Source organism: Juglans regia, chromosome 11, assembly GCF_001411555.2.
Source record: "Juglans regia cultivar Chandler chromosome 11, Walnut 2.0, whole genome shotgun sequence".
Taxonomy (NCBI): Eukaryota; Viridiplantae; Streptophyta; class Magnoliopsida; order Fagales; family Juglandaceae; genus Juglans; species Juglans regia.
The window spans coordinates 26275252-26336979 of NC_049911.1; the positions used below are offsets into that span (position 1 = coordinate 26275252).

The window sequence follows — 61728 nt, forward strand, 5'->3', positions numbered from 1 at the left end:
AGTGGCTAAACTGGGATTTAAGGTGCAGGGCACCCATTTTTCTGCTGATGTGCGTGTTCTAGTACTTGTAGGTTGTGACATAATCCTAGGGGTGAAGTGGTTGAGAGGCTTGGGCACTATCATATGGAATTTTCATAATCTATTGATGAAATTCCAACAAGAAGGGAAAACTGTACGACTAAGCGGGTTGAGCTCTTTTCAGGGAATTGAAGAATGGGCATTAACAGGCACAACAAGTTGGAAAAAAGATGGCTACTACTGCAATTGGTAGAAAAGGACTCCAGTGCACAGGATGGGGAAATACCTGAACCTATCCAGAATTTGCTCAACCAATATTCTGATGTATTTGGAGAGCCAAAAGGGTTGCCACCCCCAGAAAACCCATGACCACTCTATTAACCTCTACCCAAACACTCCATCCATATCAGTCCGACTCTATCGATACCCTCATTTTCAAAAGGATGAAATAGAGAAGATTGTGAAGGAGTTGCTAGCTACTGGAGTCATTAGACCAAGCCAAAGTTCTTATTCCTCACATATCCTATTGGTGAGGAAAGCTGATGGCTCTTCTAGGATGTGTGTTGACTATCGGTGTAACACCTAGGTCCAACAACAAGCCTTTTTTTTTGTGTATAAATTATATTTTTGTGATTTGATTCTATTCTGTTCTGAAAATATTATGTACTCTAATATGATATAATGTGATTTCTGAAACCTCTGGCATGACATTATGTTTCTTTTCTATTCTAACCTTACCACTGGTGTAAAATTGTGGCTTCTGTTCGGGTTGGTACCAACTTTTCTGTTTCTGGTGCACCCTCTTTGGAAGCCAAAGTGGTTTTCTGTGTGGTTTTTCCTGTGTGCACACTTGGAGCTCCGAAAATAATAAGGAGAAAATTCACATTTTGTTTATGCTCGGTTGGCCGCTGGGGTTTTCATAACCCTACCACGGGGATTAAATATGAAATTCTATTCTGATATAATATTTCAGTTATGTTATGCCAAAGGAGTTTTGAATTAGAATATTTTTTAACTTTCGCTCTGATATTTTTGATAACATGTTCTGATTCTGCATTCTAAAAATAAAAATATCTTGTTTTGCATTCTGAACTCCGTAAATGTTCATATTTATATACTAGTATATGTTCTTTGCATACTGAGTTGTTGTTAACTCACCCCTTATCTCCAAACATTTTTAAGATAATCTTGATGGTTCTACTGAAGAGTAAGAGTAGGCAGTGTTAGAGAGGTTTGACGTTCGTAGAGGAATAAGTGTCCGAGGGTACAAGTACTTATTTGAGAGTCATAGTTAGTAAATTGATTATTTTCAGTTATTTTGATACGATAAGTTAAAGATTTTTTCGAGCCTTTGTGAGTTTTTAATTTATTTTATTGAGAATTCCTTTGTTATCCCTATGAAGAAACATTGATATTTGGGTTGAGCAAATGAATAAATATTTTATAGAGTTTTTTGGATTTTATAGTTGTGATATTGGAGTTGATATTGAGTATAAAAAACTAACTCTCCGGACCTCCGAGAATATGGCATTACAACCTGGTTTTGAACAAGGCAACCATTAAAGACAAATATCATATCCCAATAGTTGAAGATCTGTTAGATGAGTTAAGTGGATCATAATTATTCTCTAAGATAGATCTACATTCTGGATACCACCAGATAAGGCTGAGGACAGAAGACATCCTTAAAACAGGACACATGAGGGTCACTATGAATTCCTGGTTATGCCTTTTGGGCTGACTAATGCTTCATCAACTTTCCAAAAGTCTCATGAATGAGATTTTCAAACCTTATCTAAGAAAATATGTCCTAGTTTTTTTTACGAGATATTAATCTACAGTAGGACAACAGATGAACACTTGAAGCATATAAAACTGACCCTAAAAATTCTGAGGAAAAACAATCTCCTAGCCAAGCCCTCAAAGTGCTATTTTGCTAAGTCTAAAGTAATCTATTTGGCCACTTAATATCGATAGATGGGGTGAAAGCAGGCCCTGAAAAAATTAGGGTCATGGAGAATTGTCCTTCCCTACAACACTGAAATCTCTAAGGAGATTTTTAGGGTTAACAGGGTATTTAGGTGGTTCATCAAAGGATATGAGGGAATAATTGGGCCCCTGACTAATTTATTGAAAAGAAATCAATTTGTATGGTCTCTTGAGGCTAAGGAGGCTTTCCTCAAGCTTAAAGCAGCAGTGACTAGGCCACCTGTGTTGGCCTTACCAGATTTCTTAGTGCCTTTTGTGATTGAATGTGATGTCTAGGAAAATGCAGATGTGACTATACTTACACAAAAAAATAGACCTATTGCTCACTACAACCAAGGTCATAAGGGAATGGTGCTAGCATGGTCTACCTATGAGAAATAGTTGTATCCAGTTGTGGCTGTCATTAAAAAATGGAGGCCCTACTTGATTGGTCAAGGCTTTACCATCAAAACTGATCACCAAAACCTAAAATACCTCTTAGAGCAGAAAGTAGAGACTTAGTAGTAAGTCTCACATTGCTTAATGATGACTATTGTATTGCCTTGACCTCCTATATAAAGGTTGGCCTAGGAGGCCAAGACAATCCAAAATCTAACTCTAATGAGTTTAAGTTCTTTTTATATTTATAAATTTTAATTTATTATTTAAATTATATTATAATTTGGGTCAAAAAAAATATTTTTAGACCATTTTTTTTTTAAACACAATGTGTTGGCTTAGGTGGGGGCTAGGCGGATGGGGTTTTTTCCCCCACCCCCCGGCACTGGGGCGGGGTCCCCTGCACCCGCCTCCCAGGGGCGGGGGAAAAACCCCAACCCCCGCATGGTGCGGGGCGGGGTGCGAGGGAGGGTACCACCCACCCCGCACCATGCGCGTATCACCCATAGTTTATGCTTTCTGTTAGTTACTTTTTTCTGATTGGTTAGCACATTGGGAGGTCCGTAGCATGTGACCCTTAGTGGTTATTAGTGGGAACGTGGTGCTATTGTCAATTGCTTAATGAAATTACCAAAATCATTTACTCTATTTTCTCTCTCTAAATTCATCTTAGAGTAGCTTATCCTCGAAGTGAGACTGACCTCGTTTGTATTCGTAACTCATCTCAACCCATCTCCACTCATCTCATCTCATCTCATAATTACAACTTTTTCAAATTCCCATACAAAATATAATAAACAATTCAACTTTTTTAAATTTCAAAACAACTTTCCCAAATTTTCACACAAAATATAATAAATAATTCAACTTTTATTCTACTATTCACAAATCATCTCAACACATCTCAACTCATCTCTGAATCCAAACCACTCATTTATCTTTCTTTCAATTTCCATATACACGTGTGTGTGTTACATCGAGCTAGGTCCACTTTGGGATGTATTTATATGCCACTCGAAACTATTTTATCTTTCGAGACCACAAACCCTAACAGCTTTACCATTTATAGTGCTCTCTCATGGATCCCATTGGCTCCATAGTCCATAGTCTTGATCTCCACCATTGATAGGGTTCACTATGGCTTCGACCTATTCTCTCTCGAGATTGGCCCAACCTCCACAACTCTCGGTCCTAAGCATCGCATCACTAATAATGTTTCCATCAACTTCAATGCCCAATTCCTTGATGACGAGAATGATGAGAACCTTGTTTTCGTATATGAGAGAATTTGGTCATCCCGTATCTATCTGAATCGACCGAAAATTTAGAACCCAAAATTGTTGGGTTTTGAGAATCCAAACATACCAAGATCTCATGTCAAATTCCTGTAGAAATTTATTAAAGAGAGCGTACCTGTAGTCATTGGAGAGAAAAGCGCAATGGTTTGGTCTTTCACGTTCAAGATTCAATATCTGGAAATACTCTCAGTGATATGATGTGTAAAGTTAAGAATAAATCTAGAATGAGTTCATAACCTATATATAATATCCGAATTCATATTTTGCCTATCATAAAATAATGAAATTACATGGGCCTTTAATGTGTTTCAACACATGAATTGAGCCCATACAACTTTATCATTGATGATTTGACCAGTGACCAAAATCACGGGCTTTTAGAGATGTGTCAATAGCCCAGCTGTATTACTTTATTGATCATACTTATTGGTCCTTACAGACACTACACAAATCTTATATTTGGCAATTATACAATGTATATTGTATGATCTATGTAGGTCCATTAATTTAAAATATTTCTAAGAAAAATCACTTCCTTCAATACCTACGTACAAGCCTCTTCCATGATCTCCCTATCATCAAGAATGATCGCCTCTACTTCATCCCAGCTCATAAGCAACCTGACCGACCCTTTAAGAGTTGGTCAGACTTAGTCTACTCTCTACTCGACTTGGATTGATGAATTGAATATCACTCGGCTCACCCCTTACGGTTCTATCGATTATAGTCTTGTACGTTGTTTCTCAGACCTAGAAATTTATAGTCGTTGTGTCACATGGGTGTGGTCCTTGGGATGGTGAATATCGTGAGCTCTACACCGCTTATTTGGCAAGATTTAATTTGCAATACTCAAAATTCTAAATTTATCTTGCTAATCAAATGTTGGCCACATATAAGCTGTGTGAAAGGTATGTACTCTACACCAACTTGCAAATAAAATTTTTCTTTCATTTATATTTCTAATTATTAAAATTTCTTCCTTAAGAAAAATAAGTTTGGACATTCTTTTTTCCCACAGAAATATTTGGAATTTCGTTGTAATGATCGTTTACTTGAAAATCCATGCATGTCTATTATATTATCCATTATCAAGGAATTTAGTGCATGGAACATATAATAACTAGTAGATATGGACCTGAATCTCTTAGTCATATTCTTAATTACCAAACTCTAGGTCCTATAATTCAGTCACAAAGTTTAGAGAATCTCTATTGAGTAGATATCATCCATTTTGATAATCACAACTATACTATTATAGAACAAGTTGAATTAATGCAGCTATTGCGTATGTGCAGGCCAGCGACTAGGGCTAGCTGCTAGGAAGTACTCATATTCTGCAACTTTTGCGTATAAAGCTCTCGTGTTCGAGCATAGAGACCACATGCTAGTAATGTCCCAAAAGCACATAGAGAACCCCAGATAACAAACGTCGTTCTGTAGCATTTCATTCCCATGCATATAACATCTCCGTTTCCTTCCCTGCGGTAAAGGAAAGCTGCCATGCAACCAAAAGTTAAGGATCCCACTGGAATATTGGCAATCACCACATTATGATTCCGAGAAAATTGCTCCCTCCCGAACAAGTCTGCGGTGATACATACACCAACAGATGAAATTGCTCCGGCACATACTCCTATGATGGCAGTGCTGATGTATAAGAGGATGGTGATATTGGAGGGAACAATTAGTAAGAAGAAAGCTAATGCCATCAGAGCCATTGATGCTGCTGCCAAAGATGTTGGTCTTGAAATCATCTCATACTTAGTCCTGAAAGATTTAAGAGAAAGTAAAAGAAATTAACACTCGAAAGACAGACTTCAGTTAAGTTTTTGTATAATTACTCAGTGTAATTTGTTGGGCTAGCTACTACTATGCTAAGAGTTTTTTCTAGGGTGAAGGTTTTGAGGAATGGGTCTATATATATTTTTTGCAGCTATTGGTTCTCTTTTGTGTTGATATATGAAGGCTCCAAAGTTGGAAATTCTGAAGCAGATCGAGAAGACCAGCTTTTGGGGGGAGTTATGTTAAATATAGATGGCAACTGGACTTTGTGGATTGGTGGGGCATTTAGAGATGAGAAAGGGAAGTTTGTAGAGACTTTTTCTGCTCACAATGGAGAGAGTACGTACGTCTAATACCATTACTGAGCTGGTACGTCGATCATTGTTGACTGGGATCTGTAGTTTTGTGAAAAGCTTTGCCTGTGGTAGGTGGAAATTGGATCTGATTCACTGGTGGAATGGAGGCGTGTCCAGGTTTGTGTGGGAGATACGGGAGAATATCTTAAAAGAACAAGAATTCTGAAAATCATATATATGATAATTACCAGACACTTAGTCATGCAAGTCATTGAATAATAGAATTTAATTTGTTGTGAATCGCGACGTTTAATCCCAAAATGCATAGAACTTTTCATCAACTTCTTAAATATTTTGAACTAATGGTCAACCAGCATGAAGAGTATGCTAAGTTTTAACTGATCATTTAACAATTTTGATCACATCCATATAACGGGCAGGCGACTTACCCTTTCTAAAAGAAATGATAATGGAGTCCGAAAGTAGAGTTTAAGAGAGTCACCGTGAGAAGCAGTAGTCCATAAAGGATGGGATGAGACGGCCGAAGAACCCGAACGAAGAAGACAAAGAGACTAAAGCGCTTGCAGAGTGGCCACGGGATTCAGCAATTTGAGCCAAGTTGTTAAAAAACACCAGTCCCAGCGTTGGCCCACAAAGGTACATGAAAAAATACAAATAGAAATCGCATCTTTGTACCATCTTCTTCACTCCCATCTCCTCAGACTTTGAAGTTGTTTGCTCTCCCTCTTTCACGGCCTCCTCCAATATTCTATTAACACCACCATTCTCTTCTGAAGCAAAACAATGAAGTCTAGTGTCTGTATCATTACGATCCACATGATTTCCTGACAATTCTAAAATTGGAACTACTAAAGGGAGCAACAGGAAAACTCCCATGCCAACAATTTTACCCAGAGGTGATATTTGAACTAAACTGCTGATTAAAGAATAGATTCCAGTCCCTATTGCTATGAAAAATAGAACAGCGAACCCAATTCTCATGATTGATCTTGGTCGTCCAAATTCAATTTTTGGAATCAGAATTGGTGCAACTATGACACCGAAGATTATAGCCGAGATAGAGTTGAGAAAAAGAAACGCTTCAGCTATTTTATCGGGCGCGGGGGAAAAAATAGCATGAACAAAGTCTGTATAGATCTTTGCGCTTAATCCTTGGTAGCTAATTGCTATCCCCGCCACAACTTGTTGATGATGAAAAGGAAAGTTCCTTATGATAACCACATTGCAGACTGTGTTAATCCAAGAGATACCGAGGCTTGCAAATAAAATGGATAGAAAGAAAACCCAATACATATAAATATGGAGTTTTAAGAGGAGGAACGACAATCCATAGCCAACAAACCCAAGAATAGAACCAATCAGGAGCATTAACCAGAGGGGTAGACGATCAGCCAATAACCCGGGTAAGAAACCGAAGATCTTTCCGGCATCAAAGGCGAAGGCCAGCAGGATGAGTTGCATCTGGGATATAGAGAGTTGCTTCTTGAGTTGGATAGAATAAGCAGGGAAATTGAAATTTGTTCCATTTACAACTTGAAGCCACACTATCGCCACAAGGCTTAGCCATTGAAGAACTGATCTGGAAGACATATGTAGATAGTGAGGTGGGAAGGATTACGGAAGCCGAGTAGTAATTCGTAATTAAGAGCTCAAAAGAATTAAAGCCGACTGCAGTACGTGATTATTAAGCTGCTTGCTTTACTGTATATATAGAGAGGAAGTCAGGAGAGAAGTGTTTTTTCCCTCGATAAATTGGCCAATTAGGGTTGTGGGGAGGTGAGTAAACGAAGGAAGCGGCCGACTTCATACGGCATTATATCTGGAAGAAAGGTCGACGTAACTTTCATGAGTTGGGTTCAGGGCTAAGCTTGCCTGCTACGGTACCTAACTCGTCTTGCTAGAAAAAAGCGTCCACGTACACAGTAATTAAGAAATATATAGGTATTATGAATATCATTACATATTAATACACGATGATTTATCATTTTTACTATTCTATTTAAATCTTGTTTGGATTGAGAATCTCTCAATTTATTTAATCGTATTTTATTTAAATTATTATATTTTATTTAAATTTTTATATAAAATATAATAAATAATTTAATTTTTTTAAAATTTTAAATAAAAATAATATTTTAATAATATTTTAATTTCTAATTTTTATATCATCTCAGATATTCATTATTCAAACGATTACCTTAAATACATATATATTAATATATAAATATATATTTAAATAAAAAGATAAAAATAAAAAATTATATATTAATATATAGTATGATGATGATAAATAGTCTAAGATTATTTAAATATTATTTTGACCGGAAAGACAGTCCGCGTACAGGATAGTTGGCAGTTGGCACGGCGCTCGCAAGAGAGGCAAACATTTCTAGATAAGATTGGCTCTAGACGGTGACGCTGCGTGTCCTTTGGTTTGCATTCAAAGATTAGATGAAAGAGAGCTGGTTAAAGAAGCTATGTACACTAGCTAGCTAAAAGTAGAGGGGAAAAGAAAAACATTAATTTCTTCATGCCAACGTTGACCAGATTGGTAGATTTAACTCGGGTACGTACGTACGTGTCAGGGAATGAATACACATTCGATCTCTTAAAGCTTGGGGAAAGGATTTATATATATATTTTAGAAGAAAAAGATGGCATCCGTCGATCGCCTCCAAAAGTTCCAAAAGACTCGTTAGTCTCTTTCAATTTTAATTGTGTATTTTCTTTAACAAATTTTGAACAGCACAGCACTTAAAAAAATTACCTGCTAAGTCTCTGCAACTGATCTCAGAAGTCAGAACCGATCGATCCACCCAGAGCTGAGGCAGATTCCTTGTGTTTATGCCCGGAGGATGATCCAACTTCCGGGTGGATTTCCTTGAAATTTAACCAATTTGTTTCCCTCTTGGATTGATCCATTGTATCGCTCCGGCTCGGCCACAGTTTCGAGATCTTCCACATCGGTTCGGGTGCAAGTCAACTCTGAGGGGATAGAAATTTGAAAAATGTTATAACTACCATTATTTGACACCGCTTTTGAATCCCGCTTGACGTGTCCACTCTATTATAGAGTTCTTTCCTTTTTTTTTATTTATTTGAAACTTGCTTCCTGCATTTGACTTTTACTATCACCTCTGCACTTTCACTTTTCACCTTTACACTTGCACTTTTTTATTTTTTCTCAATCTTCGGCACTTTCACTCTAAAAAATCTACTTAACCTTTTACTATTTACACAACTTCCACACTCTACATTATTTTTAATTTTTATTATTTTTTTCTTTTATTAAATATTTATTATATGAATAATGAATAAAAAATTTGAAATAATTTAAAAAGAATAAACTCAAAAAAAAATTTTAAAAAAATATTAAAAATTTAAAAAATTTAAAAAACTGTAGAGTGTGGAGTGTGGTGGAGGTTGTGTAGCAAAGCTCCTTTCACCCATCTCATTTTTTCCAAACCAGTGCCAATTGCACCCAAATCCCGATGCACAAGAGACCAAAGTAGTGCCTCCGATTGATTGCACCCAGACCCCGACGCACAAGAGACCCATCTCTGACCAGCACGAGAGACCCATTTTCGACATCGTTTGCTCTGCAAGGGCAGGTTTGGGGCCAAAAATAAAACACAAAATTCTCATCTCATCTCATCTCATCATTACACCTTTTTCAAAATCTCATACAAAATATAATAAACAATTCAACTTTTTCAAATCCCAATACACCTTTTTCAAATCTCAAAACAATAATAATATTAAAATATAATATTTTAAACTTCAAAACAAAACACAAAATTCTCATCTCACCCCCCAAACCTAAGTCTCCTTCACAGTAGATTTCTTCATTTCTACATTTCGTTTGGATTTTTTGATTTCTTTCTTGTTTATCACTGGTCTTGATTTCTTGATTTGAATTTTTTTTCTGAATCTATTATTTTGATGGATCACTCTTATGCATCACAGCAGATTTCTTGATTTATGGTTGTAATATTGTTTCCAACGACCTTGCATGCTAATTTATGCTTGCAGCTAATTTTCTCAAAACGAAAAAGACAGTTACCTTTTATGTGATTATTCACCAAGTTTCTCGCTTATTTTGTAATTTATTTGGATATTCATAGAAAAGTGTGAACGTTTGACCAACGACACGAGAACTTCAGGAATTGTCTCATATTCCACTAAAGTTGGCACTACTTTGGTCTTTTGTGCGTCGGGATTTGGGTGCAATTGGCACTAGTTTGGGAGAAATGACATTGGGTGAAAGTGAGGATTGGGAAAAAAAAAAAAAATGGAAGTGTAGAAGTGAAAAGCGAAAGTGCAGAGGTGATAGTGAAAGTCAAATGCGAAAAACAAGTTTCAAATAAAAAAAATAAAAAAAGGAATGTCATAATGGAGTGGACACCTCCGGGACTCAAAAACAGTGTCAAATCACGGAAATTTTGTCCATGATCTTCTCTCGACTCGAAGGCAATTGTGTTGGGTATGGTCACGACTTTGATTGAAACTCCCGCCTGGTAATAATCAAAGTCAATGATGGTGACAACATCCTGATCCGACTGACGCGACGGGAAGACATCAATGACAGGGGAAACTGGGATTAATAACGCCTCCGCGTCGTGCATGCTTGCCAGACGTCAAGTCCGCGCGCCGTGTTTTGGTCTGGGCAGTAGAGTATGCTTATATCGAATCCATTAACGCCGACTTGGACTGCGCGGTTTACGTACTCGGTTGCCGGAGGGACCATGGATCTGCATCGTGCCCAGCTGCTCGCCTAACGGAGACCTCATTGCCTTCTCATCCGACGACAAAACAGAACAAGGTTGAAGAGTTGATCTTTTACGTAGTCAAACATGATGGATAGTTTAGAGGCTTCACGTGGCAGAATCCGACTGGTCATCTGGCTTGAATATGCTACAAGTCAACCAATTCTACTTGGTTTTTATATTGTTCTTGATTTCAATATTATTACCATATTGTACCAACTTACTGACCCCACAAAAAAAAAAAACTGTAATAATATCTCTAATAATTAGCTTACCGAACATACTTGTATAAATATTATTACATATCTTTATGAAATAATTATTACACATAATCCAATGAAAAATGTTGACGAATTAAGACTAAAAAATTTAGGTAAAGAAATTGTAATATCACAAACTGAGTATACAAGCAGTAAACGAGATTTCACAATTTCTTAGAAGAATAAATTATTGGGATTTATAATAATCTAAAATAACTTTAAGTTTAACTTGGATTAATGTTTTTGAAGTATAAGAATGGGTGTTAATGCTTAAATATTACACAACAAGCGGGAAGGGGAGAGAGTCATTCCCAACCCATTATGATGATTTAGGCTTCGGTCAGAGTGGTTTGGAGCTCCTAGTGATGATTTGGTGTGGTTGTACGGTATTTGTGTGTACATCTATGATAGTGAACAGGAAAATAAATGCAGGTAGAAGTGTAAAACTTTCAATCCGGACCAGACCAGAACAAAAATTTGTTTGGTTGGTTTCGGTCCTCCATTTGTGGGACCGAATGGGCTTCGGTCCGGTCCCAGGGTCTATGATTTTTGGATTAGATCGAATCGAAACCAACCAAACAATATATATTTTTTAATAATATAATATATTATTTTATATAGTAATTGCATTGTTTAATTATGTAATTTTTATCTAATCTATTATCATTGACTACATAAAATGTTAAATAATATATGCTATCAATTAATAATATATCATAAATATATGATAATTTATGTCATTATATGTAAATCATATATACTCTACTATTTACACTTAATTAAAGTAATTAGATAATTTTTTTTTTAAGATACATAAGTTGCAAGAAAGTATTAATAATCTATAGACAATAAAGTTATTTAATATTCATTAACCATATATGATATATAAAAAAATAAAATGTTAGAATTTTAATTTTTAATACTGGCCATTATTAATGATTATGAAAACTAAAGTCTAAGTTATAACTATCAATATTATAGCTATAATTATAATTAAACCCTACTTAATTTTAATATTAGCAATTTTAATATTTTTTTTATTAATTTATCGGCTAAAAATATAAAGATAAAACAAGTTTTTGCTAGGTATAGTAAGAACGACACGATTTAGAGTGAAATAGAATCTATACAGATACATTGGATGATTGCCAAGTTCAATGAAACTATGCTATTTCCGTTGAAATCACTCTATTTTTTTTTTTCAAATTACTCGTATTGAAACAGCATTGTTTAGCTTTTTCGTTGATAACCTTTTTTGGATGAATATGGATATTTTTTACTTTTTATTTTTTTTCTATAATTTTCTTTTATTTTGAGTTTGGATGTTATTGGCATATTGCATCTTTTTCAAGTTTTTTTTTTCTTTCTAATTTTTGTATGTAAATAATTTTAGGTTGAAAATGAGATAAAATATCATGACATGGGCCAAAATCTTAGTAGAAATGTCAGTTGGGCTGAAAAATATAAAATTGGCCCATTTGGTGATAGGTCGGACCGACTGGACTGATACTTAACGGTCTGGCCCAGTCCGGTCCGGGGTGGGAAAAGAGTGGACCAAAATGGTATGGTCCAGTCCCAAAAATACCCTATCGACCAACTGAACCTGACCGAAATCACCCCTAAATGCAGGGAAAGTAAGGAGACAGAGACTCAGATTTACAAGGTTCTGCATAATGCCTACATTCATGGAATTTGGGGAACAGAAAACTCACTATAATATTATTGTTTTACAGTCTCTCATGATCTCTCATCATCGCTGTACAATGGGAATCAGAGATCTATTTTTTGAAGGAGACCTTGTCGTTGGTGCTCTGGCCGCGAGGTTGAAGAAGTTGAAGGAGAAGTTAAAGTTGCAGTCTAAAAGCCCTTTGAAGTCGTCTGGTTCTTTTATATTATCCTATGTCCATCTCTTCTTTATGTCACATCACCTCTCATTTATGTCCCCTCCCCTATTTTCCTCTTGACACATTGACACCCTTTTACTTCCTTAACCTTTTGTTCCCTCATTCCTTCTTGATAAAACCCTTAACCTTGGAGTGGGTTTGGAAAGCCACTTTGGGCCTGAGATATTTTATTCCCTCCAATGTGAAATTTTATTTTATTTGTTACAAATTAATAGTACCATATGATCAACGGGGACCTAAGGTAGGATCGTGTTGAATTTATAGAGTTCTATTGAAAATCAATTAGAAATCGTGATGTCACGATAAGAAATATGGTTGGCTAGCGTGAAGGTGTCAAGAATGAGAAAAACTTCAAAACGGATGTGGTGAAAAGTTTGATTTTACACCCTCCAATAAAAAAGGGCACGTAAGCGATGTAGATTATTTATGCTAAAAATGATTTGAGAAAATTATCCTCCCATATGAAGTCTCTCTCCTCCCTCTGTCGCTTTCTTTCTCTTTCTCTTGAAGTCTCTCCCCCTTCCCTCCCCCCCGCCCCCCTCGAAGCATGAATTTTTCACTATAGAAAGCTTGAAGTTTGATGAGTTTGAGGATCAAAAACCATATTTTTCCATCCCAATGTTTAATGACAAAATGTCTTTTCTTCAGACGCTATAGAGCGTGAGATCCCTACATTTATTGTCCATCAAAGAGCCCGGTTACTAGACACTGTTGAGATTACAGCACCTTAAGAAGTCTTGAGATGGAAACCCAAATTTAGTCCCTAGCGTTTGGGAGTTGTATCACCAATGACGTTTTGGAGCTGTATTCAACGGTCAAATATGAGACCATGGACCTTCAACACTCACGTGTCGAGTGTGAGAGGTAAAAGTGCAACCAAGACCAACCCATCTCAATAGAAAACCATTGCATAGAAGGTGCCTTATCCTCTCCAACTTCTTGGGCTAATCCATAATCGTGGCCTAAGAAAACTCACTTCCACAAATCTCTTCCAATCACTCGGTAAAGAAAAAAGCGAAAGTGGGTTGCTTATTAGAAAACGTCTTTCCCCATTTGAGATGACTTGAGGAGAGAGAGAGAGAGAGAGAGAGAGAGAGAGAGAGAGAGAGAGAGAGAGAGAATCAGAGCTTCAGATAGAGAGAGAAAATCTAAACTTTGGGAAGAGAGAGAATAGAGAATACAGGGAGAAAGAGATGCCAAGAAAGTTTGTAAAAGTTAATCGATTTTACGGTAAATATATAAGATGGCAAACATGTCATCCTTTTATTGAAGGGTGTAAATTCTGAGAGTTTTTTCACAACATCTTATTAGAAGGACCTCTCGTCAAGAATTAGTACATACAAGCTAAATTTATCAAGGAATCACACTCAATCTACTGACGTGTTCTACACTCTTAAGATCCGACAAAATTATTATTGCATGTAGTCAATTTACTTGGACCTGGCTTCACTTTGTATATAAGTATTACAACATTAATTACTTTTTTTTTTACTTCATTTAGATTCATATATATGGTTTGGCCGGGTTTTTCTCGGTCTGTGTAGCCCTTTATTTTCTAGTTTTGTTTGTTTTTTCGTTTAAAGTATGGCAAAATGCTGATCTGCTATTTTTCAAATCCAGCGACCACCACGCGCCCCTTCGTAGGATTTCCAAGCTACCGATCCTTCGGACGGAGCGGTGCGTGAGTCACACGCACGGGTCATAGTAGCACGTGAGATCCAGGCTCCACCGCACCAGGAAGCTTCTATTGCTGCCACACGCGGCGTTTTTTAGACCAGGTACCTTAATTTCTTTAGACTTGACTGGTCGCCACACTCCTAGCATGGCGCATGTCCCTCACACGCCACCACATTCTCTTTTTTCTTGTATTTTGTTTTTCTTTAAGCTAAGAATTTGGATCTACAGTTGTAATCCATCATTTTCACATCTATCTTTATGTTTATTGTTATTTCCTTTTGTTTAGGTAAAAATAAAAAAGAAATAGTCTCTTGGACATTTTGTCCATAGAGTGAAAGTCTTCTCCTCCTCTGGAGGTGGGATTTGAAATCTCTGTTTTAGGCAGAGTGTGATCTCTCAGACAATTTATCTGTAGAGAGTTATAGAAGTTAAAACCATACCAGTCACAAAAGAATTTGTGTATTAGTGGAGCTTCAACCGTGAGTAGTTGGCCTGTAATCTAGGATTTTTCATGTCTATATCAGGTCATAGCTGTACTTTCGCGTTTATGAATGAATGAAATCTATTTCATATAAAAAAAATATGGTTTGGCCGGGGAAAAGAAAATATGGATAGATAATTAGTTGTGGTGCTAATTATATACTTTAATATGGTTCAACATGGATTAGATCAGGAGATAAAATAAATTGATGATTCTTGAGCATGTATCATCAAGCACCCTAGCGGCTACTAGCACGAACAAATTAAGTAAATCACAGCTGGGTTAAATGAAGTACCAAAACGAACTACATATAATGTCCTGATTTCTAATAAAGTAATTTCATGAATTAAGTGCATGCTCGAAATGTACTAATTATGATAGTCCTTAGCCATAAATTAATGAAGGCATTTTAATAAAAATTAATAATACAAATAACACTTTTACTTGACAATTTAAAATGTGACATTTTTATTATCATTGAATTATCTTTTATTTCTTTAAAAAAAAAATAAAAAATTGGTGGAGAATGTCATCTCATGATCCTAACATGAATGGGGATGATGAGAGAGTTTTCTTTTAATAAAAATGGGATATTGTCCATTAATCTAGAAGCTGGAATTATGTATGTATCTTGATGACCAAGTTTTGAGCAGGGTTATAATAATATTGTGAAATTACAGGGCATATTAATTATATATATATATTGCAATTTGCATGCACGGGCTAACCACCCTCCCCACACGTTCTATGTTTCTTCACAAATGTGGTCATTACCTTCCGGGATGGAGTAAAAGTGTGCATATTACAAGCCAAGCCTGACGTTTTTCGTCCCTCCACGGCTACTTCTGTCCATCTCTCGCTTGACACCACACGTATCATGTACGCAATATTAATCCACGCCTCGCCTGAGATCCCCATGCATGAGGCCGCGGGATTAGGCGCTAGATATAATATACATATACATATATATATATATATATATATGTATGTATATCAGTGATCGACCTTTCAAAGATTGAAAGTGCAAAAAGAAATGATAGATTAATGTAAAAAAATATAAAAGAATTGACTAATTATTATAATTTGTTAATTTTTTTTTTTCCAGATTAGGATAGACCGGACAACATTATGCATGCATATCGAATTACTCTAATCGATCCTAAATATATATTACGTACAAGTACCGTTGAACCGTTGAAACAAGCTAGCATGCATGATGCCATTCATTTGCTATATATATACATATAAATAAGATTTTATTGCCTTGATCTATATATAATATCCTTGAACTTCCCTTATATAATACTCAACTAAATGTCAGCAGAATGTTGGCATGCAAGATAAACTCATGAACAAATTTCTTGGGAGTACTTTTTCCTTTTTTTATTTTTCAATTCTGTAGATCAGTTTGACCATCTGCATGCAAGAAATAATCTCATCACCGGCCTTATCCGACATAATTAATGCTTTATTTTCGTATGCTATAGCCTTTATATTTTGGATCATTGCGCAAGTGAAGCATATATATCCACGTGTCACGCTTTATCACATTTGTTGAGTGTGGCTTCATTCATATTGAAAAAGCATCACTACATGTTGTTCCCTCAAGCCAAGCACTTGACGCTCAAGTGAAGCATTAAATGGATTGTTGGATTAACAGTGTTGCTCGACAGTCAGCTTGAGCAGGATTCTTACATATTGTTCATTCGACTCTCGCTCGATAGTCAGCTTGAGAGAGATTCAGACAGAGCGTTCACTGGACACGAGCTTGGCACTCAGCTCGAGCGAGTTCTAGCCCTAATGTTCACTCGAGTCTTGCTCAACACTCCGCTCAAGTGAATGTTTGTAATTAGGGCTCGTTTGTTTTCAGAGATGAGATGAGATGAGTTGAGATTAAAGTTAAAAAGTTGAATAAAATATTGTTAGAATATATTTTTTAATATTATTTTTGTTTTGGGATTTGAAAAAGTTGAATTGTTTATTTTTTTGTGTGAGGATTTGATAAAGTTGTAATAATGAAATGAGATGAGATGAGATGTTTCCTGAAAACAAACAAGGCGTAAGTCTTCCACACGCCATTCCAACATAAACACAAGTTTAACAGCAAAAAAGTAACGGAAGAAATTAAGAGAAAATCAAGAAATACATTATCAGAAGAACAAAGCATAAAAATTCTCTTCCAAACCGCAGATGAACACAAAAGAAAATATCATTCAATGGAGATCAGGCATAAGTTGCAAGTGGAATGAAGATGACCTCCATCCACAGTTCCTTTAGAAATAAAAAAGGTGGAGATTGAAATGGAGAAAGAGAGACGATGAGAGAAAATACCTCCAAATCGATGGCCTAAAAAAGAGGGTGAGAGCTTATGGAAATCGAGACAGGCATAGCAGGTGGTGGAATACCCTAGACAGCGATGGTACGGCAACTGCAAGGATTTTGGGCATAAGGGGTGAGAAGGAACAGCAGCAAGCACAACATGAGAGAGAAACCTGGACGGAGACGAGAGATAATATCGAGCGGGCAAAAAAAATACAATAGAAAGGGGAATTTTAGGTTTTGACCTTTTGCAACGACTATTGTCGCCACAAATGGTATTTATTGTACAAAATTGTTTTTAATGGTAGAATAATGTCGTTGTAAAAGATTAAAACTCACCGCAATAAATTATAAATTGTTTTAATCGACAAGTTGACACTCGTGACAAATAAAATGACCAAATATAAATATTCCGAACCAATTTTGTTCTGACAATGTGAATTTGATAGCAAAAAGTACTTATTTGCCACCAAATAAAAATCGTTGGAAAACTTTATGTCCCAAAAACCACTATTTATTGTAGTATTCCTTTTACAACAGTTAGTGCCAAATTACTATATTCTTTCACAAAAAAGTACTAGATTACTATATAAGAATTTGTCGTCGTTGGAAAGATTACGCCGCAATTGGGAGATTTGATCGCACAACTCTAATTAAAGGTGGAAGGGATAAAATATATCAGGTCCAAAGTAAGTCTACTAGGCTCAGCCCAAGGGGGGAGGTCTCATCTGGAGGAAAGGAAGAGAAGATAAGGAGGGAAAAAGTAAACGGAAAAGCGGAAGGAGGGAAATATGTCTGGAAAAAAGAGAATATGTGACATAAAAGTAGGGTGATGTGACATAAAGCAAGAAAAAAAGTAGATGATAAAATGAAAGGGACCAAACTGTTGAAGGGGACTTCTTGGGAAATCTCGACTTTGGCTTCTTGAAGGGAAGGAGATGAACTCCAGTGACGATCTTTCCATTATAAGATAAACCTCTGATATCCCTTGTACATTGAGGATGATAGACTATAAGGAATTGTAAATAAGCTTATTATAGTGGATATTCCCTCCCCTAACTCATGTTGTGTGTGTCTCTCTCTTTTTCATTCTTAGTATTTATATTTCATTCACAGTCATGTATGTACGCACAGCCACACCAGACCACGCCAAGGGCTCCAGAACACACCAATCGAGGCCTAGATCTTCATAACGCGGTTGTACAATTTTTGGCATCAACAAAAAGATGATTTTTTTTTTTAAAAGGCACCAAGAAAATTGGGTTATCAAATCAAATGACCACTACTCTATTGATCATGAACTGACTTATCATGTAATAATAATAAACAATTCAACTTTCAAATTCCAAAACAGTAATAATATTATTTAAAAAATTAATATTTTAACAATATTTTATTCAACTTTCATTTTTTATCTCAACTTATCTTATATTAACTCACTATCTAAACGGCACCTAAGTTACTTGGTCTTGACTTAGAATTCACCGAACTAATGTGAATTTTAGAAAAGCTAATGATCACAATTTTAATATGGAACAGAATATGTAGTTTTTTTCTAGTGTTTTGTATGTGATTCATGTTAACAGACTGCATTAAGGTTGCACATAGTATAATAAAAACACGAAAACTCTATTCATCATCCTCACACACCACACACCATATTTTTTTTCTCTTACCAAATGTGTGGTATATAGATGATGAGTAAAAAATTTAACAAGTTTAAGAAGAATAAAATTAAAAAAAAAAAAAAAGTGTGGTGTCAGGTGTGTGGAGATGATGAGTAGCAAAACTCCATTTCATTTAACAGAAACAAGATAACCAAAAGAATAATTCAATCATTTCCACATTTCATCCAGGCATATTCCACCCAACTCCCAAGTATTAATTTAAAATTTTTGCTACTCATCATTCTTACATATCACACATCACACATTTTTATTTTTATTTTAAATTATTTTTTATTTTATTTTTCTTAAACTAATGATATTTTTATACTTATCATTCATATACCATACATTTGGTATAAGAAAAAAAATGTGGTACATAGCATGTGGAAATGATGAATACAAGTTTTCTTAATTTAAAGGCCATGGACATGACTAGCTTCTCAACTGAGTAATTGCTCCGACTTTATACGTTTGGGTAGTGAGAAGTGTTGAGAAAAATTGTAAATAGTTATAATAAAGTAATGAAAAAGTAATAATAGAATATTAAATAGTAGTAAAAAAATATATAAAAATTAATAATAAAATAATGAATAGTAATGAAGTATTTAGATTACCTAGCCTAATAAGATGTTAAGATAAAGTAACATTTTTTTCCAAAAACTTAAACCGTTGAACTAATGAAAAAAAAGTAAGTACGGATCTTGACGTTCAATTTAAACCACAGTTTGCTAATTATTTGTAATAACTTTCAAAATACTACTATAATTAATGAAATTACCTAAGTATCCCTGTAATGCAGCTGAAATATCTATCAATTCACTCAACAAATTAGTTAGTATTCAAACATGTAATTAATTTAATAATTAAACAATAACATACAATAAATAAATTGCATAACACTAAGATTGGTATCGAAGAGAAACCTTTTAAAGAACTCTTTAAAGGTAAAACCCTATAGGGTAGCCAAACTCAGGAAAATCAATCTTATTATTTGAAAATCAATTACAAGTATTCATCAATTACAAAACCTTTGCAACTTGATTCTCTTACTTGCCCAGACAAATGACCATTTTGTCTTCTATAGCGGTAGCAACCAGAACATCTGGCGATCTTCAAATATTATCTTTCCTCCTAGAACTGTAAGGGCTAAAGTCCAATCACGCGATCTTTCACGCTCAAGGCATGATCACACTCAAAGAGAGATCACAAATATGAAAATTCACTAAGAAATTTTCTCACCAAAATATACACTGGAAAGTGCTATAGAAAATATGCATATCTAAATCTCTACCGATCCTAACCAATAGGATCCCATAAATAAACAATCTGAAAATCAATTCCAATTGCAGTAGGATTCTACTGACGAGAAAACTCTGCTGACAGACTGCTAACAGCTAATGCTGAAACTTCATCAGATAACTATTTTACATAACTTCTTGATAATTCAAAATTCTTTATGCTTGATATATTCTTTTTGAATCTTCTATCCAGATCATAGTTGTTAATTTCGTACCATACCGGCCGGTACGGTATAAATTTTTTGTACCGGCCAGGTACTATATCTATTTCGTACCGGCCAAAATACCGTACGTACCGGCCTAAATTTTTGCCTATACCGACCTCAATTTCGGCCGGTACCGGCCGATATTTCGGCTAGTGTTTTTTTTTTTTTTTCATTTTTTCAAACTACAAGCTTATTTTTTAACCCTCAATTCAGACTAGACTATTTATAATTTATATATATATATGTATTTATATATAATTTATTTATATATAGATTACTATTTTGGAATATAATTTTTATATATAATTTATTTATATATCGACTATTCTAAAATTTTATCCCGAAACGCTATTCCGAAACGGTACTGGTACTGAAATATTTCGTTCCAGTACCTTGACCGGTACAACGTCCGGTATGGTATTCAAAACATTGATCCAGATCATTTGATATCTCCTATCTTTTCGAACATTCAAATTTGGTCAAAAGTTTTTTGAACTTTTATCTATTCAATTACTTATCTTAAAATTCAAATATTCATAAATAAATATAAAGACAAACATTTATATATTAATCTACTTATCTTTGAATTTAAATATTCATAGATAAAGATAAATACAAATATTTATCTATTAATCTACTTATTTTAGAATTTAACTATTCATAAATAAAAATGAAAATAAATTACATTCATTCAATAATTCAAATAGGTTCTAATTATCTAATTCTAACCAATAAATTTTTACACCAACTATTAAGATTATTACTAACTTGATTAGAAAAAAAAAAAAGATTATTACTAACTTGGGAGAGGGAAAGGCCCAAATATTACTGGGAGGGTGTAATGGAGATTCGAGAAACAATGACTTTGATGGAAGGTCCATGTGCGAGAGAGAGAACATTTTGAGAAGTAGCAGCAGCCCACGATAAAGCCCAATATTTAAAATAGAATTATCAAAACATGGTGATAGTGTATTTTTGGGCCTTTCCCTCTCCCAAGTTTGTTCTCGACTCTGGATCAGACCTTCCGTATCTTTGATCTTCAACAATCTACTTGATTATATTTTATTAAAATAAATTTATAAATATATATAATTTATTTAATATTTAAATTTTATTATTGATTTATCATAATTTATAAATTTATTTTAAAAGTCGAATAACTTCTCTTAAAATATATGTATAAAGTTATTTACTTTAAAGTAATATTCTTATCCACTTTATTCTTAATGTAAAAAAAAAAGGTGAACCGGATCGAAGTAATTTTTTTAAAATTGATTTGATTTTGATTTTTTTTTAAATGCCAAATCGAACTGGACCAGATTAATTCATATATATATAATTATATATAAAATAATTTTATATTATATGATAAATTATTAATTGATATAATATTAAATTTTAAAATAATATATAAATAATTATATATTATCATTATAATTTATAATATATTATTACTATATTATTATATACTATAATTTAAATATATATAATATATTAAAAAATTGAATCAACCTATATGAAAATCGTTAAAATTAAAAATATTAATTTAAAAATATAATTGATATCGATCAAATCTCAAAACATATATATTCCTTTAAATCTAAAATACATCGAAAACCGAATCACCGAACCGAATCACCGACTACACCACACTATTTATTCGTAATCAGTGTTGGGAACTTGAGCTGTTGGCATGACTCATCACTATATTCTTATCCTAATACTTTCTTCCGGCTTCTCAGTCCTCTTGGCTTTATTTCCATCTTCTTCAATCTTCATATTGGACAGATGTCGATCGACACGGATAAGCATGCTGCGTCACCTCATACGCACTCGATTACCATTTCCAGTGCCAAGAGCGCTCTCTCTTCCTCAACCTGTTGCCTCCCCGCTTCTTCTCCTTAAGCATTTCAATCCCCGCTGTTCCGTCATCTCAAGCCCAACTCCTCCCACTACTCACTCTCCGACTCACACCCACACCCACACCCACGCCCACATGGATCCTAATCCTACAGGCTCCATCGTCTTCTCCACTCTTGACAGGCCCCATTACGGATTCGACCTCTTCTCTGTCGAACTCGGTCCCGCCTCCACTGTCAGTTCCGAGCGTCGCCTCACCGATGCCATCTCCATCAACTTCAACGGTCAGTTCGTCGACGATGATCAGACCCTCGTATTCATCTCCGAGCGCACCGGATCTTCCCGTATCTACCTGTCTCAACCTGGATTCTCCAGTCCGAAACCACTTCCTTATATACCCACTAGCCTCTTCCACGACCGCCCCGTCATCCACAACGGCCGTCTCTACTTCATCTCAGCCCACGAGCAACCCGATCGACTCTTCAAAAGCTGGTGCGCCCTCTACTCGACCCGGGTCGATGAGTTGGATGTTACTCGGCTCACCCCGTACGGTACTGTCGATTACAGTCCCGCTGTTTCTCGGTCCGGTAAATTCATCGCCGTTGCGTCATACGGGTCTCGACCTTGGGACGGTGAGTTCTTCGAGCTTCACACCAATCTAGTTGTGTTTCCACAATCCGACCCGAATAACCGGGTGACCGTCTGCGAACGAGGCGGCTGGCCCGCTTGGTCTGGGGACTCCACCATCTACTTTCATCGCGAAGCGGAGGATGGTTGGTGGAGCATTTTTAGGTTGGATCTGCCGGAAAATCTCGAGCTTTCTTCGGAACTTCATAACACTGTCACTCGGGTCACCCCTCCCGGGCTCCATTGCATCACACCGGCCGCCTTGCACGACGGTAAACGGATCGCTGTTGCGACCCGCCGGTGTGAAAGGGAGTTCAGACACATTGAGATCTTTGACACTGAATCGAAGACATTCTCCCCAGTGACGGAGTCGCTGAATCCGACTATAAACCACTACAACCCTTTTGTCTCTCCCGGTTCCCGGTTCCTCGGGTACCATCGGTTCCGAGGTGAGTCGATAGAAGGCGTGTCGACGATTCCATATATCGAGTCATTGATGTCTCCGATTAAGCAACTCCGAATGTTCAGGATAAACGGCTTTTTCCCTTCGTATTCTGCCGACGGTAAGTATATCGCGTTCAATTACGACTTTGGTTCGAATTCTAGCCTGAAGATACTAAAATCGGACGGTACGAAGCGGTGGACCCTAATCAAGGGCCGTACAGCGTTTGGCAACTCGTGGAGCCCCGCAGAGAAACACGTTATATACACATCTTTGGGGCCTATATTCAGGTCAGTGACAGAGACGGTCCAGATCGCAAGGGTCGAATTCAACCAGGCAGATCTGGACGGCGATGGCGAGGACGTGAAGTGCGACGTGAAGATTTTAACCAAAGAGGAGACGGGGAATAACGCCTTTCCGGCCTGTTCTCCGGACGGCAAGTCCGTCGTGTTCCGGTCTGGAAGGTCTGGGCACAAGAATTTGTACATAGTGGACTCTGTCGATGGCGAGTTCAACGGCGGAATACGTCGGTTGACGGACGGCGCGTGGATCGATACCATGCCTAGCTGGTCACCCAAAGGAGATCTGATTGCGTTTTCATCCAATAGACACAATCCGGACAACAGCCGAAAGTTCGGCCTTTACGTCGTCAAACCCGACGGCTCCGATATGCGTAGGATCTACGTGGCGGGACCTGAGGGTTCGAATGAAGCTGACATGGAGAGGATCAACCACGTCTACTTTAATAAGGACGGGGAGTGGCTTCTGTTCACGGCTAACTTTGGCGGTGTGTCCACGGAACCGGTGTCGTGGCCCAATCAATTTCAGCCATACGGCGACTTGTACGTGGTGAGGTTGGACGGGAGTGGACTGAGGAGGCTGACTTGTGATGGGTACGAGAACGGGACGCCAGCATGGCACTCGGGGGATGATGATGAGCTGGACATGGGACGCTTGACTCTGGGAAGCGAGGTTGGTGGGGATCAGCTGAGAGGGGAGTTTAGGGAGCTACGTTGGCTCTCTTGTGAATTTGTGAAGCAGTAGACTTTAGTCTATTACTGCGCAAGGTACATTTTGTTGTATCTCATTTTGCCTAGTTTTCCCTTTATATTTGTGCATAAGATTGCTTCCTTCCTATGAAAGTAGGTTGTGAGGCACAGAATTGATTTGCATGGCACTTTTTAACTCTTTTCAGAACTGTATGTTGGGATGATTAGCTGTGAGCATACTTGTGCTGATGTTGACTTGGGAAGATGGGAAGTGAATTATCAATAAAGAAGCATTGGGAAGCTCTGTTTGTTTGTGCACGAGTAGATTTCAGGAGATGATCCTTTAAAGTTGATTTGAATAAAGCTGGATTGGCTGCTATCGTGGTTGTTTGTTATCAGCCCTATTTGAAGGAACGATCTTTCTTTGATGAATAGTGTTATTTCCTGTGATCTTACAACTTAGCTTTATCGGTTTATCTTTGTAGGATTGGCAGCGTTGTCTTGGAATAGGACTCCCATGAATTGCCACTCCTGTTTAAATTTTGTAATCGGATTGGTTGGTATCACTGAAGAATTATTATGTTGCTTTATAGCAAATTTGGTGGTTAAAGGGCTCCCTTGAAGTAGCTTTGTTGGTTAAAAAAGTATTGAACATGCCAAACTCTTTTACAAATGTATTTTTTTGGTATAATATCTGGATTCTCGAATATCTCTATTCTTTTTTCTTTCTGGAAGTCTATTCTGAATTCATTTGAGTTGCATTTCTTTAGTTGAGAATGGAAAGTCTTTTGGATTCCCTTATGTGAAATTAATAGCTACCTACTTAAAGATAACTTGAAGATTAAGGCTGCATTTGGGTAGTCAAGATACCTCAATACTTTTTAAGTATTCTCATACTATTAGAAATATTTCACATGTCAAATGCAATGAACCATCTTCATATTAAAGTCTTTTCAAAAATTACTATAATATATAAATAAAAAATAAAGTCACTATAATATATAAATAAAAAATAAAATCACTATAATATTTATCACTATTATATATAAATAAAAAATAAAATCACTATATTATATAAATAAAAAATAACATCACTATAATATATAAATAAAAAATAATACTACTATAATATTTATCACTATTATATATATGAAAATAAAATCATTATAATATTTATTATTATATATAAAAATAAAATAAAATCACTACAATATTTATTAATATTAAAAAATTAATATAATAAAATCACTATAATATTTATTACTAAAAATAAAATCACTATAATATTTATGGGACTCACTTTTTTCAATTACCTATCTAAAAGTCAACAACTCAACATATTTCACACATTCAAACAATTCAAAATATTCTTAATGGGACTCACAAACTCACTCTGATCTCTACTCATAACTATTTACAAACATTCTCAGCACTTCTCAAGTATTCTCACTACCTAAGAGATGCCCATTTCTTGAAGTTCAATCCTCGACTCCCAACCCGTTCAATCCTCGACTCCCAACCCTTTTACCAGAAGGGAAACAAAGCAATTAGAGATGGAATCATGAAAGAGAGGAGAAGAAAAACAAATGTTCATATTGCGTCTTTAATGAATAGGGCTGCTGTTCATTGCATGAGTGTGCCTTAACTCTGTAAATTGATCAGAAAGATTGAATCTATTCATGGATTGATATGCACAAATATTCGTGACTCGTATAAGATGCCTGAAACTTGCATTATGTGGAGGAAAGGAGATGTAGATAGGTAAACATGTTGGGATAAAGGAGTTTTGCATTTATTGGTGTGGTTTTGTAGACACTGAGGGCAGGTTTGGGGGGTGAGATGAGAATTTTGTGTTTTATTTTGAAGTTTAAAATATTATGTTTTAATATTATTATTGTTTTGGAATTTGAAAAATGTGTATTGGAATTTGAAAAAGTTGAATTGTTTATTATATTTTGTATGGGGATTTGAAAAAGGTGTAATGATTAGATGAGATGAGATGAGATGAGAATTTTATATCTTGTATTGTGTTCCAAACCTGCTTTGAATTGTTTTTTACAGGAAATTGCCATTTCAGTAGAAACATGTTCTGCAGATTCTGGAGAACTTGGAAGAATCTAGAGCATTGAAGAATGATATAGGGAGGAGGACAGTGTGACTGTGAGGGGGCATATGAGGATGAGCAAAATGGCGTCCCAGTGATTTTATACTAACTCACAAAACCACGGTACTTTCTTGAGCCTACATGTACAGGCACTATACAATTTTGAAGGCTGATTTTATTTCATGAATTGCTAAACTTGCTACTCCAGCTTCTTTTATGCAGCTAGTGGTTAGGTTAGGTTAGGTTACTAAGAGAGGGAGTGTCGAAGTTTTGGTGATAATGGTGGCAGTGGAAATAGTGCGAATGATTATACTATTGTGTGTGGATGGTGTATACTATTGAGTGGCAGCTTCACTGCTTGTGGTAGAGTTGGCAGTGAGGGGTGGTGTGTTTAATGTCCCTTCACCCTAAAACAGGTACTTGCATCTAAGATTCTGAAAAGTTTCAAAGGGGCATTATGGAATTACCACATGTAACAATCGATGGGAAAACCAGCATAAAGTTTTTTTTATTACATAGTATTCAAGTTAATAACATTTAGCCTCCGTTTGGATTGAGAGGTGAAATAAGATAAGATGAGATGATTTTAAATGAATTTAATAAAATACTGTTAGAATATTATTTTTTAATATTATTACTGTTAGGAGATTTAAAAAAGTTGAATTATTTATTATATTTTGTGAAAATTTAGTAAAGTTGTAATGATGAGATGAGATGAGTTAAGATCACTTCTCAATCCAAATGGGCCTAGTTTGTTATACCTGTTATAATTTTTTAGGGTTCTTAGTTTCCTTGTTATATCCAACTTTATTGCCATGTTCATATGATATAAGTTCATGTGCAAGTGCTATACGATGTGATGGCATGTTACTGGAAGGATTCTCACTGTATATTAGACAGCTAGAACAATTTATTGCTCGAAATTACAATAGATGAGGATTTAAAATGCTTATATGAAAGGGCTGTTACTGAACTAGTAGATACGGTTGTGGATCCAAAAGCGGTAGAAGTGGCAGTAGCATACCTTCCATGTCAAGGGCTAGAGACAAGTGATGGCTTTCCTTGTACTATAAGTCTAGCCGATCCAGTGGATTATGCTCTTGCTCATGATTGGGATTAAGTTTATGCCGTGAGGTTCGGTTCCTTATCTAGAAAGCATACCTGGATGGATATATATGCATAGGTGTGTGTATTATCTCTTGTTACTTTGTGAAATTCAACTGTTCCATTTGAGGATTTAAACTTGAATGCTGGGACTTTGCCGGGAGCGCACTCTCAACTGTTATTTGGTGAATGTCTCACTAGGCCTGCAACAGGTAATTTCGTTTGTTTTTGCAAATGAGATTAGATGAGATGAGATGAGTTGAAATTAAAGTTAAAAATTTAAATAAAGTATTGTTAGAATATATATTTTAATATTATTTTTGTTTTGGGATTTGAAAAAATTGAATTGTTTATTTTATTTTATATTGGAAGTTGGAAAAATTGTAAATAATTAGACGAGATGAGATGAGATGAGATATTTTCTGAAAACAAACGAGTCCTTAATTGTATTAACTTTGCGATTTCTTGGTGGAATTCATGGTACCGACAGCATTTCATTTGAATATTTCCCGTCCAGTTGAGGTTGAACAATATGGTGATAACCAAAATTTGAGAAGCTGTAGCAACATGTTGGCATCATCTTTGCCAGTGGAAACACTTGAGGTAATAAATTTCTCCAGCCTTAAATATGTGCTCCCACCTTATGATTATGTTAAATCGGCCACAAAAATTGGTTTATTGGAGGAAAAAAGAAAAGAAAAAAGGTCAGTGCAAATCTAAGCGTAATATGGAAAAGCTAAATTGATACATGTTTTCATTTTGGAAAAATCTCATAATTTTAGGACGAGTGAAAAGGGAATCACCATCATGTAAGAAATATGGACGGAGTGGGGTATATATTAGTTGCAGCTGGTCATGTATTTTATTTGTAGATAACTATCATTGTGAATTAACTAGTTCCACAACTCTGGCCACCTTGCGGATGACAAAAAGTCTATCTCAAGTTGGGATAACTAAGGAAGAACTCCTGCAATTACATGGTTCACTGGCTGGGAGGTAATGCTGTTCATGGTTCAGGTCTTCCTAATAATATTACTTATCATTTTGAGCAATCAATGAGAGAATTTAGTAGGAAATAAGGTTAGTATCTGATCCTTGAGGAGCTGCTAAACCCTGCCCAAAAAGTTTTCCTGCATTTTGATCCCTAATTCTTCATAGTTCCAAATTTCAACTGTGTAAAAGCTAATGGTAGAAAGGTTCAAAGATTGGTATGGAGTTTGGTTTCACTTTCAGAAACTACGAGAGAGTAGTTATTCATATTGTTTTAAGAAATAATATACTACTTTCCAAAGAAATATTTTCCTTTTGTCCGAAATGTTCTTACTGCTACATAGTTCCTACAAACAATATGTTAGTATCTAATATCTGTAAAGTTTGGATTTTTTTTTTAATAACAGGGAGTTACATTAAGGTTCACTTTGGATTAGAAAAGTCTTTCATCTCATCTTTTTTCATTATTATAATTTTTTAAAATTTTCATATAAAATATAATAAACAATTTAACTTTTTTAAATCTTAATTTAATTTTTTTAAATTTTAAAACAATATTAATATTAAAAAATAATATTTTAATAGTATTTATTTTTAATTTTTATCTTTTAGTTAAGATCATTACTTTCATCTCTAAATCTAAATCAGCGGGGCAAGTGCTTATTAAGTTGATTCAGTATTTTTTTTTTTTTTAATGATTATGTTTGACCACGTTGTTAATGTGTAACCCCTACAAATTTCTTACTCTGCACTCAGCTGGCTCTTCCCTTTATGGTCCACTATTCATTAAATTGTCTATACGTTTGTCAAACCAGCTCATCTTTTGGTGGTGTCTTTCTTCCGTACAAGATAGAAGTTAAAAAAAAAAAAATAGTGTGGTTGCTCTTGAGAATTTCAGACATAGGTGCTTTTTTTTTTTTATTTATTATTCTAGTGAAGTTTTGGACTCAATTACTTGTATAGAGTTTGTTCAAACTATATAATGATTAACTGGAATGTTGTGTCCGGGAGGAAACAAGTCAAGATGATGTATGTTGCACTTGTTCATTCCAAATTTTGTCTATTACATAGGACTTGAATCTCTTTAAAGAAGACAGGATTTTCCTGTCTCAGTCTAAATTGATTTCGTTTCAATTTTAATTTCATCTAGATTTTATTACTATATATTTTACCAACAATTTTAAGAGATTCAGATGGAGCCTACAATTGAAAATTCATGAAAAGTATTGAGTATCTCAATAACCCATTTTGTTTCAAGGGAGCCCATTCCAAGATATAAAAGTGCAAAGTGCTAGTCTATCTAGGGGTGTCAAATTATGTTAACGGATCGTGTTCGTGTCATGTCAAAGTATGTACATTACAGTTAATGAGTCGACACAAACACAATCCGTTAAGGGTTTCGTGTCAAAATTTCAAACACGAACACGACACAGTACGATAACGGGTTGATACAACACGATCCGTTATGACATGTTAATGAATCAGAAATAAATTGACACGACACGACTCGTTCCGTTTTAACCCAATTACGATAATGAGTTGAACAGACACGATACGACCCGACCCGTTTAACCTAATTGATTTTATATAAATATTTAAATATAAATAATATCTATAAAAAATTAAAAATTAACTACAAGTCTAAAATTACAATCTAAATATATATGATCTACACACATTGTAATAATATATTAAAATATATCTCAAATATAATAAACAAAATACACATAATAAGTATATTAATGTTACAATCTCAAATATAATAAAAACATAAATCTAAACAAATTTAGAGCTTGAAGAATGAGGTGAAGTGTCCTCCAAGTCCTTGCCCTTGTTGTTCTACAACTCTATGACATTTTTTGTTAACTCATCCAATTTAACTTCTTCTTGTATTTCTATTAAAAAATATATATCAATAAAGTTTTATATCAAATAATATTATTCTATTGAAAAATTACAATCATTTATTCAATAAAATAAGAATAATATTATCTTGTTCTTCGCCATATAACCAATCTCTATTGCAGACTAATGCTTCAACAATATCTGCTTTTAGTGCACTCCTAAACTAATTAATGATACGTCCACCAACACTAAAAGTAGATGTAACTGTAGAAACTGAAACACTCAAAATGTCACGAGCCATACAAGCAAAATCAAAATAACGAAATTCATTTTCTTTCTAAAAGAAAAGAATGTCAATCTTTGTATTTATATCTGCCTTAGGTTCATCCAAGTAAAGATCTAATTGACTTTTTCTCATATGGACAGAAAGATCGTCAGGTCTAAATAAATCAAATTTTTGTACACAAAAAATAAATAAATAATTTTCAAACCAATATGTGATTTGAAACAATAATGTAATACAAATCATTAAATTAAAAATATTATTTGATATTCTTGGAATTTTTTTATTAATTTTATATATTAGATAGTGAGATTTAATTATACTAGTTTTAAGGTATTTACTTGGCCTTTCTTTTAACGAGTTGTATACTTTAGATGGCATATATATGTGTGTGTGTAGTGGAGAAACTAGAATTTTAATTTCCCCCAACCGTTTTTTTTTTTTTCTGTTTTTAATTAACAAGGATGATAACCACACAGCAATATATATATATATATATATATATATATATATATATATATATTTCTTACAACATCATGAAACTGCTTATAAGTTTAAAATCCATACTAAATAGCGATTAACTTCATTCTTAATTTGTCAAGATATTGTCCAAGCTAGTTGTTAGTTGTTTAACCATCAAGTTTTGCTAGTTGTTTAGAACCAACCTATGTATTGAGTATTAAACAAATTATAACAGCTGATGATCATGTACTAATTAACCAGGTTGATTTATAATTTTGTGATTTGTAGTCGGGATCCATCTCAATGATTAAAGCCATGGCTGATGAAGTAGATTCTAACTAGATAAACTCAAACATACGGCCATTTAATCAATATATACTCTTGGCAACCAAACAATATAGAGTCATAAAGTCACACTCACAAATCAACGTTTTCCCATCTCTTTTTAATCCAAGGAAATTCTCATCTTTTTTTTTTTCTCAGCAACCAAACAATACAGACCCATAAGATCTAAATGCTAAGGAAAAAAATACACAAACAATACACAAAAATATTGGTTGGATTGACTTACAGTGGGCGACGGGCGGCGTGAGTTTCAGTTACTGCCTACTAGGTTGAAGTTGAGGCCAAGAGGGGCGGCGAGGCCACGATTTACCGTGAAGAGAACTGCTGGAGGGGGGGTTAGCATGGGTTAGCACTTTGAGACTCAGGACTCGGGGCGGCGTGGGTTACTACCTACCGGGTCAAAATGGCGGCCAAGAGGGGTGGTGAGGCCGCGAGTCACAGTGAAGCTAACTGCTGGAGGGGGGGCCAGCGTGGGTTAGCAACTTAGCAGTACTTGGAGACTCGGAGAGGGAGGGGGAGAAGAGAACTAGAGAGGGGAGAGGAGGGGGGGTGCCCGTGCAACATGGATTAAGTATAGTTAGGGTTTTTTGAGTTTAGGTCTAAGGGTAAAATGGTAATTTTTATTTTCTTAAACCCGTTAGTGACCCGTTAAGTAATTGTGTCTTAACGGGTCAACCCGTTTTGACCCGAACCCGTTAAGGTTAAATCCTAACCCATTTTTATCGTGTCGTGTTCGTATTGGGTTAACAGATTGTGTTACATATTGCCACTCCTAATTCTATCTAAGCCTTCTCAATGCCTCATATGTTCTCATTGCCAAGAACCCTAACAGGATCACTACCGAGAACATGATTTAAATATAAGTGAAAGCTCATGAAGAAAAGGTTGAAATATATGCAAAAGATGAATATGATTGTCAGTGTTATCTCTTGAATTTTCATAAGGATCATTTATATGATTATTATAATACTATTTATTCATCTGTAAAGAAAATTTTGAAAGCTTTATAGAGTAAATATATTCAGAAGAAGCCGGAGCAAATGCGTCAAGTCGCTTATTTTGATATCAAATGGTAGATGAGAAGTCTGTTGCAAAATGAGCGCAAGATTTTGAAATGATTGTAACAGAAGTTAGATCTCAAGGCATCAAAATTAGAGAAAGTTAATTGTTTGTAGTATCATTGACAAGCTACCACATTCGTAAATAAAGTTTTGATGCAGGGGGATTCAAGTCCGAATCTAAGGCCGATGAAGCTCAGCTAACAAACACGACATTAAAACACTGGACTATTGGGAAAAGGTAGACCAGCTCAAAGTAGGTGAGAAGAGATAAAAATTCAGGCGAAGAGTGATAGATTTGGGTGATGAAGACTTATCTCTCGGTTGGGCGATGAGACATCTCTTAGTTGGGCGAGGATAAGTGACGACATCCGTATTTTAACTATAATTTTGACTATAGATGTCAGAATTGCGCATATGACAGTAATACAGAAAGCTCTTTTCGGGATGCACGTCGTGGTCACAACGCTTTGCTTGGTGGGGCCTTTCTCGACACCAAAATCAGACATTTTTATCTCCAAATTGTCAATTTTAGTTAACTATTTTATTTTTAGTTAATTTTCTTTTATGACAATAAAAAAGCTTAAATCTCACTTCTTTAAAGAAAGTGAGATTTTAATATCTCAATTTAATTGTTTCAATTTTAATTTTATTATTATATATTTCACCATCCCAATAAAAGCTAAAAAAGAGCCAGGTGCAGGTCCTCATGATTTCTTTTGTCGTAATTAATTAAGAATGCAGGAAGAAAAAATGATTTTTGAGAATCAATAATACATCAAATTTTAAATCCTACATTCCATATCAAAACTACCCACCCACTTTATTAGGACAAGGGAGGTAGGCCAGGCCCGTAACATTTGGACATTTCCGGTACAAATATGGTGCAAGTTTGCTTGAGCTGCAAGATAAATTATACATTTGAAGTCAACTTTTTGACTGCCCAGGCCCCAGACATTCGTTACTCCACGAAGGATAAGAATGCTAGGTCACGCTATACGTAAGTCAGGCACTTCCTTGCCATATAAAGCTCCCCAAGGATGGCCGCATCTAAAGCCTTCAAATCATCTCCAAATCCAAACCCAGCTCAACTCCCACCACTTATTTTCTCTCTCTCATGGACCTTGCCGGCACCATCGTCTTCACCACCGTTGGTAGGCCCTAATATGGATTTGACCTCTTCTCTCTCGAACTCTGCCCTTCCACCACCCTGAACAGTCCGGAGCATCGCCTCACTGACGGCATCTCCATCAATTTCAATGCCCAGTTCGTCGACGACGATCAGACACTCGTCTTTATCTCTGAGCGAACTGGGTCTCCACGTATCTACCTATCCAGGCCTGGTCTCCTCATCCCAAAACCACTGCCTTCATTGTCCACTAGCCTCTTCCACGACCGCCCGGTCATCAAGAACGACCGCCTCTACTTCATCTCAGCCCACGAACAACCTGAACGACCCTTTAAGAGCTGGTCTGCTCTCTACTCGACCCGGGTTGAGGAGTTGGAACTTACCCAGCTTACTCCGTACGGTGCCGTCGATTATAGTCCTGCTATTTCTCAGTCTGGGAATTTCATAACCGTTGCTTCTTACGGGAGTCGTCCTTGGAATGGTGAATTCCACGAGCTCCACACTGAAATAGTTGTGTTCCAGGTATCGGACCCGAGTAACCGTATCACTATGTGCGAACGAGGTGGCTGGCCCACCTGGTCTGGTGACTCGGTCATTTACTTCCACCGCCAAGCCGACGATGGTTGGTGGAGCATCTTCAGTGTAGCTGTACCGGAAAATCTCGAACTTTCGAGGCTTCCAAACATCGCCACTAGGATCACACCTTCTGGGCTCCACTGCTTCACTCCCGCAGCCATTCACCATGGTAAACGAATAGCAGTTGCAACTTGGCGGCGCGAAAACAAGTTTCGTCACATCGAGATCTTTGACACCGAGTCTAAGACGTTCCTCCCGGTGACCAAGCCTTTGAACCCCTAAGTTCCACCACTACAGCCCATTTGTCTCTCCTGGTTCCCGGATCCTTGGATACCATCGGTTTCGAGGCGAGTCAACACAGGGCGAGTCGACAATTCCACATCTTGACCCTGTGACGTCCCCAATCGAACAACTTCGAATGCTTAGGCTAAATGGTTCGTTTCCTTCATTTTCTCCCACCGCTGACCTGATCGCGCTTAATCAAGACTTCGAGTCAAACACCGGCCTACAGATTATAAAATCTGACGGTTCTAGGCGATGGACCCTACTCAAGGACCGCATGGCATTTTACAACTCGTGGAGCCCCACAGAGAAACACGTTATATATACTTCGTTGGGGCCGATATTCGGTTCAGTGAAGGCAACGGTCCAGATTGCAAGCATTGAATTTGATCCGGTTGATTTGGATGGGGATTGCGAGGACATAAAGTGCGAGCTGAAGATTTTAACGAGAGAGGAGACGGGGAATAATGCCTTCCCGTCTTGTTCGCCAGATGGCAAGTTCATCGTGTTTCGATCTGGACGGTCTGGGCATAAGAATTTGTACATAGTCGATGCCGTCGATGGCGAGTTGAACGGCGGTTTGCGTCAATTAACTGAGGGTCCATGGATTGATACCATGCCCCATTGGTCACCAAATGGAGATTTGATAGCCTTCTCATCCAACAGACACAACCCAGACAACGTTGACGCGTTTAGCATTTTCGTGATCAAGCCCGATGGCTCGGGCTTGCGAAGGATTCACGTGGCAGGTCCGGAGGGTACGAGTGACGTGGACAGGGAAAGGATCAACCACGTGTGCTTTAGTAAGGATGGGAAATGGCTGCTGTTCACGAGTAACTTGGGCGGGGTGACAGCCGAGCCAGTGTCTTTACCTAATAGTTTTCAACCATATGGTGATCTGTATGTGGTTAGATTGGATGGGAGTCAGCTGAGGAGGCTAACATGGAATGGATACGAGAACGGGACGCCAGCGTGGCACCCCAGTGATGATCATGCACTTGATATGGGGCGCATACGTTTGGGAAGTGAGGTCGGAGGAGACATGCTGAAAGGAGAATTTGATGATCCACTTTGGATCTCTTAGCAACGTGTGAATGTTTGATATGTGGTGTCAGAATGTTAAATAATGGATAAATCTTGTGTATTTATTTTTATTAAAAATAGATGGATCTAAAATTTGATTATAATTTTTAAAAAGAATATACGAGACTTTGAATACCTTAAAATTATAAAATTAATTTCTCATAGTATTTATATTTCTACTGTTATATTTACAAATAAAAATTGTTATGCAAGAAAGAAATATATGGTATTTATTTAAAGAAATATGTAGAAATTAATACCTTTGTCCAACTGCACAACTCGAGAGATCATTATATTAAATATTATAATCTACGTGTTTTATGTCTCTCTTTCTTAATTGTGAAAAATATTTAGTTAAATAATTGAATCAAAAACTCCGTTTTTGATGCAAAAGTAAATCGTCCTACTAAGGTCACTCATTTTTTTTTATTTTATCATTATAAAATTTTTAAATTTTTATATAAATATAATAAATAATTTAATTTTTTAAATATTAAAATAATAATAATATTAAAAAATAATATTTTATTCAATTTTTAACTTTCATCTCAATTTAATTGCAATATCCAAACCCAACTTAATCAAACCGAAACTTAGATAAACACAATCTTCGATGAGAGTCATCCAATCAGTGCAATTCAACGTTTAGAATGTTGGTCGGAGAAATCATCAAACCAAATACCTAAAAGTCAACGGTGATATGTTTGAACAACTGTACTTGATTCTCCTATCTCAAAAAGTGTCATTAAATTGTAATTGTAAACATAAATGATAAATAATAAAATTAGATATAGTTTTAGTTGGGTAAAATTTAGCCTAATTTTTTTTTAAATATGAAATTTATTATTAAAAATTAGTTTTATTTTATAAAGATCAAATTTATCTATTTCTTTTAAATATTTTATGCAGGTTCTAAAATTATAAATATTATTTTATTTTAGAATGGTCCGTGTCCAAACAAGATTTCTGTTCAAGTAATTAAGATTTTATTTTTTATTTTTCTGACTACAATATCGGCATATTTGACGATTTATTAACAAGTTTTCAATGGAGGAATCAACTTGATCTATCTTAAGATTAGAAAGAATAAAAAATTTATTTAAAAATAATATAGAGTAGTAATTTGATTTTAAAAGAAAGACTAATTTTTTATATAAATATTAAAGCCAAAATTTAATATTAGAGTAGCAAATCCGGTAACTTACCTATTCCCAGTTGGATTAACGGCGGCGGAACCTATATATACAAGTTTCACCCTTTTATTTTCTTCACCTAAAGCCTATAATAATCACAATAGCATTGGGGGGAGTCCGTTGACCTCTGCGAACCCTAGATTAGATCTTCCTTTCTCATCTTCACTGCTCTCTCTCGCTTCGATTGGGGGTTTTTTCTTTTGCTTGTCAATCTCAGACAAACATACTGATTACAGACAGACAGACAGACAGAGGAAGACATGGACGATAGCTGTGCCGTGTGCGCCGATGTTCTGGAATGGGTGGCCTACGGTCCCTGTGGGCACCGAGAGGTCTGCTCCACCTGCGTCGCTCGTCTCCGCTTCATTTGCGAAGATCGCACCTGTTGCATCTGCAAGACCCATTCTGACGTCGTTTTCGTCACCAAGGTTTCAACTTCTTCTCCCCTCTCTCTCTCTGGTACCTCGCGCCTACTACGATTATTCAGAATTTGCTTAAATAATACTGACTGAGTATATTAACGATTTTTTTTTGTTGTCTCAATCTTGATTTGGTTTGACTGAGTATATGGTATATGTGAAATTAGGGCGGAAATAGATTTATGCCGCACTTAGAAGGAAATACCGAGTAGCTTTTAGTTCACTGCGTTTTGGTTGCTTTGAATTTATGTGGCTCTCTTCATGCATTTGTTTTGAGGTTGAACTCTTCGTCTTTTCAGGATATTTTCTTATTATTTGCTTGTCAAACTTAAACCTACAATCAGGCATTTTCTTAGTTTTTTTTAATATTAATCTGTCACTGCCAAGGCCCAAGGCAGTCTGGTAATATCCATTTGGTTTGGTTCGTTATGGATTAGGTTCATCTGTGCATGACAAAAAACTTCGAGAATTCATTGGTCATGTATACTGTCAAAGGTTCATTGTAGGCCTGCTGCCCGCCTGCACACCCCGACCCCATCCTGCTTATGTGGGTGGCCCCGTCTTGGAGCTGGGTGGGCGGATTGCCCTACAGGTCGTCTGTCAGCCCTCCCTACTTCTCTTGTTTTTGAGAGAATCTGCCTGCCTGCCGAGACCGGGCAGGCAATTCGCCTGTGACCAATGGGGGCAGGCGGTATGGATGCAGGTGCCTGCCCTACACCTCTAGTTCATAGTGTTGGGGACTCTGAAAGATTTATAAGTTTATAATTTCTAGTCAGTAAAATTCTAATGATGGCACGAATGAAATATTTGGTGCTTGCGAGGTTTATTTATTTATTTTATTATTATTTATTTTAATGTGAAAACTTGACATTGAATTTTAAAATTATTAGGTGTTAACATATTTGTAGAGGAAATTAGACTGAGCATGAAATGGTGTTCTTTGTCCTTTCTGATATTTATCTTTTTCCTGTTTATACAATTGCTCTCTTTATTATAAATACATGTGCTTTTGCTGTTGTTGCAGGCCTTAGGAGATTATACAAGGATGATTAATGACTTTTCTGTCTTGCCAAAAGTAAGGGAGGGTAGGGTGGGATCATACTGGTACCACGAGGATACTCAAGCATTTTTTGACGACATTGACCATTACAAGATGATCAAGGCAATGTGTAGGCTATCGTGCTGTGTATGTGATAAGATGGAGGGGCAGCCACATGATGGCTCAAAGCATCGAGCAAATTTTAGGAACATTGAACAGTTGAAGGGTCATTTATTCCATCAACATAAGTTGCTTATGTGCAGTCTTTGTTTGGAAGGAAGGAAGGTGAAATGGATAGACTTGACCTCTTGTATGATTCTTGGTAGGAAAAGTGTACTTCTTTAATGGTTTTCATAAGGACTCACTAGCTCGTTTTGTGTGACCCAGGTGTTTATTTGTGAACAAAAGTTATATACTAGAGCACAATTGAAACAGCATATAAGCACAGGGGCATCTGAGGTGGATGGAACTGAGAGTGAAAGAGGTGGCTTTACAGGGCATCCTTCTTGTGAATTTTGCAGAACTCCATTCTATGGGGAAAATGAACTGTACTCACATATGTCTACTGAACATTACACCTGTCACATATGCCAAAGGTAAATAAGCAATCTACCATATGTGACTAAAAAACCCTCTGCTTTGATTGCAACAAAGACAATTGTTAATGATTTTTCACTCTGCTGAATGCAGGCAGCATCCAGGTCACTATGAGTATTATAAGAATTATGACGACCTAGAGGCAAGATACTTGTGCTTACTTTCACTTCTTGTAATAATAAATTCGTGAAGATCCACAATAAGTTTGTGAAGTCCACAGTTAATTATTGTCTTAGCTGGGAACATTTTTTGAAACAACTGACTGTTTTCTATGACAGATCCACTTCCGTCAAGACCATTTCTTGTGTGAGGATGACGCCTGCCTAGCCAAAAAATTTATTGTCTTTCCATCTGAAGAAGCATTGAAGGTGATGTCTTATAGCATGTGAATGTAGTGTGCATGTGTGCGTTTGTTTTCCTGTCCTTTATTTTGAATTTTTATGACTCATGGTTTAGCTATATTTCTATCAGTTACTAATTTTTTTTTTCAGAGACATAATGCTCTTGAACATGGAGGAAGAATGTCACGTTCGAAGCGTAATGCTGCTCTGCAGGTATGTAAAAATTATCAATCGTTAGCTATGATCATTTTATCTAGATTTACTGATAAAAAAAATCTAGCTTCTTCTTTCTGTCTTATAGATCATTACATACGTGTATTGCTGCTTTTTGCGTCAATTAATTTTAAACATATTTTCTATAGCTCTATTTCTTTGGCTATATCCTTTGGTAACTATTTTTCTTTTTTCTCATTCTCACAGATTCCGACTAGCTTTCAATATCGACGAAATAATGAACAAGATCGTCGCCGTGGGAGAGGACGAGCATTTCAAATCAATTCTGAAAGTCAACTTTCTATGGCTATTGAAGCAAGTTTGGAGACAGCTAATGCTGATCATATGTTTCATGATCCACCATCAACATCCAGTCTGCAAGTTGATCCTGATGCTGAGGGGACAAGCGATATTGATCCGATAATTCAGCCATTTGAATCATTAGCTACAACAGATTCTGAATTACCTTCAAGGTACCTTCAAGCTTTGGGAAGGTCAAGGAATGCTCCTTTGGAAGAATCTTCCTTTCCTCCTCTCCCCATGGCACCCAAAAACAGTCAACAAAAACCAAAACAGGAATCAGAAAATTTTCCTAGTAACTCTATGGCAGCACATCTCCGCCGCCAAAGAAATGTGACCGATCTAAATTCAGCTCAGGCTTGGTCAGCAGCAAGCCGCGAACCCCGCCCACTAGCAGCTGATTCAACACAACCTAGACCTACAACAAATTCAGCACCTGTAAAATCACTTAGTTCTGGACAGTCTAAGATAACCACTGGTAATGGACTAGCATCATCTAGTTATGCAAGTTTGGCTCAGGCTTGGCCAACACCTGCACTTCTATCAGTTGGCTCTTCAAGGGACTCGGGCAAAACTGGTAGGATCAGACACTCTGCATCAGCCCCAGATCTTGTGGAAAGTGAGTCTGTGAAACCCTCAATTTCTGATTTCCCTCCAGTATCTGTAGCACAATTGCACAAGTTGCCCAGAAGTGGCCAGGCTTCCTTAAATGTGCAGGATGTTCAGACTGCAAACCGGTCTTTGGTGGAAAAGGTTCGTGTTGCCCTTGAATTTAATGAAGACAGATACACTGCCTTTAAAGGCATTTCTGGACAGTATCGCCAGGGTTTAATTGACACAGGAAGATATCTGGATTTTATCCATAAGTTTGGCCTGTCACATCTTATTCTGGAGTTGGCTCGGCTGTGTCCTGATGAGCAGAAACAGCAAGAGCTTGTTGAGACCTATAATGCTAGTTTGCGAAACAATGTTCCCCAAGCTAATGGTCGGGGCACAGGCAATTCCCACCTGAAAGACAGCAATGGCTCTAAGATAGGTAAAGGGAAGTCTATAGTTGCTGAAGGCAGTAGTTCAAAGGATAGATTAGCAAATAACATTTTGAGCACCGTAAAGCAACTGCAATCTGCATACAAGCCCCAGGAAGAAGCGGCGGAGGTATTATCTAGGGATGGGTACCGTGATTCCAAAGGAGACAAATCTAAGGTTTTGATGGATGAGCAGCATGTGGAGCTAATTACCGGTAATCAACCCTTAATGAAGCTGAGAGGTCAGAACGATTCCCCATTAGCTGGTAGTATATCTAATCAAAATATACGGGGTGGTGGTGGAGGAAGTAAGCAAAGAAAGAAAACCCCAAAGTTCCTCAGAGCTCGATTGGGTGATGGGTCTGTATCATCACTTTTGGATCACAAAAACAAAGATCCGGACTCAAACCCAGAAGCAATGGATGAGAGTTCGGATGGAGGGGGGTTGCCTGTGCGTGGTGTTTGGGGAAATGGAGGAGGCCATAAACTCTTCACCTAATAATTTTTTTAAGAGATCCTAAAATCCCTGATTCCAGTGGTATTTTCTTTGTGGAGAAGTACAAGAATCATTAGCGTCAGAATCATATGATTGATCTGGGAAAGACAAAAAGGATTTTCAAGTTGAGTTGAATTTTCTTGGCCAGCCATTTAGGATTTTGTGACATGGTAACTTTAAAGGCAAAGGCAATGTTGCCCGAATCAGATCCCCCTTGCCCCTATGGATATATCTTGCACCTCGCAAGTGTTCATATGCAGCAGATAACCGTTTGAGTACATATATATTATAGAGTGCGGAGACTTGTCAATATATATATATATATATATATATATATATATATAGTGCGGAGGTTGAGGTTTGCAATATGTCTAGACATTCCTGTTTTTAATGTACATGCAGTGGTTCCACATCTGACAGGTTTTAATCGCATTTGATTATTATTATTTTTTTAAATTTCCCTGAAAATTACGCCCCATTCTGACGATCCAATGGATTTCTACAAGCATGCAACCCCTGGCAGGGGATAAGGCCCCAACTAATTACTCTCTCCTAAAACACAATACACAAGATGCTGCATGAGTGAAATGCTCATCTAACTTGCCACTCACGAGTTTAGCCTACATTAAGTAACTAGGTTCTGCAAATGCAACATTGCAATGTTAGAAAGTTTCGAAAGAAGAGTACCCATAAAATAATAATTGCATTTCATATACTTCAAATGGTTAGTGTGCATTAAATTGATGTGTCATTTTGGTATGTACATAAAATTTACAAGATAAATGATTGTGCCAACACCAGATCCACAATCACACACCATATATCAGACAGATTAAAAGAACAACCTTCACTGATTTGTAGCATAACCAAAGGTTTTCTCGGTGCTGTAACACATGTACAGAAATCCATCCTCGTCTTTAAAAGATTTATAAACAGAGCCCATCAAAGTAGCTGCAGATCAAAGTCATACGAGAGAGCAAATCAGAAAATACTTCTTCCAGAAAAAATCAACACAAAAAAGTGGTACAGGATTTGCTTGCAACTATACCAGTTTGCGGTAAGGTATTCTTCACAAATACAAAGAGAGCTTTTCCAGGGGCCAGATGAAGTCTGCCGCTCAAAATGTAAATAAATTGCCCCACAGACATGTCTTGGGGAACAAGGTATCTATCACCGAAGAAAAAATAAAGATGTATCATAGACATACTAAACTAAACACTAGTACTCGGTACCAAAAGGTGGCAATTCAAGTTTAAAGTCATGCTCAGTCACTCTCCAGATTTCAAAACTAATGCTCCAATACCCATAAAAAGTGGTTATTCGAGCACTGCTAAGGTATTACGCTAATCAGATAAGAAACATTACAACAACAAAACAGCATCCACCACAAATGCACAAATACAAGAAAGTGTTTACAACTAATATCTCACAAATCGCTCAGCGGTGTATCATTTATATGGATGAGAGTTAATCATGCTTCAAAATCAAATGCATTGCCGTCCACATGCTATATAAGTAAATGGGAAAAAGAAAATGACCTCAAAATCAAATGGAGAGTGAATTTGACAACTTGAAAGCGTGGAAGAAACCTTATTCCCCATCAAACAAAATAGTGAAAGTAGAAAATGAATAGGACCCTGTCTAGGAACGGGGGTGAGGCCTTGAGATACCCAAATAACACAATTAGATAGCCTGCGCGACGTGAGCGTGCAAATACATACGTCAACAATGTAACCGAGTCAAATAGAAAAAACAACAATTACTTTATTATAGGTTTGGTCTCAAGAATACCTCAAATATTCTCAGAATATTATGTTATTATTCATTATTTTATTATTATTTTTCACCTATCTTTTATTATTATTCATTACTTTTCACCTTTATTCAATATTCTATTATTACATTTTCATTACTTTATTATTACTATTCACAATTTTTCTCAACATTTTCTCACTACATGTGTGTGCGAGACACGATTTATCTTTAAACAACTGTACGTGTGTGTGTGTGAGAGAGAGAGAGAACTATCAACCTTCGGAAAGGTAAGCGAAAGCTAAAACTTACTTTCTCTTTTCCATTTCAGGAAGATCACTTCTTGAATACCTTTCCACAATGACCTGCAATGGATAATACATAAGCAATTACTCGGAGATAAGGGTAAATTTTTATCTACACCTTAAGACGCTGATAAAAAAATCTATTTGCATTCAAAAACAGAAGAGAAGAAAAAACAAATTCTGAACACTGAACACCATCTTTCCCACACAACATGATGCATAGGAACAAGGCACGCCGAATTTTCAGGAAAAAATGAGACTTTTGGTAAAGAAATTAAACATGTTTAATTCACGAGGAAGGGACGAATAGAAATGAGTTTTGAGCTTATGGGCATTAACATAATTACATACAGGGACTCGGTCGGGGTACTTGGCGAGGATTTCACTCGATTCCTCATATCTTAGCTCTGCAAGTGGAATTCAAAAGAAAGAAATGAACGGACACACGAAAATATGAATAGAGAACCCAATGAAGAAAAGAACGGGAACAGACCGAAGTTGAACTCTTCCTTGAAGGACATGCTCTTCCCCATCGGGGTTTGCGTGTCCCACCGTCTCAGACTCGCAGAGAAATGGGGAGAGATAAGAAGCAGCAGCAGCAGCAGCTGGAGGAGGGGAGATTGAAACGAAATTAAAAGTACATTGAAGAATATTATGGGATATATATTTAAAGATACAACCTTCAGAGAGCAAGCGGGGATAGCTCAGTTGGGAGAGCGTCAGACTGAAGATCTGAAGGTCGCGTGTTCGATCCACGCTCACCGCATCCACATTGTTTTATCTTTTGTTTTTCACGTATTTCATTTCAACGACATGTCGTTTAACTCCACTGCATCCAGGGCTGGACCGGCTGGTGCAGCCGCGCAGGGCAATCTCTGAATTCTAAAACCCTTCCTCTACCCTGCTCCGAGGTCTTCAAATTCTCAACTCTTTACGCAGCCCACTACGGTCATTGGCTCAGTGTAGAGCTGAAGAGCCATGGCGGAGCCTCCAACCCATTGGCGTTTACAGAGCGGTCAATACCTTGGAGAAATCTCAGCCCTCTGTTTCCTTCACCTCCCGTCCCATGTCTCTTCTCTCCCTTACCTCCTGGCCGGTTCAGGCTCACAAGTCCTGCTTTACAGTTTGGATTCTGGCCAATTAATAAGGTCCTTTCATGTCTTCCAAGGGATTCGTGTACACGGTATTGCTTGTAATGATTCCATTAATTGCGCCGAGGGAACCATTTCCTCTAAGCTTGCTTTTCAACTCGCTGTGTTTGGTGAAAGGCGTGTGAAATTGTTTAGCTTGGTGATTGACTTTGGTTTAGAACCCCAAAATGGATCCGGGATTTGTGTGAATTTGAACCAGTTGCATTTGTTACCCAAGTTTAATAATTGGGTTTTGGATGTCTGCTTTTTGAAGGTACAAAGTTTAATCTTTTGTAAGTTTTTGTAGACTGTGTTGCTAAGCTAGTTATCTGAATTCATGCTTGATGGTTCTTACTCTATGGATTTGCTTTGCTGTTTGATTGATTGCAGGGACTTGTACGTTCTCTCGATGAGGGGAGCCATTGTCTTGCAATTGGGTGTAGTGACAACTCTGTTCTTGTTTGGGATATTTTGACGTCTAGTGTGGTTCTTCAAGTCCGGTCTCCAGGTTTTATTTTTTTTGCGTTTTACTGATGAAAGATTTTTTTTTTTATGGGTTCTATATTTGATTCAGTTATTCAACTAGTACCCACAATGTGTTCAAAGTGAGGTTCTTTTGGGACGCATTTTCTTAGCCCTCCCTCCTTGATGGGAATTCGAAATTCAAATTTTGTTGTATTGTCGAGTTATATATTGTATTTCCAGAACACTGGTCTTTAAAGCTGCACAAGACCTTTTTTTTTTTTTTTTTTTCATTTTTCCTTTTGTTGACTAAATTTTGGTTTTAATTTCATCTTCCTGATTAATATTTCGTTGAACTGTAGAGAGGTGCCTTCTTTATTCCCTGCGGCTATGGGGTGACAATATTGAAGCTCTTCAAATTGCATCTGGTACTATTTTTAATGAGGTGGCTGATCTCTCCTTATAACGAATTCCTCTCCATTTCATTACCATGCCCGCCGGTTTTTTTATGTCACAGTCCATCTCCCCCCCCCCCTTCCTTGGGAGGGCTATTTTATTCACAGTAAGACTAAAAGGAAAGGGAAGTAGTCTATGCCTTGATTGATTAATATACTGTTAATGGAACTGGGTTTATGTTCAATTTGGGATTACATTGCTCATCTTCTGATTAGCTCAGTCTTTATGATTTTTTATATTAGTTTGCCCCTTTTTTCATGTAAAAGAAGCTTTTGGACCCGGTCTTTCTTTTATTTTGAACTCTTTGGTGAAAATGGGGTTTTCCAGATTCTTGTTTGGAAAGTGGTTTCTCAGAATGATGCTCCATCTTTGCAAAATCCTATGGAAGACCATATTGATGAGAGAAGCCCATTCTGCAACAATGTCTGGTTTCATTGTCGGCAGTTTGAAGCTGTTCATATATGCAAACTTGCTGGCCATGAAGGCTCAATCTTTCGCATAGCATGGTCCTCTGATGGATGCAAATTGGTATCTGTTTCTGATGATCGTAGGTGAATTAGTTTCTTATGCCTTACCATTCTAATTGTTTATGGTGTTTTTCTTAGAAGAGTGATTCAACACAATAACTTGTTACTTGATCTGTGCAGTGCTCGTGTCTGGACAGTTCATGCTGCAAGGAATGGTTATGATAAGCCTGGAGTTTCCATTGGCCCTGACCTTGATGGATTTGTGCTGTTTGGTCATAATGCCAGAGTTTGGGACTGCTGTATTAGTGATTGTGTTAGATTCACGAACTCCTTATTCTTGTTTTCTGACAACTTAGTAGTAAAGAAATATATTATCTTGGAGTAAAGAAAATACATTGTTAACATCAGTTGAAATTTTTGGAGCAAAAATTTTGGTTCTTAGGCCTCGTTTGTTTTGGAAAAATATCTCATCTCATCTCATCTCATCTCATATAATCATTACAACTTTTCTAACTTCCAATACAAAATAAAATAAACAATTCAACTTTTTCAAATCCGAAAACAAAAATAATATTAAAAAATATACTCTAATAATATTTTATTCAACTTTTTAACTTTAATCTCATCTCATCTCCGAAAACAAACGAGGCCTTAGTGGGTTCTTAATCATTTTTCTCAGTATGAAAATTATGTACTTGTGTCTGTTTAATTTATAGGTTTTTTAATCATGTCTACTTTTGCATGAGTTCAAAAATGGAATTTATTTTCATTTTCATGCTGGATTTGTTATGCATGTGGCTGATGTGCCTTCCAAAGCATTATGGTCAATGTGTCTTTAGACTAAACATGGATTGATATATGAAAACATGTACTCGGGGTTTGATATGTTTCATTTTATATTTGAATTAAAGTTGAAAGCAATATAGCATTTGTGTGAATGAGAACAGCTTCATCCTTTCTTTATTGTTCTCTCTCAATACTTTTTGTCTTCTAAATTTGTTTAACTGGTCACATGAACACATTATACTTGGATATAAGTTTGCGCATGATTATAAACCAATTACATCGGAAGAGGTTACCAGCAAGGATTTGGATGGCATTAGAAATGTGATACTGGCTCGATTTCATACACAGCTTGAAATTGACTGGAACAACTCTTCGTATCAAGGGATAAACCGGATGTACATATAAAAAATTTGAGAAATTATAAATGGAAACCTTCCACCTGATCAACATGTGATTTGTCATTTGAGGTTACCAACAAGGATTTGGTTGGCATTAGAAATGTGATACTGGCTCGATTTCATACACAGCTTGAAATTGACTGGAACAACTCTTCGTATCAAGGGATGAACCGGATATACATATAAAAAATTTGAGAAATTATACATGGAAGCCTTCCACATGATCAACATGTGATTTGTCATTTTTACCCTTCTATCATAATGCTTAAATATGTGTATGTTTAAATAGAAGGGAAAAAATGACAAATCACATGTTGGTTAGGTGGAGGTATATGGTGTTAGGCTTCCTTGTAGCATTTCTCAAAAAATTTATTCAAGAGGCCAAGAAATGATTGTAACTTGGTCGCAGGGACTCCCAACTCTTCTATTGCCTTTGCCTTCAGCTTGTCCATCCTTTTTTTTTTTTGGCCATCCCCAATCCCAATGCCCTAGCCCCTAGGAACATTATTTCTCGCATAGGCAAACATACCATAAGCAGTTAATTCTACCCAATTTTTTTATCGCTTCTCGTTGTTGTTATCAATTGAAGGGAGGCATTGAAATTGAATTTCTTATGCAGTTTGTTATATTCTTGCATATTCTATTACATATGGACTACTGGAATTTGATTTAATCTTTCCTGACTTGTGTCAGTTGATTGTCACCGTGGGCGAGGATTGTACATGTCGCATGTGGGGATTAGATGGTAAGCAGCTTCAGATGATCAAGGAGCACATGTAAGTGAAGTGTGTGTTTCTTTTTCTGTTGAGCACTGAGGATTATTAACTTATTAGTTATAAACTTATTTGTTACTGTTGATAATGGATGATCCAGACGCTAACATAAAACTAAAATGATTTGCTTTAGGATCTTCTGAACTTGCTGTTGACAACCATGATTCAAACCTTACAGTGTACCTTCAATTTGTAGCTTCCAAATATGAAGCTTCTTGATTGATTATTCCAACTAAAATGTTCTCAAATTTTTGTTTGCCTAGTCAAATGTTAAATTCAACTTCACACTTGCATAAGGAATCCATGTGAGAGTTTCCCGAAAAATTGTTGTATTCTTTTGTTTCCCAATATAGTTGTAAAATTAATTTTTGGAAATGGCCTATGCCAATGTTGTGATGCTGTAGCATCTCCTTGCGATTCTAGGTTGGCAGGACTGTATCACAACTAGTATTACAGCCTTCTTCATTATATCATATAACTGTAATACAACTTCTGAAACTAGTATCTAACAAATTGACATTGTATTTATTTTATGTTGCAAGAATAAAACAATCATACCTATCTTTTGTTATTGTGCAGAGGAAGGGGCATTTGGCGATGTTTGTATGATGCAAAGTTTTCGCTTCTTGTCACTGCTGGGTTTGATTCTGCAATTAAAGTGCATCAGCTGCATGGCTCTTTGTCTGGGGGTTTGCATGGGCATGCTGAGGTAAAAGAGTTTATTGACAGAACGGAGATATTCACTGTTCGTATCCCTAATACGTCAGAGCATTGCGGACTCACTGACAGGTACCAATGCTTTTTATTAATTTCACTTAGGATACCTTCAACAGTCAGACTCCTAGAATTTTTCCATAGATGACGGAGAAAAATTGGAAAGTCTGATTTGGTGCTCGAGAATAATACTTTTGTCCTGTGTCCTCCCCAAACCTATGTGCATCAATGGGAAGGGTTGCCATAATTAATTAGCTCTCTTCATCTGATGTCCATGTTCCTTTAGGAAAATGTGTATGTGTCATGAGATGATGATGATAAACATTCAACTGGGGTCATCAGAACATCCCCCACAAGTGGTGGTTCACAAAACTTCAGGAGTAATGATACACGCACAACCCTTTATACAACCATGTTTTAAAACGAGGGTATTTATGGAAAATGATGTTACTTTTATAAGTTATTGTACAAAAATGCCCCTCATTTAATAGTTGTACGAAGGGTTGCAAAAAAGGTTGTGTCTGTCATTTTCCAAACTTTCAAATGTCCAGCATGGCTATTGATGGTTTTATACTGTATCAATTGTTATCATTTTGTTCACTAACTACTGGCATTGTTGGCCCCTTTTGACTTGTTGCAGCAAAAGTGAATATGTTCGCTGTTTACATTTCACAAGTGAAGATACCCTTTATGTTGCCACAAACCGTGGTTATTTGTACCACACTAAAGTATCGAATACGAGGGATGTAAAATGGACTGAACTCGTCTGTGTCAGTAAAGAGGTTCCAATTATATGTATGGATGTCCTATCCAATAAATCATCTGAGCTTTGTGGTGCTGTTGAGGATTGGATTGCTGTGGGAGATGGTCGAGGATACATGACCATTGCCAGAGTATTTTGTGATAGTTATACTCCTGAAGTGAGCCTCACATTTACTTGGCCAGCTGGAATAGAGAGACAGCTCTTAGGAACCTATTGGTGCAAGTCATTAGGATATAGGTAACGCATTCCTTCTATAATAATGATGTCTAAACTATTGGATAGATTTTCCTTGCCTGAGCTGTGTATTGGTACAAGAAAGATGATGCAATCTGGAAGCTGTTGTTGAGTATGTTAAGCCATGTTGCCAATGTAATTTTTCCTATAAAAAAGGATTTTAAGCCCCGTAAATGGAATAAGTTTAATATTCAAAAGGTTGTTGGTTAAAAGGTGCATGTGTTATTGTATGTGGTATAATTTTTAATTCTCTCTCTAATGGTGCAAAAAGAAAAACTAGATTGTAGGATTATCTGAATGGTTCATCAGGCCAAGCTTTCCACGTTGCATTATAAAGTACATGTGTTGGACAATATTCCTATATGCTTGGCCCCAGGCCTCCTATCACTTAAAGAAATATTTTTGCTCCCTTGCTTTTTTGATTGAAAAGTAGGATGTGTTGAAAGATCATCAATTTCTGTTGTATTTAGGTACATTTTTACTACTGATCCTAAAGGAATGTTGAAACTGTGGAGGTTGTGTGGTCCTTCCCCACAAGCTGCTCACAATTCTGCAAGGAGTTACAATAATGTGTCTCTAGTAGGGGAGTTTGCATCATGCTTTGGAAACAGAGTATTATGTTTGAATGCATCTTTTGAGAAAGAGGTATTTGTTTTGCATAATTTCTTTTCCATTCTAGAAAAATTGGATTGGCATTTTTAACACATGGTGAGAAGACTCTTGTTGGTCTGCTTCTGGTTCATATCTCCTTGTTCTTCTCGTCCTGATTTCTTCAAGTTTTTGTGCTACCATATCATCCATATTTTCCACTTTGTCTCTTTTCTGTCTTTCTGGGCCTTTTTCTTTATTCATGTCTTTTTACCAGATGTTGTAATATGAACTTCTCAAAGCTTTAAGTGGTTTCTAAATATTGAGATTATATCTCATCTGCTTTCTTGATTCACGTTGTTTTTCAATTTTTTTTTCTACAGGTTCTGGTGTGTGGGGACGTACGTGGTAATTTGGTCCTCTTTCCATTGTTGAAGGACCTGTTGTTGAATACATCTGTTGCATCCAAAGTGAAAATCGCTCCAATAAATTATTTTAAAGGAGTTCATGGGATATCAAGTGTGTCCAGTGTTTCATTCAGCAGATTAAGTTCTGAGCAGATTGAAATATGTTCGGTAGGGGCTAAATGCAAGCTTTTTGTATGTAAAGCAAAACTGTTGTGTGCTTGAGGACTAAAATGTTTTTCTTCTTTCACTATTTTGTTTCTTATTCAGACTGGAGGAGATGGATGCATTTGCTATTTGGAATATGACAGGGATCGTAGAACTTTAGAATTTATAGGGATGAAACAAGTTAAAGAATTGAGTTTGATCCAATCTGTATCTGCCGATAATGACTCACTTGACAATTTAGCAAGTGGCTGCTATGCAGCTGGTTTTGCGTCAGTAGATTTTATAATATGGAATTTAATAACTGAGACAAAGGTACTCTCTTCCACTGGTTATGTTTACAAAACTTGCACTATCTATTCTATTTGGTTCCTAAGAGTGCATATTGGCAGGTTGTGCAAATACTATGTGGTGGATGGCGGCGTCCTCATTCTTATTATCTTGGTGATGTACCAGAGATGCAGAACTGCTTTGCATATGTCAAGGTTGTCAGTCTGAATACTTCACCGAAATAACTTCAATAAACAAACCATAAGTTACTGAAGGAGACAAAATCTTCTATTTAGGCATCTTAAGCCCATGCAATTGGGAATCTTTCCCAGTTAGAGAATCAATACAAGTAAAAAGTCATGACCAGTGGATCAATTTGTTCGATATGTTATTCTCTTGGATCAAGATACATTTTGCATACTATTATATATTAGGACTCTTACCTATCAAAAAATTATATATTTTTCTAGCACGCATAAGCGATGCTCTTGTATATGTTCTGTATACTTGGGCTCTTACCTATTCTTATTATCAATACAATTTTGTTTACCAATCAAAAAATTAAATAGCTTTTAATTGACTCGATAAAATTTTATTTTACCTATCAATATATATATTAGGATTTGAATGAGGTTGAATATGAACAGAGAGGGCCCCACCAATGTCATTTTGACATGTATCCGTATCTTGAAGGAAGAGTGAAAGACTAGGTGGAACCAAACCAAGATAAATTGAGTTTATTTAGGTGTTTGCGACTGCTTTGCTCCCTTTACTTGACCCCTAATTGGGGACCAAAAGGACAAAGGAATCCATGCTTCAAAAAGTTCACTGGAATAGCTCTGGGTGGTGAAACTTGTTGAATGCCCAAGTCAGATATATATTTTTCTGCTGCTAGATATGTGAGAGAGCTTTAAATATATGTTTGCTACTGCTTGTCTTCTTCCCCTTCTCTTCCCAAAAGATTTCCAACAGGATTTTACACTGCCTTGTTCTGCAGTAAGCATATTTGTGTGATGTATAAAAAAGTGTGTACTGGAGTCTAAGATGTCAAACCTTGAGCCTAGCACCAATTTTATACCATTCCAATGTTAAACATCTCCACTAGTTTTTTTCTGTATTTATGTAATGTTGTGTTTCTTTTTCAGGATGAGATGATCTATATTCATAGAAATTGGACACTGGATGGTGAGAGGAGGATAATCCCCCAGAATTTGCATGTGCAATTCCATGGGAGAGAGATGCATACCTTATGCTTTGTCTCTGAACATCGAGCTAATGATCTCTTTTCTAGAGCTATTTGGATTGCAACTGGCTGTGAAGATGGAACTGTTAGGTTGACTAGGTATTACAATGTTTATTTCATGTTTAGAATATGACTTGGACACGGCATCAGGATCATGATATAATGTCATTGGGCATGTTTCTTCTTGATTATAGCTGGGATAATTCACTAAGTATATACATGCATATTGCATGTGTCTATGTGTCTATCAAAGATAGATCTAGACCTTATTATTGCAAAAGAAAGGGCCTGCCTTTTGCTTTCAAGGGAAAACATTATCCTATGGTGGATTTTCTTCTATCAGAGTAAGGATTATAACACCTCCCCCTTGAACCAGAAAATGCTAACCATGTGTTGATTGCTTAGGTATACAGCAGATGTGGAGAATTGGTCTGCATCAAAATTGCTTGGGGAGCATGTTGGCGGATCAGCTGTAAGGTCAATATGCTCTGTGTCAGAGGTACATATAGTTGCATCAGAGGACACCAACATTCCTGATGGGAGGAGCAGGCAAACTGCTGGTGCAGGTAGTGGAGAGAATCCATTTTTACTGATTTCAGTTGGTGCAAAGCGGGTCTTGACTTCTTGGCTACTAAGAAATAGGAAGCACAAGGAAGAAACAGTTGATCAGCAATATAGTGAAACTGGATATGGCTGTAAGCCTTCATCAGGAGAGCCTTCATCAATGTCATTCCAGTGGCTTTCTACTGACATGCCAGCAAGGTATTCGAGTTCTGATTATTATCCAGAAGAGATAGAGAAAGTAGTCAGTGCAACAGAAAATGTCCACAGTACAAAAGTTGGTGCAAGATCATTGTTTCCAGGAAAGGAAAAGATGGACATAACATCTGGCTTTGGAGATAAGTATGAAGACGATTGGAGATACCTGGCTGTCACGGCTTTTCTTGTTAAATGTGCTGGTTCCAGGTTAGAGGAGATAATTACTATTTTTTATTTTCTGAATTATTTTTTACTCGAATTTAATGAAAACTTTCCTTTTTCTTCTTATCAGGTTAACTGTCTGTTTTGTTGTTGTTGCTTGTTCAGATGCCACACTAGTACTACGGGCTTTAATTTTGCCCTGTCGTTTATGGTATTTAAAGGCACTATCATCATGTTCACGTGATTGTTCTATTTTCCCTTTGTGTCTGTCATTTGACTCTTCATGTCCTGCCTGACATTCTTTTTTCCACATTATTTCAGGTTTGATGTTGCTTTGTTGGTTCCTCTATCATCACCAGTTTTGGCTTTGCAGCATGTCATCATTCCAATATGTCTTCCTTCTGAAGGTTAGTCTGCTAACTAGATCTAAAATGTAGCAATTCTATTAAAATAGTTTCACACTTAATGGTGGAAATACATTATGGAAGTGTCCGATTACCTCAGCACCACCTCCCACCACATCTCATTAGTAATGCATATTCTTTATTAATCTTTTTCCTTTCATAGTTATAATGAACTTACTAGAAGAGAAGTACTAATCAGGCGTTATAATCATTAGTTTTTGAATTAATTTATAAATGCTTTCATTATGATATGTCTTCTAAAACATTGTCCTTTTCATTCATAGAGAAGCATAAAACCATAAGCAACACATTCCTTTACCATTATAATCAGGAATTTTAGCTTTCAAAATATTCAGTGATTATGGTACCCGTTTACAATTTCCTTACCAGTTTGAACGTAGATGTTGAAGAGATGATGGATGCCTCCTGTAACTTGGGATCTAGCATCTAGGTGGTCAGGTCTCTCAGAAGCTTGGAAGTTTTAGTTGCAATTCCTAGAGCCTTAATAGAAGTATGTAGTTGGAGATTTAATTCATGCATTAGAGAACGTTTGTAATATATGTCCTAACTTTCAACATCCTGATATTTCCAGTAGTCTGGAGTTGTAATTCTTTACTTGTAATTCAATTCTCAGATAACAGTCAGAAAGGAAGTGTATTTATTGTTATTAGTGGAGCTACTGATGGCAGTATTGCCTTCTGGGATCTGACTGGTGCCATTGAAGCTTTTATGCAGCGGCTTTCAACTCTTCAGGTAGAAAACTTCATTGACTGTCAGAAACGGCCACGCACGGGTAGGGGAAGTCAGGGAGGACGATGGTGGAGATCATTAAGCAGTAGCATATCTAAGAGAAAACCAGGCAGTAGTTCAGTGACCATGAAAGCTGGAGATGCACCAAATCCAAATATGCTAAACCAGGTTACAAATGGAACAGGGTTTTTGATAAATGATTCTGGAAGTAGTGCAGCAACTTGTTCAAATGCTATACATATTGCTTCCCTTGAGCATCCAGCAAATGTAGATGACTCACTATTGGAGATATGTGAAATAAGGCCTTTACATGTTCTAAGTAATGTTCACCAATCTGGAGTCAATTGTCTTCATGTTTCGGATATAAGAGATTGTCAAAACTCCCTGTCTGGTTTACTGTTCAATATAATAAGTGGGGGCGATGATCAAGCGCTTTACTATCTTAGATTTAAATTGTCTCTAATAGCAGCGGTCCCGGATAATGAGTTTATGGCACCAGACATCAGAAATTCAAATGGGGAACCTGAAAGTACCATTAACTTTGTTAATTGTGGAGAAAGACAGATCAAGGATTATAAGATCAAATTCTTATATCATGAGAAAATTGCATCAGCTCACAGCTCTGCTGTAAAAGGTAAAATAACCACTTCTTACGCTTGAGTTTTCTCCTGTCAAATTCTTCTGTTTGAAATAAGCTGTAGTGGAGAATATATTTGTGTTTGAAATCACGCTTCCTTGATATATCCATGCCAAGAACCTTTCAGAAAACATTTTTTTCAATCATAAATTGCTAAGAGTATCCATTTCTTCCTTAGCAACAACTTAAAGACTGATAATTCTACCGTCTGAAATATTATAAGACTAGAATCTTGTGGAGTGTTATCAATGCTTTTACAATAGTCTTTTTCCTGTCCATTCTAAATGCTGGAAGGTCATGAGCTCAAAAGATTTATTTGTTATTTAGCAAGGAGAAAGATGAACCTTTTGGAACTTCTGTGCATGCCTTTTGTTGATGAGTTCTGGTTGCTTTAAGCAGTAAGATTTGGTTTTATTTCATGAAGGTGTTTGGACGGATGGCTCTTGGGTGTTCTCTACTGGTCTTGATCAGCGTGTCAGGTGCTGGCTTATTGAAAAAGATGGCAAACTAACTGAGCATGATTATTTAGTCGTTAGTGTGCCAGAGCCCGAAGCATTGGATGCTAGAGTATGTGGCAGGTGAGTGAGCATCTCGTGTAGAACTTACATCTATTGAGCCCTTCTTGCGAACTTAGTTGAAATTATGTGATTATGATTCTGGTAAATTAACTTACTTGTTCGTTTGCTGGTGGTTTTTCATGTCTTATCCAGGAACCATTATCAGATTGCTGTAGCTGGAAGAGGAATGCAAATCTTTGAGTTTGCTGGAGTCTGTGAAACAGACCATGGAAAATGAAGTTTTTCCCCCCCTGATGAATTAATTTGCTGCCAGCGTTGATGAAAGCTTTCGACAGTAGATATGATCTTTTCATCATTACCTCTTAAGAGAACCCAGAGTGAGAAGGGTCCTCCAAAGCCATTTTGGTCAGAGCCAAGTTTCACCTAGGTTGACCAGCGAGCATGATATCTGCAACAGCTAAGAGAGAGTTTTCCGCTCCATGGAAACTCTTTTCTTGGTTAAAAATGATCGTTACCCATCTAGGAAACAACGAGGCCTCGTTTCCTAGGACGACAAACGTTGACCTCAAATTAGGATCCTGGTTATATTGGGTTATGCATTTTAGGATATTAGATTGATTTGTGCTAATTTGGGCAGTGCAGCTCCGTTGACGTTTCTCTGTAACAGTAGCTTGCCTTAAATTTTGGATGATAAAGAATGGGATAAATTGATTACATATCTATACGAGCTTATGTTACTTATAGGGAAAGTCTGCATAACTACTGCAGTATTTGTTCATGAGTTTCAATTATCATTTCAAGGATCAACTTCTCCCATAATGATAGTGATGCTATCCTATTCATAATCGCAGCCAACTTCATTCTTTGACAAAGTATGTAGCATAATTAATGTACTCAATCATGTGAATAAATCCGCAATGCCAAGAAGAAAAAGATACCATACATGAGAACATGAAAATCAGAATGAGAATACGAGAATCAAAATGGGATTTGTTAATGTTAACAAATTGCACATGCCGGAACGGGAGAAAAAGTCATTCTCAGCTCACTGAGGTGATATGCAGTCCTTGATAGCAATCTAGAGTGATGGTACGATGCATGTATGTACAACTATAGCAGTAAATAAAAAATAAATACAAGAAATGTAAATAGATATGGAAACACACAAGTTTACATGGTTCGACACAAGTCTTATGTTCACAGGTCATTTAGAGGGCAAATTCACTATAATATAAGTATTTTATAGTCTTTCATGATCTCTCATTTCTCTCTATACAATGAAGGTCAGAGGTCTCTTTTGTGAAGAGGATAATCTCTAGAGTTCTTGTTTTGAGGTTGAAGATGACTTATGCCTTCCCGTCCCAAAAAATCTCCCCACTTAGCTGTCTGGAAATCCTTTTTATTCAGACCCTTGTCTGTATAAGTAGGTGGTAAGTTAGTTTTATCTCACTCCTTGTGTGTCTAACTTGCTTTCTCTCATTTCCTCATTTTTCTCCTTCTTCTTCTCATTGACATTTGATTTTCCATGTCCCCTCATTGTCTCTTTTCACTTACTTCCTAATGGTAGCCCTTTAACGGGCTGGGCTTGGTATGGGCCTATTATTTTTACAAAAAATCTACTCAACCTCCTACTATTCATACAACCTCCACACTCCACATTATTTTTAATTTTTATTATTTTTTTCTTTTATTAAATATTTATTATATAAATAATGAATAAAAAATTTAAAATAATTTAAAAAGAATAAACTCAAAAAAAAATTTAAAAAAAAATATTAAAAATTTAAAAAAGTATGGAGTGTGGAGTGTGGAGTGTGGTGGAGGTTGTGTAACAAAGCTCTTATTTTTATCCCCTTCAAGATTTATATTTGTGAAGTTTATAATTGAATTGTAGGATTTAAAGTTTGAAAAAGATAGACACATGAAATAGATATTCCAATACTTACTGAGCATTTAATATTGATTGAAAAATTCTCCCAAACAACTATAAATTTTGTAAATTTTATTTTATATGATCGTCTTATTTTAGACCATAAGATTCGAAAAAAAGAGAAGAAGAAGAAGAAGAAGAAAGAAGAAGAAAAGAAGATTTAAGGGGGTATTAATCCATCAGAATATACTTTCTTTGATGAGATGTTCAGTTGGATTTTTCTGGGTGAAAATGTTCAGGAGCTGGGTTGGTTGGTGGGTTTAAAAACAAAAAAAATGCATCCTGAATGAAAATAACTATATTTTTTTTCTTTTTTTGGAAGATGCCAACCTAAAACACTAGTGGGGTATTTAAGACTCTGCATGGAGAAGGCCGTCTTCTAATTTGTTTATGCCTTTAGCTGACTGTATGTATAGTTAGATATATGGTGCAGGGTATTGGACCACCAATTTATTTCACGTTTAATTGTATCGGACAGCGTAAGCAATTATCAAAAAAATACTTATTTAAGGTTGTGGCCGGGAGTTCAATACAAACAGATACGGAACCCAGGTAAGACTTGAATTTTGTAATCGAACGTGCTTGTCACCACCCGTGTTGTCCTTGGTTTTTGTATTCTCGTTTCTCCATGGACCATGCTTATGATGTTCCATACTCCAAACCAAACCCAACTAAAAATCAGTAGAAGTTTTCGGGTTCAGCTTGGTAGGTAGGTTGAAGTTTGACCTATTGTCTCTAAGACTTTCTGCACTCTGGGTGCATGAGCCTGAACTGCTGTGCTCTTTAAAAATAATTATGCAAGCTGCAGGCGCACCAGTCCAGAAATGGCTGCAGATGGATTATTATAATTGTTATTAATTTATCTATTCATATCCATCTCGAAAGTGCAGTACCTCAACAAGTTGACGGATTATTAGCAGTACATGGTAAAAGTCTTCAGTTAATGACTCCAAAAACAAATGCACTTATCAACATGGTACAAGTCTTCATCAGACTCTGCTTTGAGGTCCAAAATCAAATGGATTTTATACAAGTAATCCAGGAGCTGGGGTGAGGGTTTTCAGACTCGGTAAAAGTCCAATATCTCCATTTTGAATTATGGGACACTACCAATAGCAAGAAATGGACCATTAACATGTACAGTTTCCAGACCCAATTAACCCACTACACAAAAATTTCCTTCTCCTACCAAACTTGCTGCATGAGCCGTCAAAAACAGAGATAGAGACGGAGAGAGAGAGAGAGAGGATTCACCAACCCCCATACAATCCCTCCCCACTTGACTTGAAAGATGGTGAAAAGTCATCACACCAACCGCGTAGTACCGGTACGTGCCGGTCGGCGGGCGCCCAACCTTTTGGGAATTCCCTGATAACAATGCAATGCTACGTGGCTAAAGGATTTGGCCCCACAAATGCAAGCTGCTTTGTTCTCTTCTTTTGTTTTCTTTTTTTTTTTTGTTTTTTTTTTGTAATTTTTCTTTCTGGGTGGGAACCGCACCTAGCTTACTTCCTAGCAAATCCCACCTGCCCCCACTTTCCTTCCTTCAAGTTCAAACACCCCACTTTCTCAGTACCCCCCAGTTGTTGCCACGTCACGTCACTTCTTCACCCAAAACCCATTTGCTTTGCTTGAAACATGAATTGTGGGCCATACATGACTTATTTATAATTATTTCTAGAATTATTCTTTAGGTCTGAACTATATATAGGTGATTTAATTCTCAGACAATGTCAAATATTAGATGGAGTTCATGATATATTGGCCTGGTGTTTCTCTCCAAATCTACCTAGACTTTAGGTGAGATGATTATAAGTATGCTTGAATATTGCTTATTAGCTAGCCTTCTTCTTCATGACATGCAGTACTGTTTTTCTTTTCAAGATAACAATACAAAAGAAGGGATATGATGGATCCCTTACCATAACCATGTAATTAATAACCTTAAAAACTGGAAATTGACCAAAAGAAAAAGTAATCCAATAAGCTCTTGAGCCTATATGGATGGTTGGTTGATTAATTGAAAAATATTCCATCAATGGCTTATATATATATGGTTGGTGGCCAAATACCAAATAATTAGCTCAAAAGAAAAGAGTTTTTTACTTCCCCTGATTTTGACTTACAGTGACGATGATCACCTTTTAAGGGTCCTAAAAAAAGTTGTTGCTGCTGCTGTTGTTGAGGAAGGTTGACCCAATCCAGCCCCACCTGTAAACCTCTTTCTCATTAAACTAACCCATTGAAAAGAGCCTCTTCAAGCTCCGAAATGACCCTATTTTTTAGTACGTACGTGTAACACAACTAGCTAGGGTTTATTTATATATAGTTTTGAACCGGAGCTGTAACTTGAGCCCAGATACACGATCGATGATCATTCAATCATATAATGGAATGTGAGAAGACATCCATCTGATGTCAAGGGTTACTATTTCTGGAATCTGAATGACATGATCATGAGTACGTACAGGCATATATTCATGCTTTAAGGAATCTAAACTATCTTAGTAGATATTGCATTCTGGGATGGGTGGATGTATGGATGTCTGATCATTATTAATTCCTTTTTGAGTTATTGATAGATCGATGCATATGAATTAAGAATGTTGCATATATATATATATATATATATATATATACACTTTGTTCATGATATTTATTTTGGAGCCATGCATGTTTTGTTTTGTTTTGTCTTGTCTTGCGTGATTCATAATACTATTGATTTATCAGATTATTCACACATCCATCCATCTCACCAACTTCTGCTTGTTTCTGGGAAGATGCTGTTGAATAATCAAAGTACATACTAGTACTCAACCTTAATTCAGTACTACGATATCACCAAACTATTTTCTCAGGCGGCGAAGAAGTACGTACTAGTCTCTTGTCTGCTATTTAATTAGACTATTAATCTTTAGATCATTCTCCTATATATGACAAAAAATGAAATTTAAAAAAATTTGAACGATTAATATATAATAAATATTTATACGACTTATTCATTACAAGAAAAATAAATATTTGTAACAGATTATTTATAAAGATAATAATTATTTGTGATAAAAAGACATTTATTTTAATAAAAAATAATTACTTTTATAGAAAATAACTAACCACAAATAATTAATTTTTTTTATAGTGAGTTTTTATATTATTATGTCTATTATATTGATAATCAAGAATTATATAATATCTTGATCAATTTTTGTTTTTTAATTCGCTCGTGCCAATAGGAACTTTGCAGTATTAACTAGCACGTGATGGCATTAATTATTAGCACATGCGTTTCTTTTTCAAGAAAATATAATTGAGCGTGTTGACTGTTCTGCGTTGCTTAAAGTACATCAAATGTATTATAAGTTACTGTAGTACTGTCGGCTGTACAATGAAAACAAACTTGTATTTATTATTCCTATATACTATATATCATTTTTATTTTTTTTTAATTTTATTATTTCTAATCTAATTAAACTATCTTATTCATCATTTATATACTATATATTTAATAAAAAATAAAATTAAAAAATAAAAAATTATATGTAATATGTAGTATGAAGATAATAAATAGAATTTTTCCTATATATATTATTTGCCAAATTTTTGTCAAAAATACATTTTTTTTTTCATTTTAACTACTTATTTTTCTAAAATATCCTCATCTCATTTTCTATTCTTCTTCTATTTTATTAAAATAATATTTCTTTATCTTTTATTTTTTATTTTTTAAATTTTTTTTAAAACCAGAATTATTTATCTTCATCGTGTTAAATTATTCATATGTAATGATTGCTTCTTCTTTTTTTAATTTTAAATTATTGATCTCTCACAAATGATAATTATTTCAAATTTCAATATCTATCGTATTAGATTAATGATAAAAAAAAGTAGTAATTATAATGATAAAAACATAAATTTTAAAAAAATATATCTTAATAAAAAACACGTTCAACACAACTTATATTATCACATTTATAGGAAAAATAAAACGTTTAAAAGAAGCAAAGAAGAATAAAAAAAAAAACATTAATAGAGTAAGTTTAACTTTTGCTACAATAGCCCCTAAATTTGATAAGCTATTGTAGTAAAGTTAAATTTGTTCCCCACAAATACAACACGCTTTTAACTGATCATATTCTTTATATTTTGGCTAAAAAGATTTTGTAAGCAACCGGATGCGATGCGCTTTTTTGTTTTTTCTTTTTTATACAAGGGGTGGTGGTTTCAGATTCAATTTTCTATTTAGAGAATCGGATTATATGCATCAAGCTATCATATTCTTGACCAATATTTTTGATATCGTATTGTATTGACTGGTACGGTCGGTATATGCCGTACCATCCCAAATACTAGATGTATCAGCTTGTACTGGCCGGTATTTGTTTTCTTAGTCTAAACAAATATTTTGCTTGGCACACATTCTGCAGCCTATTTTGATGATATTTTCACAATTTCAATAAGCATCTAGAGGCTATTTCAAAAAAAGTATGTTTATTGCA

At 36.2% G+C, this 61728-nt stretch overlaps 6 protein-coding genes and 1 non-coding gene across 11 annotated transcripts; 5 read left to right on the forward strand and 2 right to left on the reverse strand.

The window, feature by feature from the left end:
- Nucleotides 1–4999: 4999 nt before the first annotated feature.
- Nucleotides 5000–7372, reverse strand: LOC109005983 (protein NUCLEAR FUSION DEFECTIVE 4-like). The gene is made up of 2 exons (XM_018985112.2): nucleotides 6264–7372; nucleotides 5000–5450 (listed from the first exon to the last, which is right to left on the reverse strand). The coding sequence occupies exons 1-2, from the start codon at nucleotides 7370–7372 to the stop codon at nucleotides 5000–5002; spliced, it is 1560 nt and encodes a 519-aa protein (XP_018840657.2).
- Nucleotides 7373–22029: 14657 nt separating this feature from the next.
- Nucleotides 22030–27673, forward strand: LOC109005990. 5 transcript variants are annotated; one of them, XR_004802809.1, is made up of 3 exons: nucleotides 22030–24356; nucleotides 26340–26798; nucleotides 27363–27673. XR_004802809.1 is itself a non-coding variant. In XM_018985119.2 (2 exons), exon 1 carries the CDS (start codon nucleotides 22054–22056, stop codon nucleotides 24331–24333), a length of 2280 nt encoding a protein of 759 aa, XP_018840664.2. In that variant the 5' UTR covers nucleotides 22030–22053; the 3' UTR covers nucleotides 24334–24356; nucleotides 24485–24987. The 5 variants fall into 5 exon arrangements, 2 of the variants coding, with proteins under 2 accessions (XP_018840664.2, XP_018840666.2); XR_004802811.1 differs by having other exon boundaries at nucleotides 26340–26505; nucleotides 27363–27670; XR_004802810.1 differs by lacking the exon at nucleotides 27363–27673 and having other exon boundaries at nucleotides 26340–26505; nucleotides 26605–26927.
- Nucleotides 27674–27866: 193 nt separating this feature from the next.
- Nucleotides 27867–41591, forward strand: LOC109005988 (E3 ubiquitin-protein ligase ZNF598-like). Its single transcript, XM_018985116.2, has 8 exons — nucleotides 27867–28089; nucleotides 36965–37160; nucleotides 38176–38475; nucleotides 38578–38786; nucleotides 38881–38929; nucleotides 39066–39155; nucleotides 39279–39341; nucleotides 39549–41591. Exons 2-8 carry the CDS (start codon nucleotides 36993–36995, stop codon nucleotides 41163–41165), a joined length of 2496 nt encoding a protein of 831 aa, XP_018840661.1. The 5' UTR covers nucleotides 27867–28089; nucleotides 36965–36992; the 3' UTR covers nucleotides 41166–41591.
- LOC109005991 lies at nucleotides 33537–35553 on the forward strand. Its single transcript, XM_018985122.2, is given in 2 exon segments — nucleotides 33537–34450; nucleotides 34452–35553. Coding segments are annotated over 2 exon segments (1953 nt in total). The 5' UTR covers nucleotides 33537–33586; the 3' UTR covers nucleotides 35541–35553.
- A 241-nt stretch (nucleotides 41592–41832) lies between the features above and the next one.
- On the reverse strand, nucleotides 41833–43816 carry LOC109005987 (autophagy-related protein 8i-like). Its single transcript, XM_018985114.2, has 5 exons — nucleotides 43713–43816; nucleotides 43571–43626; nucleotides 43227–43279; nucleotides 42211–42329; nucleotides 41833–42113 (listed from the first exon to the last, which is right to left on the reverse strand). The coding sequence occupies exons 1-5, from the start codon at nucleotides 43750–43752 to the stop codon at nucleotides 42010–42012; spliced, it is 372 nt and encodes a 123-aa protein (XP_018840659.2). The 5' UTR covers nucleotides 43753–43816; the 3' UTR covers nucleotides 41833–42009.
- Nucleotides 43817–43912: 96 nt separating this feature from the next.
- TRNAF-GAA lies at nucleotides 43913–43985 on the forward strand. Its single transcript has one exon. It is a non-coding gene; the product is annotated as a tRNA-Phe (tRNA).
- A 96-nt stretch (nucleotides 43986–44081) lies between these two features.
- Nucleotides 44082–56045, forward strand: LOC109005986. The gene is made up of 19 exons (XM_018985113.2): nucleotides 44082–44623; nucleotides 44740–44857; nucleotides 45174–45256; nucleotides 45595–45818; nucleotides 45915–46047; nucleotides 47612–47694; nucleotides 48271–48480; nucleotides 49046–49405; nucleotides 49873–50047; nucleotides 50374–50565; nucleotides 50665–50874; nucleotides 50952–51044; nucleotides 51975–52171; nucleotides 52478–53038; nucleotides 53124–53204; nucleotides 53315–53400; nucleotides 54032–54781; nucleotides 55209–55362; nucleotides 55495–56045. Exons 1-19 carry the CDS (start codon nucleotides 44198–44200, stop codon nucleotides 55577–55579), a joined length of 4221 nt encoding a protein of 1406 aa, XP_018840658.2. The 5' UTR covers nucleotides 44082–44197; the 3' UTR covers nucleotides 55580–56045.
- The last annotated feature ends 5683 nt before the right edge of the window (nucleotides 56046–61728 follow it).

Bases quoted from the DNA above. Each gene is read 5' to 3' on its own strand.
- LOC109005983 (XM_018985112.2), bottom strand. From the start codon at position 7,372: ATGTCTTCCAGATCAGTTCTTCAATGGCTAAGCCTTGTGGCGATAGTG. The intron at 5,451-6,263 runs GTGACTCTCTTA...TAAATCTTTCAG, and splicing joins ATGGACTACTGCTTCTCACG to GACTAAGTATGAGATGATTT.
- LOC109005990 (XM_018985119.2), top strand. From the start codon at position 22,054: ATGACTCATCACTATATTCTTATCCTAATACTTTCTTCCGGCTTCTCA.
- LOC109005988 (XM_018985116.2), top strand. From the start codon at position 36,993: ATGGACGATAGCTGTGCCGTGTGCGCCGATGTTCTGGAATGGGTGGCC. The intron at 37,161-38,175 runs GTTTCAACTTCT...CTGTTGTTGCAG, and splicing joins ACGTCGTTTTCGTCACCAAG to GCCTTAGGAGATTATACAAG. The intron at 38,930-39,065 runs GCAAGATACTTG...TTTCTATGACAG, and splicing joins AGAATTATGACGACCTAGAG to ATCCACTTCCGTCAAGACCA.
- LOC109005987 (XM_018985114.2), bottom strand. From the start codon at position 43,752: ATGGGGAAGAGCATGTCCTTCAAGGAAGAGTTCAACTTCG. The intron at 43,627-43,712 runs GTCTGTTCCCGT...TTCCACTTGCAG, and splicing joins CAAGGAAGAGTTCAACTTCG to AGCTAAGATATGAGGAATCG. The intron at 42,114-42,210 runs GTATAGTTGCAA...TTTGATCTGCAG, and splicing joins GAATACCTTACCGCAAACTG to CTACTTTGATGGGCTCTGTT.
- LOC109005986 (XM_018985113.2), top strand. From the start codon at position 44,198: ATGGCGGAGCCTCCAACCCATTGGCGTTTACAGAGCGGTCAATACCTT. The intron at 50,048-50,373 runs GTATTTGTTTTG...TTTTTTCTACAG, and splicing joins ATGCATCTTTTGAGAAAGAG to GTTCTGGTGTGTGGGGACGT. The intron at 53,205-53,314 runs GTATTTAAAGGC...ACATTATTTCAG, and splicing joins ATTTTGCCCTGTCGTTTATG to GTTTGATGTTGCTTTGTTGG.